Here is a 70,821-nt window from a genome sequence, read left to right as displayed (position 1 = left end):
TTCATCCTAAAAATATATATATTTTTTAACTAGCTAGTTCGATCAAAAAGGTTTAGAATGGTCTTTTGAACCTAATAATCGGTCTTTCTTAAAGACCAATCTTGTGCAAGGATGTAAAGTACAAGGGCTAAAGGGTATAGAGATATAAAGGTTGAGGCCTATTATGTGTTATTTTCTAGTATCTTGTTCATTTTGTAGTTAATGGAGTTTGTAAGTGTCTACAAACGATGTTTTAAAACCAGTTTTCAAGTTAAATTGGAAAGTCTGTTCGAGGGTTGGACCAACCGGTTAGTGTACTTTAGTTTATCAAAAAAAATCGTTATATAAAAATGTAACTATACTTGTTTCAATTCAACAAAAATAATAAAAATATAGTTACGATCCACTAACAATATCAGATAGCTAGGTAACAAAATATAAGTTTAATGTTCACAAACTACAAAATTAACGTTATAGTATACATAAATTCATAAAAGCATTTTTCTTAAAGACAAAAAAAAAACATATTGATGCTCACATCATCACCGGAAACTGACACCTTAAATCTCATAAAAACTGCTAAAAAAAAAACAAGTATTTTTTCAAAACATAATTCAAACTGGTTTTTAAAACACCATGTACGAAGGTGTAAACTTGTAAGTTGTAATCTTTCTATCAGGAATACCACATCCACCTTTGTGTGTACCGAATATTTGGTCAATGAAGGTTTTATTATCTTTGAATACAACCGTGTAGATCTACAAATAAATTAAAGCCCGCCTCATACCATTATAGTAACTAGTTAGAAACTTAGAACTAGATAAAATAACCAAATATATATTAACAACGAGTTAATAATTATCAGTTAGCATTTAACATTCAACACAATATAGTGCCATACAATGTTATTGTTGTTAAAAGAGATATATAACCCTGTGCTCTGTTAACTTGAAAAAAAATGTAATCCTTGGTTACTATTTACTAATGTATATCTATAATTTATAATACCTTATAAAAGGGAAACCCATCTCTAAAAATCTCAGTTAAGGTTTTGAACTACCTAAAATACCTCTCTCTTTTATTCATTAATTTAAACATCTCCACTTAATATATTCTTAATGAAATAATTTACAACATAAATCTCTCAATCCTTAAAATAACTACGTTGCCCCGTCCTTTAACATCAACTACTTTCATATTCACCACCATTGTTGCCTCCACCACCCGTCAACGCGCCACCACCTGTCGCCACCGTCACCACCACCCGTGCCACTACCACCATCACCGCCGCATTACGTGGGCATATAACTTGTTTGTTTTAAAGCCTCGCATCAAGTAGAACAGCCACTAAATATTAAACAATGTTAATTTTATGGTGGATTGAGGAAATTTTTACAACAATGAAGCATAGTGTAACTTGAATTTTTTTACAAACTGGAAAGTTGTTTATTGAACGACTTTTAGTTGAGCTAGCAACAGTTTATCCAGATCATTATTATTTAATGACTTCCACCCTTTCATGATCATACAATTAGTCAACCAAACTAATATATGAAGAGAAATTGATATAGTTCAAAGGCTTGCACATTTGTTCAATTTTAAGAAGCAAGCTATTAAAAAACTCATTGAGAGCGTTAGATATAATTTTCCAATTGTGTTTGTTGGCTCTTTTGTTTATTATTATTATAAACTATAAAGTCTCATTCGTAAGCCAGCTTAGAAAATATGGTGTCTACCTTTACTATATGACATTGGGACTTTAAGTCATATATATTTAAATCCAAAGCATTTTGACCAAGTATTATTGGGAATGTAAAGTTCAACACTTCAAGTTGATATAAACTTTTTATTATATGATGATTGTACGGTGTGATGTTATTAGTAGTTCATAATAATAACATGGTCTACATGCACGTATTTTGCGCGCTTATTATGCATATAACTATTTTTATTTGCAGATAGAGATGCCATGTCATTTTGTATTTTTGCATGTAGTATGTCATTTGTTAATATCGATCAGAATACAATTTTATATATGTAAAATGAGATTAATAACCGCGCATGCGCTTTACTACTAATAGCTAGCACATACCATTTCCCCTTTATTTTATTAATTACTCGTATTATTTTTGTTATGTTAAGGTTTTGATTAGGATCGAGTTGTTAATAAAACTCTGTCATATGCTTAAGAAGTTATCTACTTAATTGTATTATATATGATTGTTAGATGAATAATGTATTTGAATAAAGGGAGATTTTCATATATGTCATATTTTAAAGACATAATTACATATATGTCTAATTAAAGCATGCTTTAAAAGCATTATATTTATGCATTAAAAACTTACATCTAAGTCATTTATATAATTATGTCTTTAAAATGAGATATATATGAAATTTTCTCTTTGAATAAAGAAAGTACAGTATTATATTTCAAGCATATACTATCAATATGAGAAAGTACGTAGAAGTTTAAATGCTAAGCAATCTAATGAGCATATTAAAGAAATCATCATGAGGCCAAGCTTGTTGATAGGGTGGAAGGTTGTCATGATAAGTCAACGATTCTTCGTTATATATACAAGTGGCTTTATAAACAAATATTTATTTTATCAGTATTACTAGAAAGCAAATATATCTTTTACTTGCATGATCGATGTTCTTGTTATGTGGCGGATTAAACGAGTACTCATTTAGACGGTTTACATTTTACGACATGGATTTTCAGGGATTTTTTAATAGTTATCTTAGTATAATTTTTTTGTTGGTCATGTAATGTATTAATTGTAGAATAAAATTAATTATATGAGTAATATAAATAGTATTTATAATTATGACTAAAAATTACAAAGTTTAAAAGTATATATGGTTGACTTATATGATGTATAATTGATTTTGATCAAATTATAAACTCTCTACAACATCAAAATGTCTTTCGAACCCAAAATTATGTGATTTGTTTATGGACTGCGCAAATAGTCTAATTATTGGGCCTCAAGCCCAAGTCCAATATGAGTTGTTGATATCCTTTTCACTTAGAAGTTCATTTTAATAAAAAAAAATGGTTATAAAAAAACGAGGGTTGGTGTCCGCGCATTGTAGCGGTTAAACGGTGATGATAATACAAAACAGTAGGGAAGGAATCTGTGTGTAAATAGGAAGGAGAAAAAGAAGTGATTGTGTGTTAGATCTTGGTGGGGTGTTTGTCTGATTGTGTCTAGAGATATAGAATTAGAGATAATATGTGAAATATGGACAATATAGGGATATTGAAAAGATTGTTGAATTTCCTAAAATAGGGAGTTCAATATATTTTATAAAGGATTATAGATAGATCATAGATAAAATTTCCACTTAAAAAGTTGTGGCCTTGGTGTTGTTGCAAAGCATTTATCATTGTCTTTTTTTTTTAGAGTTCAAAAGGTTCAAATATGAGTTGTCGATATCATTTCCAATAAATCAAAACCAAAAAGTTCAAACACGTTAGTTTTTTATAATTTTATTTTTTAATCTCATCTCTTAATTATATCTCAAAGTATTTTTTTTTCCCCGACAAATATGGGCTCAGCGGCATGCCTCTTCATATACCCAACTCCAATTCCAGAAGAAACTCATGCTGGGAAAACCACTGTCTCCATACCTGAAAGCATTTTACTCACACCAGGATTTGAACCTAAGACCTCTCAGTCTCCACCATATATCAATCTATCTATTGATGATTGGTTAGGTTTCCTTAATAGAAATACTTATGACTCTATTTCGAAAAGTAATTTGTTTCTATCTAAACTTAAACCCAAAATCTTAAAATTTTAATTTTTTTTAAATATTAATAATTCATTTATTAATAGTTTGGTAAATGGGTGAAATCAAATATTGATATCTATCATCTTAGATTTGGACTTGTTTTTTTTTTACTTAGGATGTGCTTGGTATCGCGATTACAAAACAAAATATGCGTTTTTAAAATAAATTACGCGTTTTCAAAACTGCGTTTGGAAAAAACATGTAGATACATGCTTCTCCAAAACTGCGTTTTCATAGCCAAAAATCACTTTTTCATACAAACACTTTTTCAGATTATTTATGTTTTACAAACATAATAATCAGATAATCAGTTTATAACGCAATCCCAAACACCCTCTAAATATATTTAATAATTAAAATTTTAATATATTCAGTTAAATTTCATGTTTATTTATTGAACTAATAAACGAAAATCAATTACGTCCTTTTACTTAATACATACATTATTTACGATTCAGTTACTTAATACATTTAACACTTAACAACTAATTAACCTTTAATCTTTAGCCATTCTATATGTGATTCTATAATTCTTTGAGGGCCAATAATGACAAAAGTTCTATTGTTAACTCATTTTTCCTTAAACCCTAGCCCCCTTTTCTCCTCAAATTAGGGTTTTTCAGTGTAACTTCTCTTCAAATCCAATCAAACTCATGGCTCTAATTGAACCCCAAAACCCTAACAATCCTCACAAACTAAACTATTTCACAACCAATGAATACAAATCAGCAATCAAGCAATCAATTCAGTCCCTTTTAGACTCACTCCAGAAACCTAATCCTAATTTATCCCTTTTCACATCTAAATTTCTTGAATTTATCCAATCTAAACCCGACCCACTTCTTGAAACGATCTGGGTATACTCGGGTTTATCTTTCCGACCCGAAATATCCCAAAAAGATGAAAACTTGGATCAGTTATCAGCACTGAAAGATCTTTTTCAGTCAATATCAGCTTATTCAGCTTCCTGTAGTTGTATTGCGTTAACTGCACCTGTTATATTTAAGTTGTGTAATGTAGTTATTGGTTTAAAGGATAAAGATTTTGATTCAAAGAAGGACAAGAAAGTTAGGAGAGATATTAAGTCATTTGTTGATGTGATTTTGGGGTATTTTGCTGTGTGTTGTGAGGGAGCAAAAAAGGACGATGAGGATTCCGGGTTGATTACGTCGTTAAACGATTTGGTATTGGTTTGGGTTCGTGGCGAAGAGACGGAAAACGGGCTGAAACAGTTTTTTCCATTATTGAGTGATGAGATTGTAAATTGGGTTAGTGCGGAAAGTGGCGGAGGTGGTGGTGTTGGGTTGCTGGCTGGTGCTGTCATTGTGGAAACATGTTTGTTGAAGTTGTGTTTGAAGTTTAATGAAGGTATTTCGAAACATGAGCTGCAGAATGAGTTGAGGACTTGGGCTGTTTGTTCCCTAACCGGGTTTCGTAATTTTTACTTATTCGGTATGTACGTACGCCATAGACTTTCTCATACATTTGACTATTATTCTGTTTTCTTGCTAGTTATAGAACATTCAACGTCATAGTATAAGGTTGCTTCACATATGCATTTAGCCTTTCAGACTATTATATATAGCTTACTTCATTTGTGCTTTAAAGGTTTTTGATCATATAAATGTTATTTGTGTATGTCAATTGGTCGTCTCATTTAGTGCTTTGTGGTTTCAGATATACTTGTAAAGATGCTGTTGGAACCGACTTTGCCAGTGATATTCCTGTTGGTTAGTCGGTTGTCATAATGTTAAGCTTTATATGCGAATACTTAATGATGGTTTATAGAATTATAGGTCTATGCCTCTACAGTTCTCAGTTTTGATTTATAGTTTGTAATTTTGTGTACAGAATCCCGATGACGAGTCATTTTTGAGAAAAATATTATACGATGTCGTAATATTACCTGATTATTCATTCCTCCACCTGGAAAAAATGGGTCATCTCTCAGTTAACCACATAAAAAATAACGTTCTGGCAAGACTTCTGGTGACTCATGAAGCTGTTGAGTTATTTAGGTACCTGAATTTTATTTCCGTCTCTTTGAAATACAATCCAATTGTAATATCAGATGTCTTATTAGTGTATCGTGTGTATCTGGTTTTAGGAAAAACAAAGATTATACAAAGGCCATTTCATACTCAAATGCATTCTCAGGTTCTCATTTACCTACACTTATCACTAAATTGGTTACAAGTGAGCTTGGGACCCAAGGAAGTGCTAGACAACTTCAAGGATCATCACCTGTGGCATTCCTAAGTAAGTGATGTTACCATTTGATGCGCAAAAAAGTATATCTTCTTATACTATTTTCTGTTGATTGTTACAAAGTAACCATTATTGATGCGCAAAAAAGTTACTAAAATCAGAAAAGCTCGCTTTTGTTTTGATATCCGAGAATTGAAACCGTTGCATTCTTTTGGAAACAAGGAGTGCAGTTTCTTGCAAGAATCAACAGTTTTTGACAAGGAGAGCATTGCATTGAATTCCAAAAAAATAATAATAAAATTGACATCAGTTCAAGTTTACTCATATTTTCCCTTCATTATTATGGCTTCAATGAAAAGCTCATTTAATTACACTTATTTCACGGTTATGCTGATTTAAAATATAATCGTATGAAGTTTTTGATATGGAAAAAATTGAGTACAATTATCTCGTTGCAATGAGATTACACATCGTTTATCAAAGAGAAAGTACTTCCTATGAGCTTCACTACAACAGTGGTTTTATCTTGCAAAGAAAGTCTAAAGAGTATGGTTCCAAATGTCTTTTTTATTTTTGTTTTTCGTCGGAAAACTTCAATACTAGTTTCTTCTTTAACCTGAAGTGCTGCTATCGTAGTTATATTTAAGCACTGCATTTACAAGGTTGGCCTTTTTTTTTTGCTGACTATGTTTCTTTAATTGGCCTGCTTTCAGAGTGGATGCTTGAACTCGAGAATCAAGGTTTAACATTCTCTGATGGTTTCATGTCAAAACACCGTGACAGATTAGTCAATTACAGTTCAAGGATGGACCTTGACCAACCTTCATCCAAGGTAGATGGAGGTAACACGGCCAATGACCTGCTATTTTTCATTGATAATAAAGGTGATGATGATGATGAAGATGACAAAATTGATGATTCCATGAACGACGCTTTTGTAACTGCTGCTCGCGCTATGCAATCTGATGAAGGTGGGAAAAAGAGAAAAGAAACACGTGTTGACAAAAAGAAAGATCGAGTCAAGTTTCAAAGGTACAATCTTGTGGATCATTCAAGCTCAAAATCTGGCAAAAAGACACGCTTGATCAATGAAGATGATTTAGGCGGTGCCAGCGAAGTGGAAGATCCGGACTCTGATGAAGATGTAGCGTGAAAGAAAATGACCAAGCTCAGTGGAATCTTCAGAATTCCATTTTCTTGTCTCATTCTGATCAAATGTATTACAAAGCATAGATAGAATATTTGAGCTACAAGCATTTCATTATGTACAATTCTTTGTTTTCCAGCTGATGGGGGAGAGGGGAGTTGTAGGGGAGTATAATTGTAATTTACTGGCCTAGCTAAACTGGGTATGTTTTGGGATAAAGGTTTGTTTAGGGATCGATTATTCCAATCAGATTTTGAAGTTTGGGTTAATTTGATTTTGGTATTGTTAAGAAATCTTTATTTAGATTCACTTTGGGATTTTAAAGTAGGTCTGTAATAAAATATTAAACATAAGTATGATGCAATAGACCAAAGGGGCAAAGGTTGGTTAATGAGTTAGTATGCATTGCTAACACAGTAACACCCTTGACTTAACTCACATTGATACGATACAATTTGCAATAATCGATAACAAAGGTTAATGGGTTTCAAGCATACGTTGCTAACTAACACCTAGTGACTTGATTTTAGACTACGGGAAAGTAGATGTCAATTGGACATTCACATGGACACATTCCTTGCCATCTGATCCGTGTCAACTGTCAAACATTGGACGTAGCTCTAGCATCTTCCAGATTTCCCAACATGAAACATGATACTTCAGTTGCATACGTACCTGCACAATGATCAAGAGCTTGTTATGTAACAAATATTAGCCATATGGCATGAAATGAATTTAGTGGCTGTTTAAAATGGTGCTTAATAGCACCAATCTTGTACAAAATAAAAACGTCTTCCATTTCAAAACAGCTAAACTTTGCTGGAGTTTATTGATAATCTTAGACCACGATGAGCAATTTTTGACGTTAACTCAGAAAATGGAATACCTCTGATGTTTGTCATTTCCCAGATTGATGGGGCCAGAAAAATTTTCGATATATTTCATTTTACTTGGAACTTCTACTGCAATAATTATCCCCATTACCTTCTATGGTTTGAGATCCACTTGGCAAAACTCAAAAGCACATCAAGATGAAAGCATGCAACAATATATGGCATGCTCAACCAAAGTCAACTTTTTTCAAACACTTCAAGAGTTCTGAACTTATGATATTATTTAACATGGCCCACAATCCGTTGACAAACATGACGTTGTTGCCTTTACGCAAAAAATGTGTTTTGCTTCTCACTCCCTCGGCCATTTAAAATTCTGTGAACCACCATCTTTAGCATTTATAACTGTATGAACCAACTACCTTCACAATGACTTTGTATGGGCCATTATCGAAGTAAAGTGTCTTTTGTGCATTATTTCTACTAGAATATTATGATTCTGGAAACCACGACCAAGGTGGTCTAGTGGACAGGCATACAGATATCCTCAAAAGAGGAAGTTCAAATATTCTCAAGTAAACATCTTGGAGTGGTGAGGAAAAAGGTTTGGAAACAATACCTTGATTAGAATGTGTACATCCGAGTCATAGACTCACCCTCTTCAGGTAACTTGACTGGAGAAAACCATGACAGGGAAAGTATTTTGATTTGGGAATTATAGCTGGTGTGCAGCTAATTTGATTCAAAGGCAACAAACAAACTTGACTCCACCACTGACAAAAAAGTAGAAAAAAAAAAAAAACATCTTCCAACCATATCTTCTATAATAATTGCATATATAAAGCCACTAAAAAAGAATCAATTTAAAATTTAAACAATCAAATCGGCATTTTTCTGCCTAATCCTTCAAGAATCTTTAAAGTAAATTGCCAATCATCTCTTGTAAAGAAACATTTATTATAGGTGGGTAGAGAATATGTTCCCCATATCAATAACCTTCCACATCTTGTGTCAACTTCTCCAACTGTGTGAAAATTCACTTTCAACTGTGTGAAAGTTTGTAATGGCAGTGAGCAACAACATAATAGCTACAATAAACTTCATAGCACTTATATGTTCAATCCCTATCATCTTCACCGGCATCTGGCTCGCTTCCAAACCTGACAACCATTGCATCCGCTCACTTCCTTGGCCCATTGTCTTCGTTGGTGTCCTTTTCCTCCTCCTTGCCCTCACTGGCTTTATCGGTGCTTACTGGAATAAACAGGGATTGCTGGCCTTCTATCTTTTCTGCAACGCAGCCTTAATTGTCACTGGAATTATTCTTCTCATACTTGCCTTCATTGTCACTCACCCTTCAGGTGCATACTCTGTTCCAGGTCGGGAATACGACGAGTACCGTTACATGGGGTACTCTGAGTGGCTCAGGGAGCATATCACTGATCCCGAAAACTGGGGGAGTATAAGGGCGTGTTTGGCGTCATCTTCGGTTTGTAAGAAAATGGTTTGGGCTTCTTACACTGCACCCGAGTTCTTTGCTTCTCGTATCTCCTCTCTTCAGGTAATACTCGAGTTATTTGCTGCCCATTTGTCTTCTTTTTATTTTAGCTAAAGCTTTTTGATGTTGCCCACTTGAGATGTCACGGATAATTCATAATGAAAATCGAATCGTTCATAATTAAACAGGTCAAAATGATCCTAATACTGATTTTTTCTACAGTCTGGATGCTGCAAGCCTCCAACAGTGTGCGGGTATCAATATGTGAACCCAATCACATGGATCAACCCAACAAATCCAATGGGGGACGTGGACTGCATGTTATGGAACAATGATCCTAACCAACTGTGCTACAACTGTGACTCGTGTAAAGCAGGTGTGTTAGGGAACCTACGGAAAGAATGGAAAGAGGCAAACGTGATATTGATTATAGCTGTGATTGTTCTCATTTGCCTCTATCTCATAGCGTTTAATGCTTTCAAGAATTCACAAGCAGGGTCCAAAAAGTAGACTGCACTACTGCTGCTATGTTAGGATCAATAACTTACACAGTTCAACTATGATATTTAGACCATGTTTTTCAAGGTGATGCTGTTTTCCACAATACTCGAGTGTCATAGCTGTAAGGACTGGCACATCATGCAATGAAAGTTATACATAGTAAAAGGTCATCTTTCTTGAAGCTGGTGAAGTGCATATATTCCTTTTGTTCTTTCTTGAGGAATTTATTTTTGTGCAATTTACTTGACCATACAATACAATACAAGAATATGCTTTATTACTTTTGATTTTTGGATTATTCTCTTTCTATCCATGAAAAATCATAAATGTACTTACCAGCAAGTGTTAAACACAAAACATATGCACATAGACTATCAACATGATGATTTTTTATATAAGCATCATATTCTAACAAATACATTAATACGATTACAAAATACATAATGGTTCTCTAACCTCGTATGTGCCATAATGATCCTATCATTGCATAAACCTGTCAATTAGAAGTGTCGTTTTCATGCTGTTGCTAGTTTTTTTGAGTGGACAATGTACATTGGGTCAGATCTGCCAGGATTTGGAGATATATCCACAGCCTGAAAGAATGATTATAGTGAATTTCATATTCTAAAGTGAAAATGCAGTTATTTGACCTTTCAAAGTCAAAAAAGTGTGTTTTCCTGCATAGTGCATACATGACATCTATCATACATGGCGCTCACCTGGGGTGGTTCAAATCCTCCAGCATAATGAAAATATGCTCCGACTATCATTATATGGTCAGCATCGCCAGTTTGTGTCCATATTGATATTGCCTTTGTAAAGAAACAGCGATTCGAGAAGCTGCATGTGACAGAATCATAGCCGAAGTCACTCAACATATAGCCTTCATACATAACACTTTGCATTTGGATGTGCATTTTGGAAGTGATCATATGATATTAAATACGAGTTCTAAAATCGGCTACATATAAACGAGATGTAGAGAATAGTGACAAGATGTACTTCTTATATTTGAAGTAGTATAAAATGTTTGTTGTTTTATATATTCTTTATAAAATAAAATTTTAAGAGATAAAACAACCAAACACTTTCGCTAAAAAAGAGGAAATGCTTTGTGAAACGGAAATAAAAGCCTCAAATTAATAAAAGCCTTGAAAGATAAATGCATACTTCTATGACCCTTGTTGTAGCTTTTAATAAAAGTTGATAATACAAATTACTAGATTTAAAACGCAAACCCAAACGCGCCGGAAATCTACTGTCATGACTCAAATCCTAGACTTTCATGTCATAAATTAATGGTAGAACAGAATAATCACCTCATTATAGCCTTGCCACCAGGCTTAAGGATACGATGCATCTCCTTGAATACTTCAATCGGTTTTGTCAAATAGTCAACACTAACCTACAATGCAATACCATATTATCAAATCCCGACTCCAAAGTGATGTAAATTAAGTAGTCTCAATACGCACCACATTCGTGATAACATCAAAGGAATTATCCTCAAATGGAAGCTTGGGATTTGTGTTTAGGTCTTGCACGACATACTCAGTGAGGACCTACAATCACAGATCATATTTTCACCATATTAATGCAGCAATGATAAGAAAAAAGAACTCAAAAATGCGTCACATATTATTTTTTAATCTTACTTTATTTGCCTTAAGCTCTTCTTCGTTAAGACCCATACCCGCTATACGTTCTTGCTTATAGCCTGCAGGAAAGTGACTTACCCAGCTGCTACACATATCGAGAAGAGCTACACCTGGAGTGTTACTAGGAGGGAAAACTTCTTTGTAATAGTTGGTCAGAGCAGCTATGGCAGGATCATCAATGTGGGTTACAAAACGTGGAGATTCATAAAACACTAAATCAGATGATCTGCAAAAACACGACAAGCCCAGTTCATTAAATTTCTTGTAAAATTCAAAAAAGGATTAAAAAAAAAGTGTTGATAAAACCTTGCCCCTGTTCAAAAAGTGTCCGTTTTTACCCATTACTCAAAATGCCTATTTGCCACGTCTATACAATACGGATCACTACTATACACAAGATTCAGCCGGCTAGTGCTGAAATCCTGTAAAGTGACTGCTGAAAGTTTTACTACATGATTAAGTTCTTTAGAGTTCCAAGAAATTTGAGTCTCTTTTTGGTTTCTATGAGCTCGGCAACATTCACAAAATGCAAATAAAATTATAGTTTTTAAGACTGTACTCATCAAAGCGCTGGAAGTTTTCATCCTTGAAAGGAAATTGTTCAGGCCATTCCACATTCTCCAATATCTGTAATTACAAACACAGAAAGAAGTTATATACAATTATCATGCATATAACTTACTTTTTCTGTTCCAATGTGCTAGTAATTTAGCTAACTTACAAATAATCGCATGCTAATTTTCCTTGAATAGCTCTATCTATCTTTTCAGTAGGAAGAGGTTCATGAATTACAATATCACATAACTAAAAGAGGCAAAAAACAAACTGAACTTCATTATGGGTACAGACAGTTTTACTGTAATACTTCATTTCTAAATCAGTGTTTGGAAGTGCGATATTTAAAGATAGAGACATATTTATTTATTTTTACTTCAAAAAACTTGGCTACTTAAATAGTTGAAGCTAACAGAAATCAAACACGAGACCTACTTTGGAGAATCTCAGGCATTCATCCCTCAGCCACTGGCTCACCCCTATGGATGGCTAGTTAGGTCATTACAAATATAAATGTACTAATATATAAATGTGGATGTTATATTCATGGTTTAGATCAACTTTGCTGCCAACCTCCAATCGTGTAGGTTAGTTGGTTCAAAAAGAAAGGATGTTGTGACTATAGTCATGTTTCCCAATATGGGCGGGCACCCTCCTTAACAAGTAGTTGATGTATCAGCCTGAACACTGTCTTACACATATTGTCCTTAGGACGGAGTGTGTGGGTCTCTTGGCATCTACTGGTTATCAACGTCTAGCAGAATTTCATGGTGTAGATGGAAATAACTTTTCTTATAATAAGTCCATCACACAATAGGGTTAACCGGTTAAGTGTTTGATACTGTAAACAATTTTACTCCAAAATCTATTGTATGTATCTAGCTTATAACGCTTCAATTATGTAAACAATTATTACATATTGTTATCGTATGTAGCCGATCACACTTCTGTTAGTGTGACATCTATATAAGTTGCCAATTCACATTCATACAAGTTTCCACATCATCACTTAAATACACACAATAGCGAAAGTTAGTTATGCACAATTGCTCAAAGGACGCGTAAAATAGACTTTCTGGCAAAAATTAATACATTTCCAAACACTTTATACAGCAACATATATCTCCTATCCCTATATACCAATACCATACTACCAAAAGAAGGCAACGACAGTCGACAAAAACAAGATTTTTATAGCAATGACAACAAACCTTAAAACAAAATTTCATGGCATAAATCTTCAAATAACTTAAAACCCAATAAGAATATAACATAAAGTTTCAAACTTTAAAAAAAGTAAAAGGTAAAAAACAAACCTTGTCAACAGAAGACTTTGTTCTGGCTGAAGCAATAATAGAATTCGTGTTGGAATTACCAGCCATGCTCATGAATTGGCCCAAAAATGAAACCCCAATTCCCAACACCAGCCTACGTGGCACTATTCTGTAGCTATTGATCAGATTCTTTTTATTGAAACAAGAAATTGAAACATTGGTATGAACACCTGCTAAAATTGGTAGGCTGCGGTGTAAAATACTACTAGTTGGAAAACGATTAGCCATTTTATTAATGTATAAATAATCCTTTTATAAGTTAAAAAGTGTTAAATGTGACTAAACTTTAAAATAGTTGTGATAATATTAGAATTAAAATTGTGATATTCCCTATTTTTTATATATATTTATTTCGATTTGGATTGATTTTGAAAGGAAAATGTGGGAAGATTGAGTTGGTAATATAATGGATTCTGCATATTTTACGTGGCCAATTCATCTTCACTGGAATTTTGTATGAAATTGGATGATGAATTATTAAATTTGCTTATCTATACTCCCTTATAAAACATATTGAACATTTATTTTATGAAATTAAGCATATTTTTCAGCATTCCCATAATACCCTTACACCCCTACTTAAACATAAAACCCTTATATATAAACTTTCCCTCATTCTTTTTAATTACTACACACTCTCATCAACCTTCTATTACCCTCCACGTCGCGCTCTTTCTCCACCGCCTCCCTCGATCCCCATCACCGCCTCCCTTTTATATTGTCATCGCCTTCTAACCGCCGCAACACGCGGGTACTATGCTCGTTAGTATTAGGAAGTACAATATCTTATATGTTGAGAACTTGAGATAACCAATTAAAAAATTTAAGAAATATAAAACAAATAAAACAATAGTTTCTCTTCACTAAAAATCACCGTGCAATCCGTGCATCATGAAAATAATTGTGCATCAATTGTTTCGTGAATTTTCGTGCATCAATTCAACCATGATATAAGAGTCAAGATCTTAACCTATTTGTTTAACTTTAATACTTGTTATACAATACTCAACCCCTATATGTATGCTTTATATATATTTTTACCAATGTATTTAAATTATATTATTCAATAACAAGTAATATTTTTTTTTCATCAATGTATGATAATATTGAATATATTGAATATTTTGTAGCATGCTATTATATAATAGTTTTATATGTTATCAATTTATTTAGTTTGACGAATATTTATAAATTATCATAAAACCCTAAAACATATTGTAACGGAATACAAGACATGTTTTGAATTTTATCTGTCAATCGGACGAAACTGAATACTAATTTAAGATGTATTATGTCGGTGACCTTAAAAGGTTAAAATTGTACCCATCCTTTTTTTACTTCCTACTTAGATTAATTTTTTTTTGAGATCTTAATGAAATTTAAGACAAATGGAACCATAAATAGGTTGAAATGCATATCTTGACTACATAAACTCAAGTAGATGATAAGCATTACAATGTGTCTTGCAAGTTGTAGCTGCATTGGTACTTCGATTAATAACACTCAAATCATATTTCATATTTCTAATATAAAATTAACTTTCGATCACAAAAGTCGAGATGGCCGAGTTGGTCTAAGGCGTCAGGTTTAGGACCTGTTCCGAAAGGGCGTGGGTTCGAATGCCACTCTTGACATTACTTTTTTTCTATTATCTACTCGTATATCTTTTACTATATTTTAGACTCATGTCTAATACAAGTATACAACGGTTTAACGACATTATCAATATTAGATGTTAACTTATTGTGCTTTAAAAATTAGTTTACTATTTTTAGTAATAAAAAAATTGATATATATATATATATATATACATAATAAAACAATAGTTATCCTGACTTTTTAAAGTCATCCACCTCAAATTAAAATTATCTCTAAACATGCCACATAGGATTTATCCTACGTGGCACCTCCATATTTTTTTTCACACTAATAGATTTTCATTAAATAATATAATATAATTATACATATATTTTAAATATGGCATATAGAAAAAGCATATATGTATATATATATAATTTATATTTATATAAATCAAACATATATAAAAAATCACAACTAACCTTGCATGACATTTTTTAACTTTTTTATTTTAATTATAAACACTTCATAATTCATGACTCATAATCCATGATATTTTATTGCCTTTTCTAATATTATTAGGTTATACACGACCAAACAATTTTGTTGTTTCTCCTTCGTTTTCTTGGCCGAAACCTTAACCAAAATTGATTATTCTAGCCACAAAAAATGTCTATTTTATAATGATAATAGTAGTTATTTTGAGTTTTACGAATGAATTTCTTGATTGTTGGAGATAAAATACTTTATTTCCTAATTGTGTTTAGGATTATTTTTTCCCGTCACTACATAAGGTTTTTTCTCCATCTTTTCAGCATAGCTGAAAGCAAAAACTATAATGATTTTCTCTTATTTATCTTATTAGTTTTTTACTTATTCGTATTGTATTTATGTGTATTTTATATGACTAAATTTTTGTCATGCTTAGTTTTTTTACTCTGTATATATTATTTCGTTTGATGAATATATAGATATCATGTGTGACAACCGTCATTTGAGCATATCTTCCCGAAGTACTTTTACGGTCATTTTAGTTCATTTCGTTTATGTACGTCATTATACTTTAAGACTTTATCGATGGAATAAGTGGACTTATAGTTTATTCGGACTTTACGAGCATTTAGACTTTAGAAAAATTGTGTGTGCACTCGAAAACAGGAGAAATACTAGTTGTCTTATGGAAATGCCAAAATAAATCAAATACTAAAAAATTAAATCAATTAAAGATTTAACAAACAAATATGGTCATGTTTATATCCGTTGGAAAACTATTAAAAAGTTACATTCATCTATGTCAACAAAATAAATTTACGAGTCACGAGTCTTTTTAAATTGTTGAGTCAAATGAGATTTGGGAAGGTCAAAGCTAGTCAAATTCGGTCAAAGGAGGGGAACTAACAAACAAAACCCTACTTTCCCTAACCCTAACCCTCATTCTCACATTCACTTCCTCTCTCTTTCTCCCTTTCTCTCTAGCCGTCCTCTCTCTCTCTCTCACACACACACAAACCGATCGGCCACCACGAACCACCATGAACCACCATGAAATCTTCATCTTTTCTTCTTGTTCTTTCTATATTTGGGTAAGTTATGGTAGATTTAATGTTTAAAGGCTTTTCTTCAGCATCTTCTCTCTCTTTCTCGGCCGCCACCCACAACCACCATTCGGCCGCCACTCAACCACCATATATCATCTTTTTTTTTTCATATTTCTTTGCGTTTGTGGTAAGAGTTGCTTAGATCCATGTATTAAACCGACGGTTCTTCACCAAAAATCATGTTTTCTTACTTATTTAATTATTTTCGGTCATGTATATATATATATATGTATTGGATCCGAAATCTTTTTATAAATATATGTATAAATCGGTTGCTTTTCTTCTTCCTTCTATTAAATTCGAAATTTTTGTATATTATATATATATATTTTCGGTTACATATATGCATATATATATATATCCGAGTTCTTGACAAAATATATATATTTTTCGGGTATATTTGTGTATGTGTGTGAAGATCTGAAAATAAAGGTCCGAAATCCATCAAATCCGAGATGTTTGAGCCGAAACCCTCTTGAATCCGAGATCCATACAACCGAAATCCTTGGATTCGAAGCCTTGAAGATCCGAAAATCATCTTTTTGTATAAGATTGGTGTTTGTATTATGAGGTTGGTTATTGTGAGCCGAAAACTTATAAATCCGAAAATATATATGCTTTTTGAATGTTTTTGGTTAGATCTAGTCTAGATCCGGGTTGTAAAAGTGATTTGGATTACGTATTGTGTTTGAATCTAGACTTGTTCTTGAGTTTTGGTTCGGTCAATGCCGGTCAAACTTGGTCAAACCGGCCGGAAAATATTTTTGTGGTATAAAAGTCGATTTATGTATGAAATTATGTTTAGATCTAATGTTGGGAGTCATTTTCTTGTCGTCAAAGTTGGTCAAAGGGCATATTTGTATTCTTGTCTATTTTGGGACTTTTAGATGGTCAAAATTTGATAAGGATTTTGAAAAGTCAAAATTAGGGTTTGTTAAAGTCAAACCTAGAGTTTTCTTGGTCAAAGTGAAAGTATAATTGGAACCAAAATGACGTGACATCGAAGTTATTATAGACATTGATCCTAGGTATATATATATATACGGATTAATTAAAATGGATAATTTCATATATACATATATATACAAGGATTAATTTAATAAAAATAAATGTGTATATATATGTATATATATGCATATATATATATATATATATATATATTACAAAGATTAATGGACTCGAAAAGACTAAATAAATCATACTATATCCTGGACTTAACATGTTATATTATGACGTTCCATACGAATATTTGACAAGATATAAACATTAAATGTGACATTATTAAAAGAAGTATTTCAATTGGACAAATCACGAGAACAAGACGATTAATATATATTATGACATTTGACGAAACATAATGGCATTTCCTAAGACACTAGTATAGGGTATGGACTTGTTCAATTAAGTAAGTACTTACTGGGTGACTTGTGGACAATGTAGGACTTTTGGACAGATAGTGAGCTTATTTCAGGTGTATTTGACTGTTCGTGCTCTTGTTCGTTGATCTAGGCTACTTTTACTTGTGCTGCTTTCAGGTGAGTTTCGTAGCCCCTCTTTTTACATGTTTTGGGGTGAAAAGTATACTTGTTCTTTTTAAACAGATTTGTCGATTTATGTTTATGTTCAATATTGAGCATGTGCGTATAGAGTTACTTATGCCATTGGACGTGCTTCTGTCTTGTTGTATGTATGTGATTATGTGTTTGTTGTTGTGCTTAATGACGTGCTTTTTGTATGTATTGGAGACTTGAGACTTTGGACTAAGGCAGGTACCGTAAGGCCGGACTTTGAGACATTGAGACTTTTGGACTTATTATGGCGTAACTCTGCTCGTTATATATTGAACTATTACTGGTTTAGACTTAAAATAATCGACAAAAGACTTATTTCTTGACTAGACTTTTTGACTAAAACCTACGAACTCACCAACCTTTGTGTTGACACGTTTTAGTATACTTTTCAGGTACTCAGACAAATCAGGGATAGAGACTTTTATGCTAGGACTGGACTTCAGAGATTATGCTCCATTGCTTATTATCAGACTTTAAGGCTACATGCCTTGGACTATCTTGTAGATGGACTTATTGTATTGAGCTGTTCTAGCATCGTTTAGACTTTGAACTCATGTTTTGGGAATATATTTATTATATTCTATTTCATTTTAGCAGTATCTATGTAATTCCATGTCGTGCTGTACTTTTCATGACACCTCATGTTTCCGCCAACGGTGGGGTGTTACATCATGCTACATTATCGATTTACGTTTGATTTGTTGATGATATCAAAATATCTTAGGTTAAATGTTGGTGTGTAATCACTATAGTAGGTTTAGTGATTGTGATATCGACATGTCAGAAAAGACAAAAGATGACCAGAGTAATCCAGGAATTAACCATTAACTATAACATAATCAATATCAACATAATAAACCTATAGAATAGCTATTTATTAATGCATAAAATAACCTTTTTAACTAGCCGCGCATCGCGCAGGGTAAAATATCTAATATATATATAAATCTTTATCTTTATATATACTATAAGGCAACTAAACTAATAACTTATTAAACAATCATAACTCTCGATTTTAACAAATTAAAAATTGTTGATGTCATAATTATGATTATAAAAATTATAATGTCAAGTTACAAATCTATAAAAAAAAATAAAAATTAATTGATATATATCTAAATGAAGCTTGCATAATGCATTAGAATTTGATGTGTATTTGACATCAATAGATAATACAGTAAATTTTAATAAACGAAGAACAATAATTTTATCTCCTTCCTCGATTCCTTGACCATTAATTTAGCTTTTTACATCCATATCAATATTTTTATTTTTATATATGGGTTTGTTAATGACATTCTTAAACAGCCTTTATAATTATCAGAATAAATTATTTAGGTACATTAAAATTAAAATATGTATAATGTTATACGAAAATTCAAGAGGGTGGTTTTTAATATATAAAATACTAATTTTTATGCGTATATTAACTTACTAATGACAACCTTTACGGCTATCATTATCGTTATAATGTTATACGAAAATTCAAGAGGGTGGTTTTTAATATATAAAATACTAATTTTTATGCGTATATTAACCTGCTAATGATAACCTTTACGGCTATCATTATCATTTTTTCTTAAAATCTAGCAATAAACTAAAACAAGATTAAAGACCCTATTAATAGACATAAAGCAAATATGGTTTCAACTTTCAATTTCAACAATGTACACATGATAATACATAATGTACCAGAGGAAGGGTTATTTGAGAACTCAGAAATAAAAAAAAACGCGAGAACAATTCTAGACCACTCATTTTCTTATATTTTTTCTTTCTTCCATTAAATAAGAAAACTCACCCAAATAATTTAAAATGTTTTATCTCACAAACCGTAAATCGTTAGACGAAACAAAAAGCATGGGTAGTCTTAAAATTTCGTCCTCTTTCATTAGAGATCCAATTCGATATAATTTTGACGACTTTTTCATTTTCATTTTTTTCCCATCGCGTTCATCCTACACATGTGTAGGATTCCTACACATGTGTAAGATCATTGTTTTCACATGTAAATTAAAAAATGAACATATGTACACAACAATGAAGGTCAAGGGCGGAGCCCGTCAATCCATGGCAGAGCCATGGTAGCCAAGGACGGAGCCCGTCAGTCCATGGCGGAGGAATAACGGCTAAGGGCGGAGCCCGTTAAGTAGATCACCCCTCACTGGTCACCCCCTATGACCTATCACCCTCTATGACCTATCACCCCCACTAGCTTTGGTTTATGAATATCCTTAAGAGCAAAGCCCGTTCCGAATCATAATTTTTGTTCAACCTACACATGTGTAAGTCCAACCTACACATGTGTAAGTTATGTGTAACTACCAAAAAGAAAACGAAAATTAAAAAGTCATCAAAAGTATATCGAATTGGATCTCTAATGAAAGAGGACGAAATTTTAAGAGTACCCATGCTTTTTGTTTTGTCTAACGATTTACGGTTTGTGAGTTAGAACATTTTGAATGATTTGGGTGAATTTTATTATTTAATTGAAGAGAGAGAAAAAAGAAAAGAATGTGTGGTCCTAAATGGTTCTTGAGTTCTTTTTTTTAGGAGTTCTCAAAATAACTCACCCCTAATGTATCATACATCAATGACTACAAATTTCTCTCTCCTTCATAAATCATTTTATTCCTCTAATTCTTTCAAAATCTTTTATCTCAAAAACCGTACATCGATAAATTATAAAAATTATATGGGTGTTCTTAAAATTTCATGCTATTTTATTAGAGATGTCATTCGATATACTTTCTACGAATTTTTAAATCTGAGGTCGGAGTCCGTACGGCTAAGATATCTGGCGATGACACTCTATGACATATCATCTCCTATGACCTATCATAGGCTATGACCTATCACCATCTCACCGCCGCAACGCGCGAGTACTTGGTCTCGTCTCTATATAATCTTTAATTAAATATAAATTATTACATACGTATAAAATTAAGTAATATTTTTTCAATCGGTGTATGGTGATCTTTAAATATTTTTTAACATGCTATAATATAATTGTTTTATATGCTATCAATTTATTTAGTTTGACGAATATCTATAAATTATCATACAATCCCAAAACATATTGAAATCACAAGACATGTTTTGAATCTACCTATCCATCGAACGAGACTAAAGACTAACTTAAGATGCACAACGCTGGAACGGCCTTAAAAGGTTGAAACCCTATACCATTTCCCTTTTTACTTGGTGCTTGATTAATTTGATTGTGAGACTTTGATGAAATTTAAGATAAATGGAACCATAAATATTAAATAGGTTGAAACATCAAAGCATATCTTAGTTTATGACTACATAAACTCAAGTAGATGATAAGTATACAATGTGTCTTGCAAGCTGTAGCTACATTGGTACTTCAAATAATAACATTTAAAGTTGAAACATCAAAGTATATCCGAGAAGGAGGAACTATCCACAATACGAAGTACATAAGGAAACGACAACAGCCTTAGCTTTCAAAGTTGTATCACGTACTCGAAACATAAGCACCAAGTCACATAGTGACTACCCACCATGTAAGGTAGAAATGAAAACAACAACATCCTTATTTTCCAAGGATGTATCAAGTTGACCACTCAGTTCCCAGTCACAGTCATTCACAAGAACAAGAACCCCAGGCCGCCTGAACACAAAGATAGAAATCAATTCATGATAAGAGACAGAGCTATATTGCAACGTTGTTCAGTTGACAAGATGGAAATTTCGACCTTTTTAGTTTTTCCTTGTGATGAGGTGATTTGGATATGTAATACAGTAAGTTTAAAGAGCCAAATGGGTAAATCAAAACATTAGCCGATCATAAAAGGTCAAACTCACCTGGCCATACTTCACCGCCACAATAATATAGCTTATGCAATTATAATTTTTAACACTCTTAACTACTATAAAATATTTCAGGTCAACATGATGTCCTGACTCGATTTCGCCTGTCCCAAATTTACCAGTTTGACTGTATTACATTTTATACCATTATCCAAACCACCCCTTTTGCCACCTCTAATTTTGAAAACAAAAAAATAGTCTTTCTTCATGAATAAGCATCAAGAAACGTGTGGGAACTTACACAGTGTCACCCTTCATAAACATTTCAGGCCTCTCCTTGATTAAATTGGATCGAACCCAAGCAAGCAATTGCTTCATGGTTAACTAAGAAACAAAGTTAAACAAAGATCATACATACAAATATACAAATTTGATCACAAATGTGATGATCTAAAAGGAGAGCTGCTTAGATTTGAACCTTCTTTTCTTCAGCTGGAAGGTCAACATCTACACTATGGATCTTCACCGAGTCGCAAAGAAGTTCTAGTCCTCCACTAAAATTAATAAATAAAATAATAGTCAAAAATTTTATAATAGTACACAAAGACGCTATTAGCCTATCAAAAAGATATATCATGAAAAGACTAATCAGTAAAAGAAGTTCGATATCATGAAAATGAATTGGAAATCGATAATAAGCATCAACTCTATGCTACCAACTAGACATGGCACCCAAAATTATCCAATAAAGTTTGAAATATAGATAGAAATCAAATATACATCGTCACAAGTTGTAGCACTAATAATTCCCCTAAAAAATCATTCTCAATGATGAAAGCAAGATACGTGAGCAGTTCATAGACATATTTTTGTTTTTTTGCAATGAAAGTGGTGTTCATCAAGTTTACATACTCCGTATTATTAGTATGTCACGATTATATTATCATAAAGTGATGAATAACAGTAGAACAGAACATATATAGTGATTAAAAAACAATCTATAGTTACATGATTATTATTAAATCCTGTAAATAAACAAACAAACAAGTATACAGAGGAACTTACCCGAATTCAAGAGTTAATTGCATCTTTGGAGATTTATTTGAAGAATGAAAAGAGCGTGTAAGTGAGGCTGTTCTAAATCTCCAATTTCTTTGAGTTTGTGAAATTAAAGCTGAAGAGCGTGAAAGTGAGGCTGCGTATTCTTTTCGCACTGCTGCCTTAAACCCTATATACCAAAGTAACCAAACACTACCCTTTTTCCTTTTTAAAAAATTTTTTTTTTTTCCTACTTGACTATTGCTTATAAATAACGAGAGATAGTATCCGCGTGTTGCGACAGTGAGATGGTGGAGTGATAGGTTATAGGAGGTGATAAGTCATAGAGTATGATAGCCAAATGCTTTAGCCATACGGGCTCCGCCATCGGATTTAAAAATCCGTCGAAAGTATATCAAATGACATCTTTAACGAAACAACATGAAATTTTAAGAATGCCCATACGATTTTCATAACTTATCGATATATGGTTTTTGAGATAAAAGATTTTGAATGAATTAGAGAATTAAAATGATTTATGGATGAGAAAAAAAAAATAGAGTGCTTGAGATTCAAGGTTATTATAGGTATATTAAGTAGAGATGTTTAAATTAGTGAATAAGAAATATGAAGCAAAATGTTTTATAAGATAGTATTAGATATTAGATATTTATAATGAGAAAATGTTATATAATGTTAACATTAGGATAATCCACTTAAATAGTCTCTCTGAATTTTAAGGTTTGTGAGGGGTACATCATCTAATTACATGATATTAACATCATATAAGTTATACATACTTATTTATACATAAACAAAGATTTCAATAATACTTATTTTGTCATTTAAATATGGGTAGTAATAAATCTACAATAACTATTACTCATCTACAACAAAAGTACGTATTTTACTGCATAGTTTATAACTGTGTAAAACATGTATTATTGTAGATGAATAATAATTGTTGTAAATTTATCCCTCCAATTTAATTATGGCAAAATGATAGTCTGTTTCAACAACAGATGGCCTTGCTTTTACCCTCACATCCTCTTAAAACTATAAGGGCGCGTTTAGTTCGCATAATGTTTTTTGAAGGAATTGAGTTGGATGGAATAGAATGGAATCTGAACGAATGAAATTTAATTGTGTAGTGTGTTTTCTTGTCAAGAAACAAAATGGAATTTAATTCATTTCGTCTGTTTGGTTTGTAAATCTGTCAACGGAATTGGAATGGAATTGTGATAAAAGACTAAAATACCCTTATCAAAAAATTACTTCTTCAGTATTTATGTAAATACATAATATTAAATGCCAAATATAAAACACATAAAATATATTCATGAAAATGAGCATGCATGAAAGACACATTTAGGTTGTTAATTAAGAAACTAAACTAGTACACTGTCATTAGGGCACCTCCAATGGAGGTTTATCAAAGACTTATTTTTTATAAAAAAAAAGCTACTTAAAAGTTTTTAACCATTGTAAAGTAAAGTTTTTTTTAGTGGTTGAGCTCTAAGAGCATCGACAATGACATTAAGTCATTAAGCTTTTTATTTTGTCAAATCATCATTCCATTAACTTGAATTTATAAAAAAGTTGTCACTCTAATGGAAAAGTTCTTTTAAAGCTTTTTTTAATTAAATTCCTATACATATAAGAAAAAGCTATTGACTAACCTCAACCTTTTAATCAAATAAGTCTTCTTACCCAATGATGTCAACCTTTTACAAAAACTTTTTTTTTTATAAAATAAGTATTTCATTTTTCACCATTGGAGATGCCCTTACACCAATAGCTTTTTTACATTAATTTTCAATTTAAGTCCTTTTAAGTTTTCTTTTTATCCCCTTCTAAGTTTGCTTTTAAATGGTTATTTACATATATTTTACAATTCATCTACTAATATTTTTCAACATAGATATATATTTGTTTAATTAATGCAAAAAGTTGTTGTAAAATTTTTTAACTCAAAATGATGTGGCAACCAAAAAAAGCTATTAAAGCTTATTATGATTGGAGATGCTCTTAATAGAAGTATCATACAAAAGTGGATGCCATGAGATTCTATTAGTTATTTTTTGTAATCCTATATCATCATTGGGGAAATGATAGGTACTACAACGATGTGAAGAAAAAATAATCAATTTTGCCCCTTGAAATTTATTAAATGTACATATTAAGTCATTGGTCTGTGAGTGTAGGAGTAAATAACACACGTAATACTAGCATCACGTATGCTTTTTCCATCATCATTTTATGGTTAGAAGAATTTTTAAGCTAATTATTTAAAATGAAAATTATTAATCATTTATCTTAAAAATAATTTGTTATCATTACACAAATAGATAAATAATGTTAACTCGTTAGCTTCCTTTGTCCATTCGAAAAATTAAACTTTTTTATCACCTGTTACCTATTCATATCACCACGAAATTAAGAAGCTAAAAAACAAATCAAGAAATGCCTAATTATATTAGTGCTTACATATTTAGAATTAATCATATTCATTTTTTTGCCAAACGATTGACGCCCTACAAAATTGCAATAAGAATGACATTCGGCTATTAGGCGCTTTTGGTTTGATCTGAGATGGGTAATGGGTAACAAAGTGTTAATATATTCATATCGAGTCAGATAAATGCAAGCAATAGCGCAGCGCAGACTATCATTGTACAACTAAAAAAAAACCCAACTAAATAACAGCATTAACATTTATCATCCAACACTATTTTTCACATAAAATTGAAATTCCAAAACATTCCTACAAACAACACACACCGTCTCTCATGTGATGTTCTCTTTGGATACGACACCAACAAAAACTATGCAAAATTTTGCCTATCAGGGGGCTACCTAATCATTGTGTTTAAGCAGCAGCATTAGCAGGAAGATTGCTTTCGATATTTGAAGGCATTAAGATGTTGAAACCATCAGCCGCTGTGGAAATGAGCATTCCTGGAATCTGTGTATGCCAATGAAGTTCTTTCAGGTCTTTTTGGCCCTGTACATTGCACCGACAAAAAAGTCAAAAACAAAACGATCAAACAGAATCTAATGGAATACCATCCAGATTCATAAGGGTAATTTACCTGATGAACAAAAAGAAGCTGTGGAGGCAAATCTGTGGGTGCATGTACTTCCTCTTGTGTTTTGGCTTTAAATTCCGCCTCTTCTTCCTCGTCCCGTTCCAAAGAAAGGTCCCATATTCTGAAATTTGATCAAGCTTAATGTTATACGCGAATGATCTTGAAAATACTTCAGACAATTCTATAATAGTTATCAAATAAAATTCATACGTGAGTTGATTATCCGCTGATGATACTGCCAGGGTAGAGGCTTCATGCGGGCTCCATTCGATAGATGTTATAGGCTGTTTGTGGTACTCGAAGTGCGCCACCACAGAATCACCTTCCTGCAGAAATTGAAAGATAAACAATTAAAAATATGGTCCAAGTATAAAGACAAGATACCGATCTTGTTATCTCAATAGCACCCCACATGATTGAAAAATAATGTATTTAGAGGGTGTTCGGATGCAAGTTTATTAATTAATCAATCAGGATTTATAAACCAAAACATCCATTTCATTAATCAGCTTTATCAGCAAATCAGCAGATCCTTTTACAAATCTGATTATTTTGATACCAAACTATTAAAATAATAATCATATTCCATTTTTCTCATAATATTGTGAACTATATTATACCTTTAGCAATCTAAGGTCACGGATTGAAAATGTCCCGTCATCGCTACCAGATGCTAGCATACAACTTGCCAGCCTAATTGAGATCAACAAAGCAAAAACTATATTATTGCATGAAACCTAAGAGACTGATTAGACATGAAAATGCGGTACAAAGTACAAACCTGTTCCATGAAATAACGTTCACATCTGTGTCATGTGCCTTGATAGAAGCTGCTGGCGATTTCCCTAAACGGGTATCCCATATTGCTATAGTTTTATCCACAGAGCTAGAGGCAAACACAAATGGTTCTGTAGGGCTCCACTGCATTAAAAAAACTCAAAATTGTCACAAATTTGTATAACTGTTGACATAATGTCGGAAAGACTTGGAACCTTTACTAATCTGAAGTTCAAATCAGTCATTTTGACCTCTAAATTCAATAGAGACTTCCTTCTAGGCAACAGAGCAAGTATGTCTATGTACTTGGTAGAGTTAGACTTTTGACCAATTAACTTATGAGGGCTATGTTTTATCTCTAGTGAGTTATATGGTAAAAAATTAAAAAATACATCAAATGAAATGGTCAAAAGTCTCTCAAAATGCAAAATTAACACATAAAAACCTGCAAATTTAACACATAGAAACCTACTAGACTTTTAAGCTTTTTCAAAATAACAAATTACTATTACTACAGTTATATAAATATAATATTATAATTCTCGAAATCATATGTTCAAATTTAAGACACCAATTGTTTTAAAAATAAAAAACTTTTGAATAAGAAGTGACCTGCATAACTGCACACACAAAATGTTGCCTGCATTGAACATTTGAACCATTACCCAACAACCCGAACCTCCCACTACACCTGCCAAGTCAGCAAAGCTGGCTCGGGTGGGTTTCCCGGTTACCAACATAAGATGGGCAACTAAACTTACATATCAGAAAAAAACTTGCTACAATGGGTACCTGCAAATCTTCAACACTTCCAGTATGGCCAACAAATGGTTTATTATCAACATTCCATGTTGAGTCAGAGGCTGGCTCCCATAAGTGAATGCAATTCTTGCAGTCCCCTTTTGAATAAGAAATGGCAAATATTATATAACTAATGGAGTAAATCTTGTCAATAACCATGCTTTAGTAAGATAATGCTATACATATATGTAAAAGGCATTTGTCATTTCATAGTTCATACCAGATACAAGTCTGCCAGGAACGAGAGAACTCCAGTCAATTGCATAGCCTTCATCCTTGTGACCAGTAAACTTAACTAAAGGAGTTTGGTTAGAAACTGTGGTAGCATCCTTGCTAACATTACTTTCAGATGCTGCCAAAGCATTTAGATGAGAGCTAAAATCCCATATCTGCATGACATCAGTGGTGTAAACTTTTATATATAAAGTATAATTAGATACCAAAAAAAGGAAGCTAGGGAAGACAGACACTACGCCTTTTGGAAAAGAACAAGATAAAAGAAGAACATTACAGATGATATACCTGCACATGACCAGTATCTCCCCAAGATGCACATATATGGGGCTTTTGTGTCATAGCACGAATTCTATTTACGCAACCTTCGTGAAACACCTTGCGCACCTTTAGATTAAAATGTAAGAAAGTAAAGTGAAATGAAACTGAAAACATGAATGGTAGGCATGTGATACCTGGAAGACTGGAGCCTTTGGTCCCTCATTCTCCACCTCATCATCTTCATCACTATCACTACTCTCACTGTCCATATCGGTGTCAGTGTTATTTGATTTTGTTGGTACTAGTTCCCGTCGTTTCCCAGATATGTTTGATATTTTAAATATTCCAATTGAATTGGGAGCATTATTTGCCTGGGATAGTAAAAATAGCATATCACAGAGAGTAATGAAAAAGACAGGTATCAATGACAAAAGAATACATCTATAACATTGAAAAAAATAAGTTAACTGAATTTTATTCAAACATACTTTATAACGCCGTATTTAATAATTAAACTTGAGCTCTTGAAGTTGAAAAGCAACAAGCTTGATGCTAACAGAAAAACTTTTGTGCGAAAATAATCTCACCTGAGTTCCAGTGACTGCGTAAATAGTGTGTGGAAACTCGGTCCGAACCAGACCCAGTGAGTCACGGACAATGTCAAAGCTACAAACAATAAACAGGGGTCATTTTCAGAAAACCATTCTTAAGAGAGAGTGTTACAGCATTGTCAACTAGCACAATTAGAACAGAAAATAGCCCAAATGAGAGTATGAACCTATCTTGCAATACCTACAGCCAACAAAATCAAAATGACCGATCTCATAAATGAGGTGCCTGGGTGCCTTTGTGTAAAACTAATAACAAGGTTGTAAATATCACTTTCGGTATCGTATTGGCCGACCCCCGATAAGCGCTATATCGGGGATATATCGAGGATATATCGGATACCCTAAATTGTAAAGGAATTTATCTAAAAAATATATATATATACTAACAATATATACAATTTGTGTTTTATAAATATATATATTGTTAGTACATATATAAATGTTAGTATATGTTGTTAATATACAATAAATTTATCTAAAATTTATATCCTATTACTTGTTTTAACCCATTTTTTTTATTAAAAAAAGTCAACTTTTTTTGTTGACCAATAAGTGCCGAAATTGACCAAAATTTGACCAAAGCGATAAGTTGACCCGATAACCCACTTTTCGTATCAATTGAAGGCCGACATGGCGACATCCGATATATACTGACAAATAAACATGAGAGCATGTTCCAATGTTGCAATAACTACAGTCAACACAATGAAAATGACCAATGCATATGTGCCTTCATGTAAACTAAAAAACATGAAATTGTCTATGTAGTTATACACAAAGCAAATATTTTACCATCCTTTAAAAAAGAAACGTATTGGTGGTCGGTCACCTTGAAACCGTAAAGGCATTCAAAGATTGCCGAAATTACAAGTCTAGGGTAACAAAATAGAAATACTTCAAAATCAAGCTCATTACCATAAACATTAAACTCTGATGAATGATGAGGGATAAAGAATTACAAACTGCTAACTAAAACTTGTGCTTATAGTCCACATCCCAAAACCAAAAATGGTTAAAATTAAAGGCTTTAACCATGACTTTAACATAATATTCAAAGCCCAACACAGATCCAAAGTCATTTTTTATTCTTAACTAATATTTTTTTATAACGGAAGCAAAACAACCAACCGCAGATTTAACAATCATCAACGTGGAAAAAACACACACAACCTGCAGCCAATCAAGCCCATAAAATCCATCCTTAACTTAAATACTCCAAACAACGATACTACTTTCTTTCAATTCACAACCTCCATTATTACTTAATAAGTTCACCCCACAACCACCAAATACAGCCAATGTATATGTTCGATAACTTATTAAAAACATTCTACAGTAGAGGTGAGAGCTGGTTCAATACCGACATGAACCAAGCCAAATCTGGAAAGACTAAAAAACCATAAATGCAATCTATGGAAGACTGAAACCAGATTGCATCAATGAGAGCCAGTTTAAGTTTAACACCAATTGATTGGATCCTCATCCCATGCAAAGGTTGGAGGGACTTTTCTACCAGCTAGGTAGAAAATAGAAGCAGCCTCTCTACTTAGGTAGAGGTAAGGTCTACCTACATCCTAACCTCCCCATATACTGTCCAGGTATTGGGGCTCAAAACCCGCGGAAGGCGGAAATGAGCAGTTTCTTTCCTTCTTTTTGGTTCAGTGCCCAATTTTGAAGATTCCAACCACAAATTTCAATGTATCATCCCAATCCCAACATAATAGGCTTACCAAACAACCAAAGATTCAAATTAATAATAAAGTTATCAACTTTATACAAAAGGGCAACAAAATCTATAACAATCTTTGAAGTATTTCGTTTATAAATAAACATAAATGATGTAAAAGCTGTATGAGAAAAAACCTTAAACACGGCCAACCAATGTGAAAGGCGTGGAGTGAATTATAAGCAGAAGGATCACACTGCAATTCTTCGCCTTCTTCTAAAGAATCAACACCCGGTTGCCATACTTTAGCTGGCATTGATGGAATAGCATTTGATGCTGATGATGATGACCCATCTCCTTTCTTTGAACCCTGTTTATTATATAATAATAATATATATATAACAAAAAAGAATGAGGTTTCTGGGTATCCTGTGGCCGTTTCCGAACCCTTCCCTGGCCACCCCCAATATAATAACTCTAGGCTAACTTGAAGGTGGTATGTAACATCTATAACACAAACTTATATATGTATTTATTTACAATAAACAGAATTAATAAATGAAAAAAAAATTGTTAAATAATATTGGGATTGATAGTAATAAAATACCTTATTCTTTCTTTTAGCTTTCTTTGGGTTTTTCAAGCTCCTAACCATTTTTTTTGTTTATTTTGGGCGAGCACAAGTGATATGAAATAGAAGCAGCAGAGCAGAGGATTGTTAAAGAGGGTTTAGGGTTTTATTCATCTAGTTAACTAGTTAAAGTTGTGTATCGGTTATTCGGATTGAGAATTGAGTCAGTCAGATATGGGTCAAATAGCCCAACCAACGAGAGGCCCATCAGCTTTTCATTAAAATTAAGTTGACGTTTGGATCACATAATTTGAATAAGGAAAATGATAAATTTTCTTAATTAATTTTTCTAAAATTTTTTTTAATATATCCACTTGTTAACACATGTAATCTACTAATTCTATTTCTTAATCTCACACCCTGACTTTCCACATGTCACGATCCTATTTATTAAAATGATTTTTAGACTAAACAATTAGGAGGATTGATCATTACCCTTTGAATATATTGTTAGAATTTAGAATTGACTTTCATTCTTTAATGTGTTTGGTTATTCAAATAAAAAGAAATTTCATTTTGTTGAAATATAAACATTTCATCATTTTATGTAATCCCTATTTCCGATTCAAATTCTTTTGATAGATTTCATTTCTTCCAAAAACAATATAATTCCCTAAGGATGAGCTAAATAAATGAAATTGCCCTAAACCAACCGAACCCAACTCAATATAATCTAAAAATTGAGCCTTAGTTGATACTGAAGACTCTGGAGTGGTTGCTGTGAAAAATCAAACTGATGAAAATGAAGTAGTAGATTGATGTGGGCCTCAACTTATAAATAGTGCTATAAAATCCCCTTTACCATTTGGTTCTTATTGAAATCTCTCATTAAAAGTAATCGTTATACTGAGTTTTTTTTGTTCTTTAGTTATTTTCTCAAAAAACTAAAAACCATCATGTGAAATATGGTATCAATGTGTAACACCCCAATAACTTTAAGATAAATAAATTAGGTTTTATGTATCGTAGTGGTGGTGGCCGAATTTCAAGAGAGAAAAGAGGGAAGGAAGAATTGTTATTTAAAGTTTAATTTCTTGAATCTTTGAGGTAACAATCTATTTTATTTAACCTAGTTTTGATGTTTGTTTCAAGAATTAGGGTTCATGCAACCATCTAATTTGGGGGTTTTGGGTCGGATCATGATTTTGCCAATATCCCCACATTTTAATGTTTATAACTTGAATTATGATTATTGGGTTGCATGAACTTATTGGTTTGAGTTGTTAGTGACCATTATGGCCAAAATGAGAATTTGATAATTTTGAGCATTAAGATGAAATGGCCACATGTTGGTGGTAAGATGAGATTTTTAGCAAAATGATAGATAATTGAGATTGATGATTTTGAAAGATTGAACTTTGTTAAGTGAAACTTGATTTTAAGCCAACTCAAGGAAATTGAGGTTGGGTGTATAGGAATGCTAGTGAATCAATAGTTTGGCTAAGTGAATTAGCCAAGATTATGAATAAAGTCTTATGTGCATATTGTATTGATTTGCTAGGTTGAAAGCTTTGCACTTGTTGTAGCATTGTTGATTGTTGTTAGTCGCGGAGGAGGTGGGTACTCTTGCATACCTTTATGTATACGTTGGGTCAATCGACCACATCATGTTGAAGCCTTTTGTCCATGTGTGGTGTTGACCACATCATGTTGAAGTTTATTTATCCATGTGTGGTGATTGATTCGGCGTAGGCCCATATGGGGCATAGTGTTTATGAGGCCTAAGAACCTCCGGGGCCTAAAAATCCCGATAGTTAATCATGTTGATGATTGTTTAGCGTATGTGGATCCATGTATGTGTTTATTAGCGCAAAAGTGAGTATGCAAGTGATGGTATGACGGTACGATTGGCTACATGCGATAGTCCTTTGTGTTTTTGCCCCCCATTCGTATATATATTTGTATGCAAGTTTATTCACTAAGCATTCGCTTACTTTTTAGTTGTTTACTATTTTTATAGGTAGTTCCGGAAGAATGAACTAGTTGTTGATTTAAAGCTTGAAGTATTAGAAGTAAAGATCTTGCAAGACTTTGAGGTATTTAGGTCATTCATGGATGAATGACAATCTTGTGGTTTAGAGACTTAGACATCCCTCTCCTTATGGCTCTTGGTACATGTTATTTTGGTTAAACAAATCTATTTTGGTATAAAACTCATGATAATGTCAAGCTTTTGGTTATTTGGATTATGTATGGTTATGTAAATGTTTAGTAGGTCAGTGACTCGGATAAATGACCCGTTGGGTCGTATATTGATTTTTGGTAACAACGATGGTTGTAAGTAGTGAATTTGATGTCATTTGGTTGTTTGAAAAGTGATATGATGTTTTAATATATGAAAGTTTTGAGTTAGTAATGTTTTCAAGTTGGAGTCAATGATGGAAATGCAATTTTGTGCAGATCTGCAAGTTAGGTGTGGCGTACCCAGTTTAAGGTGCGCCACACCCATGTCTGATCTGGGCAAAGGTGCGGCGCACCTGGGCAAGGGTGCGATACACCCTCATCTGGTGTCTCTCTGTTTAGTTGAGTGCGGCGCACCTTCTGTAAAAAAAAGAAAAAAAAATTATGTTTTCGGTTTATCGAGTCCAGTCCTTTCACAATGTGATACTTATGTGATAGTTACAAAAATGTGAAGAATAAGATAACTGTTTTACCTCAAATTCGTAACATTGTCTTCAAGACTTCGTACAAATATAAAATTACTTTTTTTTTTCTCAACGTAGTTGTGGATTATATTAAAATTAAGAATGATAAACAAATCGTTAGTAAATAAATACAAGATATAAGATCGGTGCTCTTATTTGCACATCTTTTTCTAAATACACACATCAATCTACAATAATTTACATACAACGTACAAATATTTATTGCATCGGGAAATAGTGTATTTAAAATAAGAAGATGAAAGTAGATAGACCCACATAGTAGCCGAACCCAGCAGACAAGTATTTCTTCTTTTCAGATTCTCGACATACAGGTATGATTTTCTAAACATTTCTCATTTTCCGTCTTGCACTCCTTTGTGGCCGGAGGTCCCTATGAAAGCAGTATCTCTACCTTTGTGTAGAGGTAAGACTGTCTACAACTTACCTCCCCCATACTCCGCGCAGGGATTGGGTCCTGTTTGTTGTTGTTGTTGATACACATAATGATGCACTTTGAGAATTGAAAAATGAAACAAAATTCTTATAGATTCTTGAAAAACCAAGAACATTTTTTTTGGAAGTAAAGAAATCTTTTTTTTTATTATTATTATTTTTATTTTATTTAAAAACTTCTTAAAATTTTCAATTTACTATGTATATTAGAAGTATTTATCTTTATGCACATATTTATAAACAAAATTAATATTCGTATTATCATTTTCAATTAATTTCTCATAACTTTTTTTTTAATACAACATACTATACTATATACTTATACCATACATTATATCAATGTCAGAATCAGAAACTTAAAGTGACTTGTAGTATTTTCCCCCCCTCTATTCTTGCATCGGAAAGTAACGATAGCAATGATAATGGCTAAATTGTTATAATTTTTAGCATTTTTTTCTCATCCGGCATGGCATGAATCACCGAACCTGCACTCAGGAATAGTAATGCTTTGAAAAAGGCGTGATTCATTTTTTTTATAGGATTTTTGGCTATTTGAAGTTTTTTTTACAGTTATAGTAGTTTTATCTACCATTTAATCGTACAAATATATCTTTTTAAGTTTTATTTATAGACTAATGTTTCAAAAGTTTAAAAGTGATTACATTGATTGATATCCCATATTTATTTAAACCAAACAAAAATAAATTAAAATGAAAAACACATTTTTTTCTAAAAAGTTTGATTTACTTGAATTTAACAAAACTCGATCTACCTATGGTATCTATGTAGTTCACTAGTTCCGCCCACTACTATCTATACATATATATATATATATATATTTTTTAAATCGGCCCAAAATAGACCGTATACGCCTATCACATCAACGACCCGCAAGTAGTGTCCATGCTCAAAAGTTTTAATTATTAAAAGATACTCATCTCTAAATATATATATATATATATAATAAAATCTTAATTTTAAAATAGAGAAGTTTGAACCATTGGATAAAGTTTAACTTTTAATTATAGTCATTAGATCAAAACGATGATGTCATATATCTTTTATAGATTTAATTTCTAATATAAATTTGTAGACATTATTTATTAATGTTATTTAATATATAATTATGGAAACTAATATTTTTAAAATTTTATATTATTTTTCATATTTAAAATCAGTTTTGACTTTTTATTTAATAAAATTTTCTTTTTAATCAGTACGATACACAGATTGACATAACTTTTCAATAATTACTCAATGATTTTTAAGTTAATGAAGAACTGAAAAAAAAAACAAATACAAAATCTATAATAAGCTATCACAATTATGTATAAAAAAATAGTTGTATGAAAATCGTAAAGATATTATGCATAACTTTAAGTTAAATTAACACACAACATGTGATGTATAGATTGGTAATTTAATTGGTTAGTAAATTTTGTATATAACTAAATTATTCAAATAGAACGTTAAAGCTCAAGTACAGACAATACAGACATATTTGGATGTATAAAAGACATCCAATCAAATAGAAACATTACTTAACGAGACCTCTAATAGATCCATTTTTCCAACCGGCCGGTCACCATTAACCAGAATCTCAACGACCATCAATCTAACTTCACGTTTTTTTTAGTGGTTCAATTTTTATCAAGTTCAACATGTAATTAATTATATATATCTATACTACTTATTAAAGAAAATTCCCCCATGTTGAAAGTTATATGGGGAAAATGTCTAAAATGCCCTTTCATGTAATATTTTAATCTACTACCCTTAAAATATATAATATTTTCACTTAGCACACAAATATTACACTACCCTTAACATTAATAATTACGTTACATTATCAATCTTTTATCTTTTAAAATATCTCCATTAACCATTTATATCAATTATTTACACCAATCGACGCCTCATCTGCCACTAACTGTCACACCTGCCACCACATCGTCGCCGCCACGATCATATTGTGCGGTTAACGTGCTACTATGGTTATAATATAGTTACAATCACTGCAGTAAATCAAATAATATAATAATAATATAATACGAGTAGTATTTTATATATTTTGTTTATGTGGGTAGTTGTAAATTGTTTTCAAAGCTCCTTATTGCCCATTTTCACCTCTCTTCTTGTTCCCTTGATCTTCGGTTAGGTAATTTCTTACACCCACCTTTTTCTTGACCTAAATTCTCTCGATCAATCAATTACTCATCCGATCAGTAATTTACAGGTATACTCATCAAAATTTGATCTATTAATCTAATAGTAATAATTTCAGATCTTATTGATTTTACATGTGATCTTACATAAAGATTATTGATTTTGATTTGAATGGTAGTTTTAGGATCATGGTCTTGCATACTTTTGATTGTTGATGGGTAAAAATTGAATCTTTATTACCTGCAGTGTGAATTTGTTAAGAAAATTGTGAAGCTTGAAGATCTTGTTAATGGCAACTCCAGGTGGACCTAGACCAGGCAATCCACCCCCTAATTATAATAATCCTAATCCTAATTATAACCCTAATTCGATTTCGGATAATATGCAAAATTTGAATATAAATCGGCCTAATCAGCCGCCAAGTATCGGTAGAGGTCCTGTTCCTCCGTTTGGTCAACAAACATTTCCAACCTCAGCTCCATTTTCATCTCCATTTTCCGGGCCTAGTCGTCCTGGACCTCCACCTCCAGGTGTGGTTCCTAGAGGTGCAGTGCCACCTCCTACTGGACCTCCACAAGGTGCATTGCCCCCTTTCATGGCTCCTAACCGAGGTCCTGGTGGTGTCAGTGGTCCACCTGGCGGGAACCCTCCTCCTCCATTTGCTGCAAGGCCTGTGACTTCTGGTCCTCGTCCTGGTCCTTTTGGAGGTCCGGCAATGCCACCAGCCAATGTAGGTGGTGGTGGTGGTCCGATGAATAATGGCCCTCCGTCGTTTGGACCAGGTGGTATGCAAGGCGGTCCTCAGTATGCTCCAGCTGGTGTTAGACCAAGACCAGCTACTGGACCTCCACCTTCTCCACCATCAATGTCGTCACCAGGTGGTTCTTATTCAGGCCAATCAACACCTTTTTCTGGAGGTTCGCCTGATAATCAACCAATAGGGCCACCTCCACTTGCTCCTCCCTTTTCAGCACCCCCGAGAGGACCACCAACATTTTCAGCTCCGGGTCAAGGCATGGCTCAACAACAAGCTTCTCCCTTTGGGGCTCAACCATGGCAAATGCAACCTCGACAAGTAAGTTTCTTTTTATTACAACAATGAAAATACTATCATGTCTATCATTGTATAAAATAAATGATACTAGCCAGTAATTGTTTATGCATGAAACGTCTAAAGAAAAGATGATTTATATCTGGTGTTATGTTAGACTGTTAAGCTATTATTTCTGCTTTTTTTGGGGGGCGTTTTATGGTGTTGTCAGCTCTTTGTTTTCCATACTGCATCCTGTTCAACCATAGGAATGTATTAAGAGAGTTTTTGACACCGTTGAACAATATGCTTATTTCCCATTCTAGCTCACTATATAGTGCATAACGTCTTCTATTTGAGGATTTCTGATAGGTGAAACGTTCGTTTTATATTTGATTAATTCTCGCAAAAATGCAGTTAAAAGTGCCTTGCTTTCCTAGTCAGGACACTTGTTGAATCTTTAAACATAACGGACAATTGGATGTCTAAGTGAACATTTGTATATACTTTTGATGCTTTTCTGGCAATTAATAATTCTTTGCTATATCCTAAAAAATAATTAGAAGTTGATCGAGTTATATAGAAAAGATGAAAAGATCGGAAATATTACTTGCAAGTTGTGGAACTCACTGGAACGAAACAAGTTGAGAAAAGACCACCAATTTATGTGTTTTAAAGGCTTAGTTAACAATTGCGTGTTAGTCATAGCAGAGTGGCCTTGAGTAATTGAAGTCTTAGGGTGACAGAATGCAAAGCTGGATTAGTGGAGCCACACATAGAATATAATAAACTAAATAAAACATGCAATATTTAATATTACGTATTGAAGAATGCTGATTACATAACTAGTAAACAATCCACATTATTCCAAGATTTGATGCAGCTGCGCGAGAAGTGCAGTTGAATTGAAAGGGGTTTCATGAACTGACATATGTCCATGTTTTGAAAAAGATTTACTTTTCCGTGAGATACCAGTTTTTTTTAATATCTTCTTTTGAGTTTTCTATACTTCCATTATGAGATTGAGTTCTGAGCTTATTTAATATTTACTAGAATGTACCGCCTGCACCAATCCCTGGTTCTGGTCAACCATCAAGAATGTATGGCATGCAACCTGCACTTTCTAATCAACAATCAATGGCTACAATATCACCGGCCATGGGTGCTGGTGGATCAGCAGTCACAGGACCATCAAAGATCGATCCTAACCAAATTCCGCGCCCTATTCCCAGTCCCTCTGTGCTTCTACATGAAACTCGCCAGGGGTCCCAGGCCAATCCTCCACCGGTACTCCAATTTTTCTTGACTTTTGCGTACTTGATATTCCAACGATGTGTATATATATTTTATGATGACGTTCTATTTTGATTTTGAAGCCTGCTACCAGTGAATTCATCGTTAGGGATACTGGAAACTGCAGCCCACGGTACATGAGATGTACTATCAATCAGGTTATACATATACTTTTTCTCTTATCTACTTGCTGTACAAGTGTTGGTGGTTAATTTAATGTGAGTTTATGCTGTTTTCTTTTTTCTCAGATTGCTTGCACTTCCGATCTTTTGACCACTTCTGGTATGCAGCTGGCCTTGTTGGTTCAGCCGTTGGCCCTCCCTCATCCATCCGAGGACCCCATTCAAGTAATGCATGGACATCTTTTTCTTATAATATGTGTTATCATATAATACTTATTTGTAAGCTCTAAATGTTAATTTTGGCAGATAGTGGATTTTGGTGAAAGTGGCCCTGTTCGCTGTTCTCGGTGCAAAGGGTACATCAATCCATTCATGAAGTTTGTTGACCAAGGAAAACGTTTCATCTGTAACTTTTGTGGTGAGAATTATCAGCTATTAAATATTTATACGAATTATATGAGAGTATGCAGGTTTTCACTACAACATTAGGAGTTATTTGGGAGAGAATGTTTTCACTCTGTTCAATGCTTCTCTTTTGCAGGTTTCACTGATGAAACTCCCCGTGATTATCAGTGCAATTTAGGTCCAGATGGCAGACGACGAGATGCTGATGAGAGGCCTGAGCTATGTAGAGGCACTGTTGAATTTATTGCTACAAGAGAATTCATGGTTTGTTGTATTCTGTTTACTATTGGTCCCTGCTTATCACAAAACACTCTTCATTGCTAAAATAAAGTATTCAAAAGATTATTTATTTGGATGGTGTAATACCATTTAATTGGTACCCTGTTTCTTGTATCTTCCCAGGTGCGTGATCCGATGCCGGCTGTGTTTTTCTTCCTCATTGATGTATCAATGAATGCCATACAAACTGGTGCTACCGCTGGAGCTTGCAGTGCCATCAGTCGTGTTATTACGGATCTTCCAGTAAGTTTCCATCAATCGTAAACCTTGATGTTTTAAATGTGAATTGTAAGTCTGTATATTATCCGAGTGTAATCTTTTCTGTAATTCATATTATTATCTTCTATATTAATAGAAGATGAAATGAATAGTAACATGCGACAAAGACGAGTTTTTATTCGGCCACGTCGCATCCTGTTCCATCGCTCGGATTTTGCCACATCTCAAGAAGATGAAATGAATAGTAACATGCGACATGGCGAGTTTTTATTCCGCTACGTCGTACCTTAAATAAATATATATTTGATATGACAAACTTTCGAACAAATCCAACGATCTTTAATTAAGCGCTTGTAAGTTTAACGCAAATGCACTATCATAACAAAACCATATCAACACAAAAATTGTAGCCCCGCAGTGTGGGGTCCGGAACCAACTAGTTTGATACAATATGATAATCTGATTGGTGCAGGAGGGCCCTCGTACGATGGTGGGAATAGCAACATTTGACTCAACCATCCATTTTTACAATCTGAAACGTGCATTGCAGCAGGTTCAGTGCTTTGAATAACCAAGATTAATAGCTACAGAAGAAATAAATAGAATGTTTTTGCCAAGTGTATTGATTTTCTTGATTTGTGTGTTGCAGCCATTGATGCTCATAGTTCCTGATGTACATGATGTTTACACTCCTCTGCAAACCGATGTTATTGTTCAGCTTTCCGAGGTCAGTTATATAAAGTCTTCACATATTTTTGATGCTTTATAGCACTTGATTTAAAGGTGATCTGTTAAGTGTAACAGTATTTATGTTTTCATGATGTTTGGAAGTAATACTAAAATATTAATATTGTTATGGTTGAGACTACAGTGTCGTCAGCATCTAGATCTACTGCTGGAAAGCATCCCAACTATGTTTCAGAATAATAAAACAGCTGATTCAGCATTTGGTGCTGGGATTAAGGTACCAGGTTTTCTGTTTTGTTTATACTATCATTTTTATAAGAAGCCCTAGATTTCTGTTGGCATATATCACATGACCTTCACTTCTGTATCATCAGGCTGCTTTTTTGGCAATGAAGAGCACCGGAGGAAAACTTTTGGTATTTCAGTCAGGTAAGTTCATGAATGACTGATTCTTATATCTATATTCAAAAAGGTAGTACCCAAATCGTACTGATCATAATAGACATTTGATTTACATAAGTTTCAATAAAGACATCATATTTGATGTTCATTCCACGTGTGAATTGCACACGCTTAGACATACTTGAACTTCTGTTTCGATGATAAAAATAGTATTTCTATTTTATAGAACTAGAAGATCATATTAAAAGACAATTGTAAGTTGATAATTCTTAATTTTCTGGAACTGTCTTATATTCCAGTCTTACCTTCTGTTGGTATTGCGGCTCTTTCTGCTCGAGAAGCCGAAGGAAGAACTAATATATCTGCAGGAGAAAAGGTATAAATATCTTAAGACAAATGCCTGCCTGGTTTCGTTTTTTATGTTATATATGTAGCCTGCTGCATCTTTTTATTAGATATACTCTATTGAATTTAAAATATAAAAGATATTTTCAAATTTCAGGAACCTCATAAATTACTCCAACCAGCAGACAAGAATATGAAGCAAATGGCTATTGATCTTGCAGAGTACCAGGTGAAGCTTCCTTAATTTGCATTACTTATTTGAAAGTAACTTTTAGTTCTCAAGTTTCGTGCACTGGAAGTCCTGTGACCAATTCTTTCATGTTTTTACATATATAATTATCAACATTTCAGGTCTCAGTTGATGTATTTATTACTACTCAAAGTTATGTAGATATTGCTTCCATCTCTATCATCCCAAGGACGACTGGAGGGCAGGTAGTCATCAGTGACTTGTTAAATGGCATCAGAATTCATGTTTAATACGAGTACTTTTTTTTTTTGCTTTGCGAAACTTCATACATTTAGCTTATGTGGTTCGCATGTTGATTTCTATTCGTCCATTCTACCAGGTGTATTATTATCACCCCTTTTCCGCTCTTTCCGATCCTGCAAAACTCTACAATGATCTTCGATGGAATGTTACAAGGCCACAAGGATTCGAAGCTGTGATGCGTGTTAGATGCAGCCAGGTGAGCTCTCATTTCCTTCAATAATTGGCACTGAGAGTTAATTTTTTTATATATAATTTTATTATTTTCCCTCTTTAACTCTGCAGGGTCTTCAAGTTCAAGAATACTCTGGAAATTTCTGTAAGCGCATTCCAACAGATGTGGACCTGCCTGCGGTTTGTGCCTCCCCTCTACGTGAATTTTACTTATGGTATGATCTTATATTTCTAATCAAGTCCTAATTTTTCAGATTGATTGTGACAAATCCATCATGGTGACTCTTAAACACGATGATAAGTTGCAAGATGGCTCGGAATGTTCTTTTCAGGTATATTTAATAACATACCAAAGATAATATGGGCTAAATTATTTTTCTATAATAATCTTGTATGTTTATGTTGGTCAGTGTGCACTTCTTTATACTACTATGTATGGGCAAAGAAGAATTCGTGTCTCTACCTTGTCCTTGCCCTGCACAACCATGCTAAGCAATCTCTTCCGCTCAGCTGACTTGGATACACAATTTTCATGTTTTCTAAAGCAATGTAATTCATTCTTATCCTTTACTTGATTGAGTACATGTTTTTCTTAATCTAATCTATACCAAGTTAGCAGGACTTTCTAACATATTGATTGTTAATTATGTTTGGTACAGCGGCTAATGAAATCCTTACAAACCCGTTATTACAAGTAAGGGAGCAGGTGACAAACCTTTGCATCAATATTCTTCATGCTTATCGCAAATTTTGTGCAACCGTGTCATCATCAGGACAACTTATTCTTCCAGAGGCACTTAAACTGTTGCCTTTGTACACTCTTGGTATGCTTCTTCTTTATAGAATAATGTATGATAGCAATCTGTTTGAGAATTTAGTCTCCTAAGTCCTAACTAAACTATTAACAAAGTACTTGGTGCAATTTTCTCTGTATCTATTCAAAGCAACATTACAACTTCAATAATAAATAGCAAATGAAACTACTAGTGGTTGCCTAAACTTATAGATCAAATAAAACTTGGGTTGAATACTCTATAATGGACCGCATGTCCCTAAAGTAGTGCTAGAATAAATCAACTACAACGTGCATAAAACTGAAACTAAAAATGTATAAGAATTATAAGGTGATAATGGCATAGTCTTCCTAATGGCTTGGTCTTGATTATATGTGTCTAAACTGGATGGGTCTTTTGGTAACCCGTTTGGTTTGGGTCAGCTTAGCATGGATGGTACCCGTGTCAATAAATCATAGTTGTCAAAAGCGAAGGCGATGTCAAAGCGCAAAGACCTCAAATAGGGCGAAGGCGAGAGGCGCAAAAAAAGCGCACGCCCGGGAAAAAAAAAAGCGCACTAAGTAAATAATTATAAAATATTTATATATAGTGAAAACTAATAGTAAAAGAAAAATCAAATGTCATTTATAAAACCAAATATCATTCAAAAAATACAAACTTTTCAACCAAAAACTTCAAATTATTAGACTATGGTCACTACTCTGTGTCTTCTTCCCCCATTTTATATTTTCTATCTCTTCTTTTATCTTCTTAAACAACTATGGTCACTCATTTTGGCCGGTAAACATTAGATCTAGCCACGATTTGGCCAGATATTGAATGATTTAGTCGAATGTTGACCCATTTAACCAATTTGATTGCCGTTGACTACTAGAGTTGACCGTTGTTGATCGCCTTTTTCATGGTCGACTTGGGCCTAGGGTTTCAGGCGCTGGAGGTGCGCCTCGCCCGCCTTTTGCGCCTAGGCGCAAGAGGCGCTCGCCTTTGACAACACTGCAATAAATTGATACGAAACCATCCCATAATAGTCCCAATTTAAGCCACAAGCTAGGTGCAAAACTCACTCAAAAAATTTAGCTCAAAGGAGGAGGGGACACCTATAACTTATAAAACACCACCAATCCCATACTTAGCCGATTTTGGATCTTAACAATACCCATTTGAAGAGCTAACTTCCTTGTTAATCACGGTTGGCACCCCTCTTTTTTTGGGTCCAGGCCACCATTCCATAGGCTACCACTTCGAACTCGTTGGTCTGGGTTGGCACCCTTTTATTCGGGTCCAAACCACCACTCCGAGTGTTGGAACATCGAAAGGTAGGGTTGGCTCTGATACCAATTGATGCAAACCCATCCCGTAATAGGCTTGCATTAAGCCATGAGCTAGGTGTAGCTCCAAAAACCTAGCAAGATGAGGGGACGCCTAGACTTATAAACCACTAAACAATCTCATGGTTGGCTGGTGTGGGATGTAACGAGGTAGGATGTCTCAGCCCAGACCTGATCAAGCCCACATGGGGTTTTATTCTACAACCAATTGGTGATAGGACTATAGGAGTAGTCCATTAGGCTTATATGCAAGCATCGATATCTTTCTTTTACAGATGTGTAAAATCTACTTATATAAGGATGGTCTGGTCAGAGTCTTCTTTCTAATGGTTTAGCTGGGCAAAATAAATATATTAGTCTAAAAGGAAATATGTGAATTGGGTGACTGAAAGTGGGCCAACCGACAATGTGTATTGTATTAGAAAATTTTAAGTTACCAACAGTAAAATAAGCTAGCCCCAACTCCCTACCATTGATATCTTTTGGCAACAATGGTAAGCACTGACGCACTGTTAAGCATGGTAACTTGTTGGCTGCAGGGGCCGGTACTCCATATTCTATCTAGGTTCTAGTTTTACGTACACCCCACCTCTGTTGCTTATATAAGGCATTCTAAGTTGTTTTTTTTATCAGTCTTTCATGTGGCTTGATGATTAATCTCATTATTTGGTTCATTTTAGCTTTGATAAAAAGTATTGGAATGCGGACCGATGCACGGATAGATGATCGGTCATTTTGGATCAATTATGTTTTCCCTCTCTCTGCACAATTGGCAATTCCGCTTGTTTACCCCAGGATGATAAGCATTCATGACCTTAATTTAAAGGTAAAGGTTACAATTTGCTTTTAATATTCTCTGCATGGGGCCTTACATAGTTTTTTGTTTATGGGATTTCAGGAATCAGAGGGATCTGTTATTCCTGCTGTTATTCCTCTTTCAAGTGAACAAGTAAACGAAAATGGAATCTATCTCCTCGAAAATGGTGAGGATTGCTTAATTTATATCGGAAGCGCTGCTGATCCTGATACAACACGCCAACTCTTTGGCTTTTCATCTGCGGAAGAGGTTCCTACTCAGGTACACTCGTTAGTATTTCATTAAAAGTTATTGTCACCATAGTCATTTCTGATATTAAGAGAAAATTTTGACAAATAAGACCCACTTCAAAAATCTATCCAATTTTTTCGAACCAATTTTGACCTGTTACTTAATACCATTTCTCCCATCTATTTTAACATATCTGGTCTGAATGTCAAAAAAAAGCCAAACTTGCCAGTATCACATGCTTTCTTTATCATTTTGCCATTGCTCAGTATCTTCTATGTTTGTATTCAGTTTGTATTGCAGCAATTCGACAATCCTATGTCGAAGAAACTCAACGAGGTCATAAACGAGATCAGAAGCCAAAGATGCAACTACCTTCGGTATGTATGATTGTTGCTGCATGTCGTAAATGTCAAAATCAGACTATATTTGTTATTGAGATTTTTTTTTTGAACGGCCAACAAAACTTTTTTATTAATACCAATCTTGTTATTGAGAATGCTTTCATGTTTATATACGTCTTCATTCTTGACACTATTTTACTTCTTGCAGCTTAAAACTATGCAAGAAAGGAGATCCATCAGGTAGTATAATTATCAAAACTGTTTTTCTTTCCTCTTTTTGTGTTATACCATTGCTTTCAAACCATAATCGTTCTTGCAAAAAATAAAGCCAAATTGACACTCATGGAGAAAAAAAGAGGCAAAAACTATGCTCTTTTTGCAGTTCTATTTGTTTACATCGTTTACAGTTGATCATTTCTACCAACTATAATTATTATTTTATTGTTTTTTCGCAAGAACGATGGAGTTCAGTAAAAGTGGCAAGTTCAATCTGTTCACTTAAGAATTAGTAGATTCTAAATTAAGTTAAAAGTAATATAGTTTGGTAACTAAGATACCCAACCAGTGTTTGTTTGGACAAAATTAAAGATATGTACAAAGTGTTTGCCAACCCAACGAGTACATAAGTTACACATTTTGACCCTATCCTATTCCCATCTCTACATTCTAGGCTCTTTTTAACGTCCTTTTTCCCCTTCAGGAATGCTGTTCTTTTCATACATGGTGGAAGACAAGTCTCCAAGTGGTCTCTCCTATGTTGAGTTCCTAGTACATGTCCATCGGCAGATTCAAAGCAAAATGACTTGATGTTGTTGAGGACTCGAGTTTCATTTACTAGCTTTGGTAGTGTAAAGTGTGCAGAAATTTGGATCTCGAGATTAAAAGTAAAGCTCGAAAAGTGTTGAAAATGCGGCTTTGGCGTGGTTATCCCACCCAGTATTTTTGGTGAAAACTAGTTGAGCAAAGTTCCGAATTTATAGTTTTTGGTTATATATTGTAGCTTAAATTTGAGCATTGTGAACTTGTAGCATTTAATAGATAGTTTGGTTTGACCAGTGACCAATACTATTTATCTTTTTTGTTTTATATATATTTATAGTGATATTCCCTCCTTCCGACTTCTGTGATGTATAAGTTGCAATATTATAATTGTCTTTGAACATGAAATTAACTTCTTAGCTGTCTCCTTGATGCACATTATTGTTGCTACATTAGAGTGCAAATCACAAGTTTAGAGACTCATCATTTTGATATTGTGTTAATACTTACTATCCTTAATAAACATGACATTTTGTTGTCATTTTACAGTTTATTGTTGCTACAACTTTGGAGGTCAATGCAAGTTAGAATCTTGGAATTTTCCAAAACCCTGTTGATTTCTATAACCAACTCTCCTCTTTCGCAATCCTATGATTCATTGGTCTGCTACTGCATTGGATTCATATGATGCCTCATGTTATACCTGATCTGCTATCTTCTTGCATAGCCCCTGCTGTAATTAAGTTCTAAAATTTTGCGAACTAATGCAACCTTAAAAGCCAAAGTCCTAAACCCCGCTGTCGGTTTTACTTGTAAAAATGAAATCATATGGTTGAAAACTATTATTACAAAACCATAAAATTTGTGGTTAACTGTTTCATCAATAAAAAAGAGAAACCTTTTATGCATTACACAAGATTGGTGTCATTGTCCTACGTGGTTAGTTAAATGGTAGATTGAGGTTGCAAACGGATAGATAGCAGTACATCATTAGTCGAAAGAGGCCAGAAGTATCCGAGGAAATTACAAGAAAGTGCTGATATCTCTCCTATTGAGAAACAAAAAGTGGTAAAGGATATGGCTGCATACTTATTTGGGATTGTAAGGCTATTTATGATCAGAAGCACTGGGTTGTACAAGTTTTGTGATTCAGTAGACCAACCATTTTTTATTTTCTTGTAATTTTAAACTTGTATCGACTGACAACACCAAAAATCTTTCAAGTTGAGTTAAGTTGTTTAAGATTAGAGTTTTGGTAATCTGGAATAATATTGTATCAGAATCCAAAACACAAACCAACCAACAAAATTCATTATAGTGTAGATAGCCCACGAGTGTCCAAATTTTCAAAGTACTTGTATAATTTAGCACAAGAGTTTGTTGGTGAATGATTAAATGATATATCACCTTTGGTAATCACCAACAAGAATGACAAAAGTTTCAAGGCTTTATTACATGTGCAGAAACAGATGTAGTGTTGGTAATTTGGTATAGAGAAGTTACAAGGACTTATATGCTTAAACGATTACCTGGGTAACCACAGAGGGATCATGCTCAAGCTGCCAAGGGAAATTCGATCGTTTGGCTTTGATGTATGCGGTCTAACAGGTATTTTAGTGGCCATTCTCTACACTTTTTCCTAGACCACTCAAGATGTTTCCTAGTAAAATTCAAAACCCAACTACAATCTTTGAAGATAAGTAGATAACCCCCAGTCCCACAGTAACCTACTTCAGAGGATTACATTATATGCTTCAACTACAGAAATTTTTGAAACTTACCGAATTATATTTAAATGAAAAAGCAGGTTTACCAACAAGTGTAACTTGATAAACAGCAAAATTAATCTTGATCAAACAGATGGAAACTAACAAAGTCTAGGAAACAACTACAGGAATACAGAGTAGGCCGTGTATATAAGCCAAAGGCTGGAATTTTCTCACATAGCTTGAATTCATTTACCCAAAAACAGAAGTAAGTAGTGTTGGTATAAACAAGGACTTGTACGCTTAAAACCATAAGAAAGTACGATATGCTTTAACTATCAGATAACCCTCTCAAATGAACAAATTTCAGAGGATTTATATATTTTATAAAGCTCAATAACTTAGTTAATGCATACATCAATGAATGTGATGATTGCAGAAAACATTGGTAGCTTAAATTATTCAAACATCATCAAATGAAAAGGCAGAAATTTAGAATCAATAGGATAAGCAACATATTAATCTTGACCAAACAGATGGAAATTAAGCATACATCAGAGTCAAAAATTTCCTTTCTCTGAGTAAATGGAATGAGAAAAAAACTTATCTGACATACAGAACTTAAATTAAAAAAGTATATATATCAAGGATAAATCAAAAGCCTTTAGGAGTGGTCTGTTTTAGTTCCAAATCATCATCATTATCATCAGAAGAAGAGACAGAACCAGATGTTAATGACAAACAATACTTGGCAATTTCTCTAAACTTAGGAACACTTCTTAAATCAACAATGGTACCATCTTTTAAAGTGATAATTACATCACCCCATTCACCAATAAACCTTGGCACAACTTTAACATCTTTAATCACTTTATAAGAAAAGTCACTTCTGTCTTGGCCTGTTAATCCAGAAATGACAGTTACACGTAAGTTAGTGAATCTATAACGTAAGAAAAAACCTCTGAGAACTGCAGCCAGAGTGAGTGGCAGCCATACTAAAGTGAAGCCCAACAGGAGATTTGCTACCAAGTCTCCATAATGTGCTCCACCATCGAAATATACGGTTTCTTGCTGCGATGTTTGCGTTTTGGTCGGGGAAGAAGACGAAGAAACGTAGAGTTTCGTAGGTCGAGTAGTGGTATTGGTTTTGATCAATAGCAGTGTTGGTTTTGTTGGTTGTTTAGTACTGAAAAAGGTGCAGCAGGATGATGATATTAGAGTGGGATGACCAAGACTTTGATGTATTAATGTAGCAGGTGGGGATACAAGGTAAGTTGCCATTGATGATGGTTTTATCTGTTTTAAGATTCAAAGGATATATGACAGGTTTCAATAGAGGATGGTGTGACATATTGAAGAAAGGGGCCACGTGGCAACTTCTACTCCAATTATATAGGATATAGCTTACAGCCTTGGGTTGTACAAGTCATAACTTACAAGTTACAAGTCATGACTTTTGTGCTCAAATCACTAAATCAGTAGAAAGATGTTGCTATATCAGTAGACTATCAATCTTTGCCAAGCACAAGAAAATAATGGTAAATCATCAAATGATCAGCCTTTTGCTAATATGTGATGACTCAAAACAATATTAAATACTATATAAAAGCACATAAAATGGTGATAAATGATGTGATCAATCTTTGCTTATAACCCAAAACATATATTTTAAAACACATAGAAATAACAGAATGATAACCCACAAATATGATTATAACAATTTATAAAAAGCATCAAAAAGATGTTAGTATACAATCTTAAACAACCAACATCACAAAATCACAAAACAAAGCCAAAACTCAAGTTACTATTCATCTTTAATCTATCTTACAATCATTTTTCCATTACTAACATCTTTTTGGTGCTTCAAGCCACCACAATACTGGTTAAGCCGCGTACATTCAAAGACAGTTTATCGTTTACCCGACTTACAATCAAGTTTCCATTACTACCTCTTTTTCAGGAACCTCATAGACAGGTAAAGCCAATGAATCAAAAAACTTCAAATGAAAAGATTTCACCCCACCCCATTTCTTAGGAACAACTTCAACCACATTACTAATAGCAGCCACTACATTATCAACAATCTCATCAACATTCATTCCATCAAACTTACCAACTTTAACAGCACTACAAGTCCCATTACTTAACCATAACAAAGAACACCTAAACCCTTTTTCAATCTCCTCTTTCCAATCCCCGTCTCTCCGTAATTCGACAGGCACCGGAATCTTTTTCTTTTTCTTATAAAATACCTTCCCCAAAACCTCCGGCAACACCCCAACAATTCTCCGGTCAGCTAAAAACACATCATGTGTATTAAAAAGTTCAACTTTTGAATCAAATGATCTGAAATCTGACTTAAGCTTGGAAAATTTCAAGACTTTTGATATGGGCATTCCTAAAGATTTAATCTTTTTATCAGTGAATTCAAATGTGAGTTTTTGGGAGTTGGGTTTTGGCCGGTCGTCGATTATGAGGCAACTCCGGCAAGATTCCGGCGAAGTGTGTAAAGAGTGGGGAATGTGTATTGCTTTAGGGGATTTTGTGAAATCTTTATGTGGGATTTTTTTTAAAGTTAGTAAAAGGTAGATGAAATCATCGGGATTTGAGGTTTTTTGATCGGTGATTTGGGTTTTCTTCCATTTTAGTAGACAATTAACTGCTTTTTTGATGGTCTTTTGGTTTGTTTTATTGTCGCCGGAGTTTACTGCAGCCATGATTGTTTATTGCCCGCGCCGCAAGGTTTTGGGTTTTGTTTTGTGTGTGTGTTAAAGTAGTGGGGTTTTAGGGTATTTATGAAACTTTTGGTGATTTGCACACAACTCCTTATACTTCTAACAAATTACCACGGATACCTTTGAATTGTCATTATATATATAACACTCCCAATTTGAATTGCTACAGTATCGGTTCAGTTGGTACTGTAGCCGGTTTAGTTACAAAGCCCGGTTTAGTTTGTATAGTAACCCGGTTTAGTTACATTAATGCGATCAAGACAATCTTTAAAACTTTTTTTATTGCTCATGAGGTTCATAACATATTATCATGAGAAAGTTTCATTAGATCACTCTGTGGCTTGTTATTTTATTAATTTTTATTCCTGTCATTTTTTTTATTATCACTTCACCTTGTGGTGACTTTTTGCTTCATTAGACACTCCTCCTTTTAACGTCTGTTAATGTGTCTCCATTAACTTTCTCACATGTAATGCACATGAGGGTATAATGGTAATTTTACACCACTAAATAAATCATATAAATCATATAACAAATTAGGGAAGATAGATAGATAGATATAGGGAAGATAAGTAACGGAGACACATTAACAGACGTTAAAAGGAGGGGTGTCTAATGATTCAAAAAGTCACCATAGGGTGAAGTAATAATTAAAAAAACGACAGGGGCGAAAATTGATAAAACAGCAAACCACAGGGTGATCTAATGAAATTTTTTCTATTATCGTAATTGTATGGTTAAGTATTTTTTTGTTGATATAGACACTTTGACAATAGTTTGCTGAACTACTTTTAATTGAAGAACTTTATGGAATCCTCATCTTTTGGACAAAGGATTTCTTGAAGTTTTCTCAACTTGACTAGTCAAGTTGAGAAAATCTTGACCTTTGGATAAAAATCAATGGTCAATCTAAACATACTAAATATAAAATAATTGTTAAGTTGAATCGAGAAAAGACACATATGTTCAACAAAAAAAGGAATAACTTATAGATTTTAACATAATTTAGTTATATGATGTTCTCTTTACAAACTTTAAAATTTCAGGGGCTATTAACATGTATTAAATTGATGTTAGTACATCACCATGATGTTAACATTATATAATATTTTCCTTATAAAAATATTAATAAATCATGCAAATACTCATCACGAGTAATTAATAAGACACGACTCGAAGTTTTTAACGTTGATTGTGACAAGTTCAAAATTGATACCATATCAAGCAATCGAAAAAAACAACTAAATATGTAAATTGCCCAAATATGAATAAAATGAACTAAAACAGATCTGAATTAGTACTTTGGACTAACCTTCATGAAATTGAGTCAGGGGATGAAATGTAAATCGCTAAAATGGAAGAGTCATCGAACTTAAACTGGAGATAAGGCTTGCTCCTTGAAGTAAATAAAATTTTAAAATGAAAAAAAAAAAAAAGAAAAAACTCTTAGCGAAAAAATTGTCATAGTGAATCCTTATACTAATGCGTTTTGCAACCTACAAACCTCGTTAACTAAATGCATACAAAACAGATATGAATTACATAATTGATGTTGTACAAAAAGGTTGATATATATGATCTATTATGAGCGGTACATTGTTAGAATACATGAATGACAAGAGACGACTTCCGAAATAGATATATTTCTCTACTTCAATTAGTATAAAGCAATGTCTAACACAAGATGAAAGATTTAAACCACATTCTTCAAAAATGAATTTTGCCCATAACTTGACTCACACCTGCATAAGGAAATCTGCAGAAGTTGGATATTGCAGTGTGCAAATCTACTTCATCCTTTGTGCATCATTACCACTTCCAGAATCAGGCTACGGGCGAGCTTTAAGTTGTTTTTTTGCTAACAAACGGTTGCAACGCAACTGGCAAATCACTTGTCTCTGTGATTCTCTTTTGCTTCTTTTTTATTACCCCATCCTCCTTGTTTTGCTCAGCAAAAGACCTTTTTGCTTGCTCTATTCCTTCTTGTTTCTTCCTTGCTACCTTACTAGGCTTACTCCTCCCTTTCGTTTTCTTCTTTAGAGCAACACCCTTGGCAGCAGCAACAGCTGCGGCCTTCTCCGCCTCTATTTCTTGTATAGTCGGCTTTTCCCTCTTTCTATTGTTCTTCAAAGTCCCAATCTTTGTGGGGTCAAGCATAATAGACTCTGGGGGGAGCTTATCAAGAAGAATCCGCACTTCCTTCTCTCTCCTTTGTTTTAATGTCTCGTATGGATTTGCAACCCATGAATCAAAGTTAGGTTCTCCGGATCCGGGAATAAGAATCGAAGACAACCCCATTGAATGTCCTATCCCCAAAACATCTTCATATGGTCTAAACTGAACTTTGTTAATTTGGTACCCTTTTGACATAGTATGGATCATATACCGACTGTAATCTTGTGAATCAGAAGTTGCCAAAACTTGTATGAATGATCCCGTGGTGGTGGCAAGTAAACCTTTTTGACTAAAATCTAACGACTTTGCATGACCAGGTAGTGTTTGGAGCACTTCGTATTTCCTTAAATCCCAGATTTTTAGTTTCTTGTCCATGCCAGCTGTAGCCATGAGATGACCATTTGGATGAAATGTAACTGCAGTGACTGGACCACGATGACAAAGCATCTTAACAAGTGGTGCAGAGCTAGTGGGCTTCCACATGCTTACTGTACCACCAGAATGTCCCGAAGCGAGGACACTGTTGTAATGGTTGACTTGTAGAACATCAGAACGGCCAAGACCACTACGGTAGTTTCCTATCATTTGGCCAGTAGTAACATCTTGATAATGTAGCTGCCCAAATTTGTTTATGGATGATAAAAGAAAATGGTTTTTAATAAATTGAAGCTTCAGTACAGCTCCATGTTCCTGGGGACATAAGAATGCTTTGTTTTACAAGTGTATCACAGTTTATCAAATTTATGTCAAACGGTTCATAGTAGAGTAAACATATATAATAATGTATAGATTCAAATATCCAATAGCAGGTAAAGAGTGAATTTACTATCTGAAAGTCCAAAGTACTAACCTTTAGACAATGAAGTTCTGTGCCATCCCGATTATAGATATATGGGTACCTGTAGAAGATTGCCATTTTAATATCAATCATAGGGCGCATCAGAGAGTCATCTCATTTACTTTGAAAGATATAAATATACAGATTATATTAAAAAACAATTAGTAATTAAAATCACTGGCAGGAAAAAAAAACTTACTTCTTCTGAGCAGCAGCAAAGAACAATTCATTGTGCAAAAACACCACATCACGAACAGTTTCCCTGACCTGCAATAAATACTCAAACTTTGTCTCACAGAACAGAAATCGATACTACAAACATCTTTGTCAGCAATAATAAAACCCTCAACTGAAAAGACTGGCTAAAATGACACCATAGATTCAGGTTTAAAATGATTTGTAATCGAACTTCTGGCAGACGTTAGACGGTCTGGTGCTTCGTACCTGCATGTCTCTAATAGGTTTCATCGTATGCAAATCTACAATTGCCAGGTGACCTTTGCGACCTGCTGCCACCATATACCGACCACTTGATGTGTAATCTAGAGTGTAAGGACCAAGATCTATTCACAAAGTTACAGAAATGAAACGCAATCAGAGGTCAGACTATATATAATAATCTTTAGCCTCTTAAGAACTTGATAATGCAGCAAAGTGGGTGTTAATATTCTTTTTTTAAAAAAACTGATCATCTAACATTCTAACTACTACTTGGAACTGACATCTAGTGTTTAACTTGGCTAAACAGATTATGCATCTGATTAGTTTTGGAAATCAGACAACCAGTTTAGTCAGCTGCAAGAGAAGCGATTATTTGAGGATAAAAAACGCTACTTATTTACCCTTATTTAACCTAGCTTCAGAGACTTTTATTTCCATCTCATATACCATCTCTGATTCTTACACACCAATATCCTATTACCAGACACTCAAAATATCTTAGAAAATTAAAACTTACCAGACACTGAAAACATCCTATTACCTGAGTACTCTAACTTCAGACAGTGTAAAACACTTGAACACTATTTTCTACAGCCCCGTTTTCACTAAACCTGATTATCTAAATCTAATAATGTCATTTTACAAATTCCAAGATAAAAAAAAATGTCTTAAAAGGATGCATATAGATATAAACATAAAATAATATTCTGTCCAATTCTAAAGAGAACTAGAAAAACTTTTGTTCGTAGTTGAGTTGAGCAGAATAATTAGTAGGGATTAGGGTACAGATATAGACCTGGTAAGACGAGATCAAATTGATTCTTTCTACTAGCGATGTCTACTTCCTTAGAAATTGAATGTTGGTCAACCCTCCAAGTCTTCTCAAGGCCCTCAGTTTCTAGCCGACCACCCTCAGTTTGCATAAGCCACTACACAAAAACAAAAATATTTAACACATATGTAAGTGTTCATATTTTATTATTTAAGCTCGTGGAACATACAGCCATACACATTATACAATTTGTACGATAAATACAGAACACACACCCATCCTTGTTATTATCAAAAGAAAACATACTCATATAAACCGGATGAATATTACCAAACCATTCAACTGAAAATTGTGAGTTGTGACATTAAGTCACAAAAAAAACTTTAAACACGCATCCAAACACCCCCTTAACAAACAAGGGACATATTATGTATCCTGTGAACCTCAACCGAGCTATAAAAGAAACATGACATATTCCAACTTTGAGCTTGGTTTTAGAAGGTGATACACTCTGAGGTGGTAGCTATGGCACTTGACACACCACGTATAAGACTCCTTTGTTCATCAAATACTTGTATGAATTCTACATACCATTTTCAATCAAACAAATGCTTTAATCATGGGTAAACTGTAAAGATCACTTCTACATAGAAAAAATCCATACAATGCTTCACTAATATAGCATAATGCTAAAAGTTTTCACAAAAAAGTAGTGCCTAACGAGTGATAGTTCATAGTATTGAAAAAAGAGCAGCCCCTTTACTCCCCATATTCACAAAACGGGCTTAAAAAGCCCAATTAACGACATGCCCGTTACTTAATAAAGCATCAACCCGGCTCTTTTCAACGGGGAAAACATAACGCGCTGCCCGAGTAGCAAAAAATGATGCATCCAACACCCAGGCATTGCCATTAAAAACCAAGCCTCTAAGAACTATAGAAGCATGTGATAGGATTCAGGGTAATGTCCAGCGTCATCAGCATAAACACTGGGGTGGAGATTCGTCCCATAGCCATTTGAGGCAAAGGTCAAGATGACTGTTTTCTTTTTCCCCATACTCATATAAATAATCAAATATAAGGTGCCCAGAATTATTCGGGGCGGGGATGACAACAACAGAGGTAAAATTGTTGTGTAGGTAGTGGGATGGGGAAAGTGTGATATGGTGTTCGGGTCATAGTAATAATAGCTGATACTCTAAGCAAATATTTGCATAGCATGCTATCCGAATGAGGTCCATTTTATCTTTCTTAACAACGAATACATATATAAAAGAAGCTAAAATGTTCACCTTTTCGGCCTTGGCAGCAGCATTAGCAGACTTCTTATACAACTCTTCTTTATTAGCAAGTTGAGCCTTCAATTTTTTATCTTTCAAACCCTGCAAAAAACCATTACAACTTTCAAAGTCCCAACATAACCAAAATTCTATAATGAACAAACAATGGTATAATCCGAACATCAATAATTAGGTATTTATAATAGTATAATACCTCTAGATCAGCACCTTCACCTCTTTGGTATTTTTTAACCTTAATTTCCATGTCATCAGAAATATCCTTACAAAAATAACATCAAAAAATCATATCAGATAAGTATATCTAATGATAAATCTTGAAATTAGACAACCCATCAATAAAGAATGAAACTTTATCCAAAATATTACAAAATAAAGCCATTGAGCTCAACATGCCTTCATACTAAAACAGCCTCATCAATAAAGATTGGAACTTTATCAAGATTTTATAAAACAAAGACATTGAGCTGTAGATACATACATATATATATATATAGACACACACACACACACACAATATGTAATTATTTGGATTGAAAAGATAAAAATAAAAAGAAGAAAAAAGCAAGGGTATTGATGGGATATACGTACATGTATCTCCATTGCTAAGTGATTGGTGGCGGTGGATTCGGAGACGGTGATGGAGGTGCCGGAGACAGAAGAGAAAGGGAGAGTGTTTGAGTGGCGGGGAGGTGAAAGTGTTTATGCGACAAAACCCCAGGAAAACCCTAACATTTGTTTAGTCCTACTTATTTCTTATTTATTTTTTTATACTTCTGTATTATAAATACCTTAAAAAAATTTATACGTACTAAATATCTATACTATTTTATAATAATTATCATTTTCTCCCTAGTGTTAGTTGCAAAATTACCACTTTACCCTTGATTAATTAATTTACATCATTAATCATTTATCTTTTAAAATATATTCACTATAACTTTACATCAATTACTTACACCCACCACCAACAATAGTTCGTCACCACCACGACCACCGTCACCACCACCAGTCATCTTCATGACCAAACCGCCGTCGCATCGCGCGGATACAATGCTAGTAAATCTAAAACTAAAGATATACATCTCTATAATGTTTTGTTAAGACTGTCATTAAACATCGTATAATTTGTACGATTGTATTCATATGCATTTGATAGTTTAGTAATATTTTGTTAATGACAAGTGAATATGCATAATTTTGATTTTATTTTTACCTTTTATGTAAAAAAATACTCTTAAATTTAATAATAATAAATTTATTTTTCATTCAGATGGTTTAAGTTAAAGGTAAAGGAAAAAATTTGAATCGTGATAGAAAGTTGATGACAGAATATTTCGGATTGGATCAGTTGAACTTAATAAGGTATGGAGTCTGGTTTCGAGACAGTTAACAGGAATTTTATTCAAATTCAGAGGAAACTAGAGCATGTCTATCTTGACTTGAGATATATATAATATTTGATTTGATAATTTATATATTTTTAGATTGTAGGTAAAATAGTTGACCTATATTATTTACTTTTGTGTCTAATATACGTGTAATTAGTAATTAATGTTTGTATAAGCTTTTTGTAGGCTTTGATTTGAATACTTATGCCTTATGGTGTTATTTAAAAGTTATAAACTAGATAAAAATCGCTTTAAATCGTGATCAAATGGTGATATTCGAGGAAAGACAAAATCATGGCATGACTCATGAGGGCATGACACTAGTGTTGGGCCGAAGTTGCAAGCCGAATCTCGTGGACTCCTTGTCTCCTTTGTATATAATTGGGTGAAATAAAAGCCCAAAACTTTGGGCTGTTTTTGATTCTTTTCTTTCTGGACGAGCTCTGCTAAACAAGAGCTTATTTTAGTTTACCACTTTACCCTTTTGTTTTGGTCAAATAGTCGAGCTGAGCACTCACACAATCACACATAACCAAGTCAAAGTTTCTCATTTTCATTGTTTGGTAAAATTTGATTGGTGGAGACAGGACTGGAGAGCCAAATACTCAGCCGCACCTATCCTCTACTGTATTTCCTTTTTTTTTTTCGTTGTTTTTTTTTGTGTGGACCTCTAGATTGAAATTTAACTACCACCACAAAAACCATTTTATTCTCTTTGGAGTCCAGCCGAGCACAGAGACTCTTTTTCTTTTATTTTGGTGCGGCGCTGTCAAGTGTACCAACACCCATTTTCTTCATTTTTGTCATTTGTTTTGCGGTTGGGAACAGGAGCGAAACGAAACAACCACACACCATCCTTATTTTACCATTGTTATTTATTTTTATTAGAGTTGTTCTTATTAGATTACATTAGATTATTGTTAACACATAGTTTGTCAAATTTGATTAACAAAATAATAATAATAATAATAATAATAATAATAATAATAATAATAATAATAATAATAATAATAATGCAATCTTATGATAATCTGCTTAGGAGGTTTTATACATTAATAGTTTAAAAATCTTTCTAATTATTAGATAAAAACATTTAAAACATCAGAAGCAAGATTAAGAAAAAAAGTTAGTGAAATTCACATGTAACAATCTAATAGTTTTAAGAGCATTTGTAGGTTATATTTTTAGAAAGATAAATCATTTTTCCATTAAGAAACTTTCCAATCGATTCTTTATAAGTAAAATAGTCCACTAGGGTCGTTGGTAAAATGGGTCAAATGAATAAGCCATTTCTAACGTCAATGTTGCTTTCTTTCAGATTTTTTTCTTAGTGTTCATGGAAACATATTTCAAATCATTCATTTTCCAATTAAGTGCATGTCAATCAAAATAACTTTAAGATGTCCCGGAATACCATTTTCAACCACATTTGATTTTAGGACTACAGAATGCAATTAGCCAATATGTATTGACTTGTACAATATTGTCGACTTCAAGCACAACTTATCAATATAAGCAACTTTGGTCGGAGGTCAGGTCACATCTATCCAATGTGGAGTGCAAGATAAAATTCAAGTTGAGCTATAGGGACATGAAAAGAAGAGGTCACCTTTTGAATTGGTGTGTGTTTTGTCGGTCCACGTACTATTTCTTTATTGATTGGAAGTTCAGATCTTAAACCCGACTTTGGTTTTCCTTCCTTTGTTTTGTTTCTCAAAATGAGTATATCTTTAAATAAAAACATGCCCCGTCCTTGTTTGCCCTTTACAAATCAAATATATATGAATGTGTTACATTTAGCTCATTTTATGGAAAGAATCAGTCTTCTAATTAAATCAGATCCACGTATAGTATCCCTATCGATATCTTCATTATCATTACCATTTATAAACTTTTTTCATATATAATTAAGTTTTAAATTTAATTTGATTTAAAAATTTATAAATTTTCCATAAAATATAAGGCAATTCGATCAGTGGAAAATAAGTGGTGCCATTAATTTATTTATTTTTATATCCCAAACCCGAGAGTCCAAGACATTTAAAATTACGTTTATAGACCTTGGCATTATATTGTTACCGTGCATGAACAGCTGGACCCTGCCAAATAGTTCAATGGTCTTAGATGCGAGAAAACTATAGGTATAAAATGAAAATATAATGATTCAAATTGTACGTTCAAATACTTTTCAGTCTATAGGCCGGGTTGTCTAATTGTATGATATATAGACAAATATATATGACTGCAACCACAGTAGAGGTTTTCATATGTTTATAAAAGGTTGTTGGTAAGTTCTTTGTATGTTAACGTTTTAGAAACAAAAACATGCCATTAATCTTTTCATTTCTTTTTATTTTTTATTTTTATATGAGATTAGCCATGTAGTAGCCTTGTACACAACATAATATAGATTTCTTCAGTTCTTCAGGATATACTTATGTATGTGTAAAAGCAAGTGGTCTTTAAATTATATATTATATCATATTATATTATGTAACATAGATATTGCCATATTGGACCTATATAAGTGTATCGGCAACTAAAACAAAATGCCATGTATATACCAACTAGAGTTGTTGTAAGTGATGATAAACTATATATAAAATCATGATATATTCGTATTCATATATATCAAGTTGACAAGTTGTATATATAGTCGACATGATAAAAACAAACAGAGAATGAAATATCAGATATAAAATAATGGGCAGTTAAACATTCATTGACTACTAGTGTAACGCAAGTGGTTATCGTACAAGCAGATGTGAATATACATTTGGATGTTATATGATTATATCAAGATGTTATTATATATATATATACTAAAAGTAGTTGAATTTGTATTATAAAGTTTTCATTAATACTTATTTGTTATTGTTTTTATAACACTTGTTATAAGCTAGGAAGAGGTTTTATGAGTGGTCATTATATTGAGAGGCCTTACCACCATATATATGGTGGCTTTAGCTAGGGGTCAAGCAGGGATGACTTATTATGAAAGGAAGGCAAAAACTTATTACTAATTTACTATTATCGATGTTATATACTCTTTCCGTCTCAATATCATAGTTTCATATTTTGAGTTTTGTTTTACCGTCTAATTTTCTAATTGCATTATATATGTAATACTTGATGTAATACCATATATATATATATATAAAAGTCGATTAAGTTTTAAATTTTGTATTGATACAATTTTCGTTAGATATTATAAAATAATATTAATGGTTAACTTTGTAAAAAAAAAAACCTTAATTGGACCATAAGCTTGCATATTTGAACTTTTCACATTTACATATATATATCATCTATGTATGATATGTATTGTTAAAATTTTAAAACAAACAGAATTGATTTTTTTAGTTATTTAAAATGATGTGACATTAGTGGACAAATTCATCGAATATACGTGCGCTCTCACAATCACGGTCTTAGGATAAACCACTCAAAATGATTTAAAAGATCTACTGTATTATATTTAAAAAATGTTATAATATGCTCTGTCAATAATGAATTGATAGATATTATGTTGGGAGGCGTGGTGTATATATAACCAAACATGGATACTTATCTCTTATAACCACAACACCACATTCATTTGCAATAACATTCTATTCTTTGTAATTCACAAGAACAAAATGGTAGGAGATCAAAATGAATCCATGATGATAGTTTCCATGTGGGCTTCCATCACTACTCGGTTTACACCCCCTTTTCTCTTTTGTGTTACAAATCTCATAATAGCCATCCTTTTTATGGCTTCAAAATCAAACACAAAATCCACCACCACCACATACCATGAAGAACAAGAACATCAGGAACACGACCACGAACGTGAACATGTTCGGGGTAGTGTTTTATTAATAAAACCAGTGGTCGCTCGAGTAACTTTGTTACTCGAACGAGCCAAATCCATTGACTTAAAATCTATTATTATCCCCATCATTCCCATAAAATTATCATCACTACCTAAGCTTCCCAAATATACTTCATCAAGTCGACTCGCTCAGTCTATATTCTCCGCTTGTAGCTATGATTCTCAACCGGACTCGCCACGATACCCATCAAAAAAGTTACCAAAACCTTTATCTCCTATATCAGGACGATTAAATTCCACCGATTTCTCAACCATTTACGACGATAATAATGTAATAGTTTCCACCGAGTTGCAATACATCTCCAACTCACCTTTAGTCCATGCCCGAGTCAACTCGACCAAAATACGTACCCCTAGAAAATCACAACCATCGACCCTAGTTGATTTGGATGATCATCATGTAATCAGGCATAACTCGGAAAAGACTAGAAAAAAGAAAGATATGGTGGAGATAATAAAGACGTCACGTAGCGAAATAAGGAAACTAGTGTGGGATGATGACAGAGTGGAAATTATGAAAAGGCCCGAGACAGCCAGAGCGAGGCAAAATGCGGCCGACGATGCAAAGGCTAATGATTTCATTACAAAGTTTAGGGGACAGTTGAAACTACAACGTCTTGATTCTCTTAACAGGTATAACGACATGTTATGCAGACCGATCGAGTAATTAATTAATTAAGATTAGTGTACGTTAATTAGTTGTAAAATACATGCATGCTGGAGACACTTGACAGTTTGCTTTTGTAGTCGATCTGTTGTATTATAGTACGTACTTTTGTAGTGATATGTAAATACCTGTTTTTAGAGGACTAATCATGTACGTAGTTAGTTAATATATAGTTAGTGTGATATGACTAGATTAATAAGTTTTTGCCGTTCAAAAATTAGTAGTATACCATTCTCATATATATATGCGTCCGGTGACAACTCCTTTAGAACAGATGTAGGGCAACGTCCGTACCGTATCCATACGTTTTCTTAACACGTAACCCATATGATTTTTTACAAAAAAAAAAATTTTATTATTTTTTTGGAATGAGTTTTTGTTAAAAGAAAATAAAAAACAAAAAAAGTTTCAAAAAATTAAAAATAAAAATTAAAAAAATAAAAACCACACAAAAAAGAAGTAAGAGGGAGAAAAACTAATGGTTCTCATGGTTCTCTCTATATTTGTGGTTATCAGATTATCCCTATCCTGGTAATATATATATATATATATATATATGGTTGTTATCTTTGACTTCTTACGTTGGTACGTTGTTGGCATTTTTGACGTTATATTGTTTGTTTCGGATTAGTTAATTTGGTTGTTTATGTTGGTATGTTGTTAATTGGCATTCTGACATTATATTGTTTGTTTTGGAATAGTTAATACTAGATCTTAGACTCGTGTCCAACACTTGACATGGGACTTACGATATTATTAATATCAGATCTTCATACAATTAACTATTTAAGTTATAAAAGTTTACAATTTTGAAGATATACGATTCCAAGTGTTATAATTTACAAGTTGTAATACAATAATTACATGAAAAATATTGATGGATTTGTATGTCATAGTCACTCCACAAGGCAAATGTTACAATATTTTCTATATTATAAAAGTTTTTGAAACCAATTATACTCATAATGTGATATTAAACATACTTGTGAAAAATTAGAGAAAAATCGAAAGTTGTTATTGGTTGATAAACGAATTAATTAAATGATGAAATATCATAAAAAAATATTCTCAAGTTGATAAGACTAAATATTATAAAAAATATAAATTAAGTATTTATGGCTAAAAAGTATAAATTATTGATGGAAACAAAAAAAGTGTAAATTAATGAGACTTTTGCTAGAAATATAATAATAATTATTAGGATTATGATGACATAAGCGAGAATCAATTTGACGAAATTGAACGATGTAATTGGTCAATAAGTCACTAGTTCAACTGTTTTAGGCTCGTATCTAATACACGGGGCTTACGATATTATAAATATTAGATGTTTTTTATTATAACTAAAACATAATATACTATTTTAAGTAATAAAAATTAATCGATATATCAACACTTTAAGTTTTATATTAAAATATTTTTTCAAATATATTCATCAAAGTTGTTCTTAAAATGTTAATATATTTACATCAAATTTTATATTTTTTTATTAATTAATTTTATGTTTATATGATATACTATTGGATATATATTAGTTCTTATTTTATTAGATAAATATTAACTATTATTTTATTAGATATATATTATTAAAATTATTGGGTAAAAAGTGTAAATTTATGATGAAAAATAAAAAAAAGTGTAAATTAAAGTCAAAATTGAAAACAATGGTCAACTTTAAAAAATCGAGAGTTGTAATTGGTCGATAAGTTATTAAAGCGAAAAGATAGGGTACGTTGTCGTTGTTAACTTTGACTTGGTTATGTTTGGTGGTTGTTAGCAATATGGTGGTGGTGGTTATATAAGAGTAACCGAATATATGAGAATGTTTAAAGAGTCACGATAGACTATACTAATTAATTAATGAATTTAATAATTAGTGTAATGAGGCTTTAAATAAGAAAACAAATGCATCGAGCGCAAATGCGCAATGTTAAACACATGCAGGCGAACTTTTTAATTATAATGATGTCAATTTAATTAAGAATTTAAAAGGCTTGTTTCACTACGTACTGTTGTAAAGTGTATATAGTATTTTATTTTACCATCGTTGTCAGTAATTTGTTAGCCATTCGTACATGTTTAACTTTTGTTGTCCTCAAATTAAAAACCTTAAGGAGGAATAATGAAATAAGTCAAAGCACGGGGTGCATTCGTGTAAATTAAGTTTACCGTAAGTCGGTAAGTAGCTCGTAAGAATCAATATGGTTGTAGTACTGGTGATGATGATGAAGGAATTATTAACAAACCCCGCCCCATGCCGATTGATTCCAAACGCAAAACGCCCGCCGTCCTGTGGGTGTCTTCCGGTTCCTGAAACGCAAGACGTATGAGGAGGATGGATGATCGAAGAAGATTCCTGTCGTCAGCAAGTGGCTTAAGTCTAATAACCATATATATATGCATCTGAACCTGCAGGAGGAGAATGTCATGACGATCGATCTCCAACAATAATAATTAAGCCACCTCATGTTTTGTGTTTCTTAATTAATAATCTTCTCTTATGTCAAACTTTGATCCATCTATGCATGATGTTGGGGACTACTACTTTTCTTGTTATGTTAGTTGCAGCTAACTTCATCTAGCTTATTGCTGCTCCTGCTGCTATCTATCTATTCTACTGTATGTCTATGTATACAATTATATTATATATATATGCATATATATTTAACAAGGACGTACTATACAGATGGTTATTTCAAGTCAGATTCGATAATGCTAATTAGGACATCCTTTAAAAAGGTACGTTGTTATGAATCTACTAATAATTGTGTGCATTTGGATGTGAAAACCTACGTACATTAATCATGCATCAATGAAATGCTAAGGTTTGCATGTGAATTTGTTTGGCCAATAAAAATTTTTATACAAAAGAAGAAGTTCATGTAGTTCAAAGATAAAATAATGTACATTAACACCAGAAAGATTAAGCTGAGCTAATTAATTAATGTACGTACGTGTTATGTGTATTTCATTCCAAAGATATATATGTTTCATGACGGACCCTTTCTCTTGACAATGTGGATTCTTGATCATGGTTTCCCAAAACTGCTACAACCTACAGGGGTAAAGGTTGTATACATGGATACCGCAGTATTTGTTGCATCAAATCCAAAGATATTGTCTCCTGTGAATACAATGATCGAGTTCAAGCACTTGCATTGTGCAAATTGTTACGGCCGGCTAGCAATTGGCAAATTGCATATTAGCCACCTGCAGAATCTTAAGCTCGCCTTCTTTGGATCAAATCACAACTGTTTTACACCGCCACCATTAGCTAAGCTGATAAAACTTGAAAGCACGTAGAGGACAACCATGACGACAACATGTCTTAATACTTACTTGATAAACCTTAAGCAACTGATTGGCAGCCTCTTTCCTATCAATGACTTGAACTCCGAGAAATGCCGGTAATAATCTTCTTTCCTGCCATTGATCAAAACCCATAAAAAAATTATTATAGCAAAATACCTACCACCAGGGACGGAACCAGAGTATTTTTTCTAAGGGGGCAAATATATAAGAGTCGTTTATTATATTTATTAGATCTATCTTGAGGGGATTCTTAAAAATAATTAATTTAAAAAAAGGGCCATGACCCGTAAGTAGAAAAAATGGACTCCTAAAACAATTTCGTTAACGTCGGGTTTAGTCAGATTATTAACGATCAATGTTGAGAAGACCGAGTTTAGCACAGTTGAGTGCCAGTTATGGAAATATATATCTTTTACATGAACATTGTTCTTTACAATTTTGGAGCAATGATATACAAATTAGCCTGTACATATATTTTTTACATGACTATTGTGATTACTATTACATTAATAATTTGAAAAAAAAATAACATTTTCACATACAGATATACAATATTGATGTATAATACATTACCCAAACAAAAAATATACTTTTTAGATTAACCCTCAAACTTTACCCTTCAAATAATCTTTAACTTAAGAAAATCTCCACCCCTTTTCAAACTCTCTTTTTTGACTTTATTAAAAATTAAAATAACTCAAGATTTGTACTCTACCAAAAGAGAATTTATCTTAAAACTAATGCTTCCAACATAAATAACGTACAAAAAAAGAGTTTATGACAACAACGGTGACATTTGTTGTATTTTCTATTCATTTATTTCAAATATACCTCTAAAAACTACATTGTACCAAAATTGGAATGGGGGCAGTTGCCCCCATTGCCCCCAGTGTGGAACTGTCCATGCCTACTACCAGAATGTATAATAAGGATAACATTCCACCCTTTTACATTACTTAGTCAATCTCTTTCACATTCCACCCTTTCAACTTCCTAATCATAATCAATAATAATGAATTACTACTCTTCCAATATCTCTTTCACATTCTCCCCCTTTCAACTTCCTAATCATCATCAATATAATCAATTACTACTCTTCTAATAATCACATAATAAATCACATACACTAATAAACCACATAGCAAATGAAGAATTTAATACCCATGCATGCTTTAACATTCGCGACTTTTGACCTATGTTGACTTGTAATGAAACGAAATTTAAGGTATGATTAAATGATAAATTCTGGAACGTTTTGACATATTTTAACGTAAAGTTGAGTTAGATTATGTTTACGGTCTCGTTTTAGCGTTTAAATGGGTAACGAATAGCTATTGGTCGAAGTTAGCGGAGCGGGAGCCACATTTGGACCTCTATAGGCCAGCCCCAACTCCCTCCCCCCCCCTTCCTTTCCCTTTTCATTTTCTTCACTCTCTCTCTCTCTCTCTCTACCCTATCTTTCTTCCCTTTTTCCCTCAAATGAAAGAACACACACACACACTCTCTCTCTCTCTATAGAAAATCGTCACATTTATTGAATTTTAAGCAAGAAATTGTTAGGGGTTTTCATCATCTTAATAACATATCAAAATTTTGAACTTCAAAAAGCAAGAAATCTTCACTTTCGGGTCAAAAACGGGTTTCAGCTTTTGGTGCAAGATTTGGTAAGTGAAACTCATCCTTTAATCATCATTTCATACTTATAAACTTATTTCTAGTTGTAACCATGTGTTTTCGGGTCACAAATCTAGCCAAAAGTCGAATTAGGGTTTGTTGGAGTTTGTAATGGGTCAAAGCGAATTTGAAGTTTGATTTGATGTTTAGATATGAAATCTTGGAATGGGTTGTGTTCATTTGAGTTTGTTTATGTCCAAATGTGTGGATTCAAGCTTGAAATCGGGTCCTAGATCCTCCTTGGTCGACTATGGGGTCAAAATGGGTGTTTTTGGGTCGTTTATGGTGATGAGCTGTTGTTGTTGGGTGCAGATTCTTCTCACTGCGGCGCAGTGGCATTTTTCTGGTCATATGTCAATTTCAAACGCTTATTACTTTTGATCCGTAAGTCCGTTTTAGGCGTATGACCTATCGTTGGAATCGTGAGAGAGTCTACTTTATCATGGTATAACTTTATAGCTTGAATCCACTACCATTTTCAAAAATGATGTGATAAAGTGTCCTTGTTCATATTCGGTTGAACCAATAAGACACTTTAGGGTTGTGACGTAACCGAGTTAAGTCCCAATTGTCCTCTAAGGTTGATTTGCTTTTCTAAAACCTACTTAGGGTTTGACACGTGATTTGTAATGTATATGTTTATAGGTGGTGCACGCTAAGCGATTGTTGGACGTTATAACTCGATTATAACTTGTACTTAGCTTGCATATCCAATCAAGGTGAGTTTCGTAAACCCTCCCTACTCAATTGAGATTCGGGCTGAAAAGTGTACATGCTTGTTATTGTCGTTTAATCGATTGATTGATTGTTTGATTAACGTATTGACTTGTTGCTCGTTTAATTATGCTTCCGTTTATGAATACTTGTTGTGGTTTGGGTAGTTGTACATACATGGAAGACGGTTATACTTTCAATGAATAGGAGATGTGGTGGGAAGGCTGCGGGTGACCCTATATATAAGCATCAATGATTCCTTGAAATTAGAATCGTTAGAAGTGTATGTGCATTGTGTTGTTGATTGATGGAAAACGTTTTGATAAGGATCGGTGTGACATCTGTCACCAAAACTGGTAATTTATTATAGTCTCTAACTTACATTCCAAATTTCTTGACTAGTCAATATGCCTATATAGTATAACAAGCTTAGAAATGTGGTGATCATTTCCAATATGAGATTTCTATTACTTGAATTTCAATAGTTTAGGATTGAGATATTTGATCTTCCTAAACGTAGATGACTATAACTATCCCCGTAATTTCTAGACTTGTAGTTGTTAGTCATATTTATTTCTAGACATTGATAAATTAGTATACGCTATTTAGTGGTGAACGAAATCAATAAATATAAAAGTAATATATAATTAGTATAAGTAGTAAGATGGTAATAGTAATAGTAAAATATCATATGTTTAGTAAAAAAAATTTAGTCATATATATATTACAACAATTTAATGGTGAGCAAGGAATTTTAATTCCATTAGAATTTTTATGATACATTAAGTCTAATCATAAACTAACTAAAACACTTATCTCCATATATATATATATATATAATAACTATACCCTAAATAATAAAAAAAAAAAAAAACCAAAACCCTTTTTGATTTTGCTTCTCTTTTGCCGATCAACAAACAAACATCACAACATAAAATATATTTTTTTATTATTAATCATCTCATTGTCAAAGCAAACTTTGGTAAGTTTAATTATAATTCTATTGAATCTTGATTTAAATTACAATTAATAATAAAATTCTTAAAGATTATATTCTATTCTTCTTTTCAAGGTATCTAAGAAGAAGATCATCAATCTTGGGGTAAAATCACTTGTCTTCTCTTTTCATATATATTAGTCTTTTTAATTATTAATATATATATATATATAAGCATATCTTTTTTATTTATAAGTAACCTATTTGATGAATATATATTATGGCAAATTTATAATAATGAATGAAAGGGTTTTTTTTAGAGTTAAATCAAAAGCTTGAAATATAAATCATATTAATGTTAAAAGTTTAAGTATTTAATGAAGCATAATAATTAATGTAATAAAAGAAATCCAATTATGAAGGCATGAAAATCATAATAACAGATTTAATTAGGTGTTGGAAAGATTTGAAAGTTTATATATAAATATTAGTTGTAGTAGTCTTTAAAACAGTAAGTTTGGGTTATTTCAGAATCTGGACAGATTCGTTTTGTTAACTTTGAAAGGTCGTATCTTGGTCATGGGAGATGGTTAAGTCACGTTTTTGGTGTCTAAAATTAAGTTCAGGAAGTCTACTTTCTGGTGGAAGCGGTTTCGTGTCAAAATATGAAGTTTAAGGTTGTCAAACGAATTTTATAACAAAACTGCGCAAAGCTGAGTTTTCCGAACAGATTTTGGTCGACTTCAAATAGTCATATCTTGGTCGATTTTATGAACTGGACAATTATTTTTCTCCAGAAACGTTTTTGAGATGTTAATATTGTACAGTAAAAAAATTGGATTTTTTTGAATCTTTGAAGGCCCTTAACTTTTATAAAACTTTTCTGTGCGCGAACAGTGATTTTTCTGACTAGTCTGTAATCATTGAATTTTTAAAAATAGTTAACGTGCCAAATAAATTATGTAAAAATTCATGTAAGTATATAACACTCTAAGGTAACAGTAGTTAAGATTTGGAATCTTGAATCATTCGTTTCATCCTAATAAAAAATAAATAAAGTTACCAAAAATTTCAGTTAATATGAACTTGTAGAATTTAATCTTAAATCAGTAAAACAAATATTATATATTAAGTTATGTGACTTGTAACTTAATAATATATGACAAATCAGTTGTGAATATTTTGAAAGTAGCCATATGTATATTTCATCAAATACGGGTTACAATGGACGGTTCTTGACCATGTCCATAATTGTAACTTGTTCATATTTATATGTTGTGTAGATTCTAGCGACCTTGTTGGATTTGCATAACTACTTGCTTGTTGAGGTGAGTTTCGTGGCCCCTTTTTATTTTATTTCTTTGGGGGAAAATGATGCTCAAAACACTTTTCATTTATTTACTAGCTGTGCCAAAACTTGTTTGTTTTCATGGACAAATACGTCATTATGAAATGTGTATGTTAGCTTGCTTGTATTGATTTCTTTGATGCAATAGATGTCTTTTGATATCTATTGAAGACTATTGGAAAACTATCGACTAACTTTATACTCCAGCTGGTAGTTGTTGGTATTTAAAGCATGATTGAGTTGTTGGCAGGAGTGATGGGGATTGTGTTGTTGGATAACTATGATGGCATTGATCAGTATTTAGTATGCTACTACATGTTTATATTTACACTATTGTCCAAACTTGATATATCATGCACAGCAAACTCATTTGTATTCCTTTAAACCTACGAACTCACCAACATTATGTTGACATTTTCGAGCATTCATTTTCAGGTAATAACAATGCCTAAGAAGATTGAGCTTATGGACTTTAGGAAGACCAATAAAGAGATCCTTCATGGACTCCTAGATTGCATGTGAAACATTGAACGCTATTTGCAATTATTACTTCTTTGCTATTTGAGGCGTGTTGCCTAGACTTTCCGTTTGTGGAATTTACATTTATTTGAATTTCATTTAGTATGACTCTATTATAAAGTCCATGTGCCATTGCTATATCTTTTCGTCATATTCTACGATTCCGCCTAAGGTGGGGTGTGACAATCGGGACATAGGATCTCACATGATAACATTTTCCCCCTTAACGTATTATAGATTTGTGATATTGATAACGATTAAGTCCATGTTGATGGCATAGCGATA

At 33.1% G+C, this 70,821-nt stretch overlaps 10 protein-coding genes, 1 long non-coding RNA gene and 1 other non-coding gene across 13 annotated transcripts; 5 read left to right on the top strand and 7 right to left on the bottom strand.

Moving 5' to 3' along the window:
• Positions 1-4,384: 4,384 nt before the first annotated feature.
• Positions 4,385-7,431, top strand: LOC122590560. The gene is made up of 5 exons (XM_043762757.1): positions 4,385-5,235; positions 5,461-5,513; positions 5,635-5,801; positions 5,891-6,042; positions 6,705-7,431. Exons 1-5 carry the CDS (start codon positions 4,437-4,439, stop codon positions 7,142-7,144), a joined length of 1,611 nt encoding a protein of 536 aa, XP_043618692.1. The 5' UTR covers positions 4,385-4,436; the 3' UTR covers positions 7,145-7,431.
• Positions 7,432-7,563: 132 nt separating this feature from the next.
• Positions 7,564-8,560, bottom strand: LOC122590563. 2 transcript variants are annotated; one of them, XR_006322534.1, is made up of 2 exons: positions 8,123-8,560; positions 7,564-7,813 (listed from the first exon to the last, which is right to left on the bottom strand). It is a non-coding gene; the product is annotated as an uncharacterized LOC122590563 (long non-coding RNA). The 2 variants fall into 2 exon arrangements; XR_006322533.1 differs by lacking the exon at positions 8,123-8,560 and adding an exon at positions 8,025-8,115.
• A 402-nt stretch (positions 8,561-8,962) lies between these two features.
• LOC122590562 (tetraspanin-2-like) lies at positions 8,963-10,151 on the top strand. Its single transcript, XM_043762759.1, has 2 exons — positions 8,963-9,532; positions 9,692-10,151. The coding sequence occupies exons 1-2, from the start codon at positions 9,035-9,037 to the stop codon at positions 9,977-9,979; spliced, it is 786 nt and encodes a 261-aa protein (XP_043618694.1). The 5' UTR covers positions 8,963-9,034; the 3' UTR covers positions 9,980-10,151.
• Positions 10,152-10,339: 188 nt separating this feature from the next.
• LOC122590561 lies at positions 10,340-13,868 on the bottom strand. The gene is made up of 7 exons (XM_043762758.1): positions 13,500-13,868; positions 12,188-12,255; positions 11,626-11,854; positions 11,446-11,532; positions 11,290-11,375; positions 10,690-10,810; positions 10,340-10,563 (listed from the first exon to the last, which is right to left on the bottom strand). The coding sequence occupies exons 1-7, from the start codon at positions 13,743-13,745 to the stop codon at positions 10,486-10,488; spliced, it is 915 nt and encodes a 304-aa protein (XP_043618693.1). The 5' UTR covers positions 13,746-13,868; the 3' UTR covers positions 10,340-10,485.
• Positions 13,869-15,070: 1,202 nt separating this feature from the next.
• Positions 15,071-15,151, top strand: TRNAL-UAG. Its single transcript has one exon. It is a non-coding gene; the product is annotated as a tRNA-Leu (tRNA).
• Positions 15,152-21,542: 6,391 nt separating this feature from the next.
• On the bottom strand, positions 21,543-23,295 carry LOC122593834 (ubiquitin-related modifier 1 homolog 1-like). The gene is made up of 4 exons (XM_043766284.1): positions 23,107-23,295; positions 22,520-22,595; positions 22,343-22,425; positions 21,543-21,901 (listed from the first exon to the last, which is right to left on the bottom strand). Exons 1-4 carry the CDS (start codon positions 23,127-23,129, stop codon positions 21,784-21,786), a joined length of 300 nt encoding a protein of 99 aa, XP_043622219.1. The 5' UTR covers positions 23,130-23,295; the 3' UTR covers positions 21,543-21,783.
• A 2,458-nt stretch (positions 23,296-25,753) lies between these two features.
• Positions 25,754-31,262, bottom strand: LOC122592670 (protein HEAT STRESS TOLERANT DWD 1). Its single transcript, XM_043764954.1, has 12 exons — positions 31,126-31,262; positions 30,716-30,888; positions 28,829-28,907; positions 28,436-28,612; positions 28,269-28,367; positions 27,967-28,135; positions 27,738-27,844; positions 26,950-27,089; positions 26,789-26,861; positions 26,379-26,494; positions 26,172-26,289; positions 25,754-26,083 (listed from the first exon to the last, which is right to left on the bottom strand). Exons 1-12 carry the CDS (start codon positions 31,171-31,173, stop codon positions 25,949-25,951), a joined length of 1,434 nt encoding a protein of 477 aa, XP_043620889.1. The 5' UTR covers positions 31,174-31,262; the 3' UTR covers positions 25,754-25,948.
• A 5,085-nt stretch (positions 31,263-36,347) lies between these two features.
• LOC122591143 (protein transport protein Sec24-like At4g32640) lies at positions 36,348-46,537 on the top strand. The gene is made up of 25 exons (XM_043763357.1): positions 36,348-36,483; positions 36,660-37,488; positions 38,497-38,730; positions 38,820-38,894; positions 38,985-39,083; positions 39,165-39,276; positions 39,400-39,527; positions 39,666-39,785; positions 40,234-40,314; positions 40,411-40,488; positions 40,633-40,725; positions 40,823-40,877; positions 41,150-41,226; positions 41,353-41,424; positions 41,547-41,630; positions 41,765-41,884; positions 41,971-42,039; positions 42,114-42,191; positions 42,270-42,408; positions 42,519-42,683; positions 44,662-44,807; positions 44,880-45,059; positions 45,318-45,406; positions 45,579-45,610; positions 46,071-46,537. The coding sequence occupies exons 2-25, from the start codon at positions 36,703-36,705 to the stop codon at positions 46,175-46,177; spliced, it is 3,219 nt and encodes a 1,072-aa protein (XP_043619292.1). The 5' UTR covers positions 36,348-36,483; positions 36,660-36,702; the 3' UTR covers positions 46,178-46,537.
• A 1,789-nt stretch (positions 46,538-48,326) lies between these two features.
• LOC122593281 lies at positions 48,327-49,168 on the bottom strand. The gene has a single exon (XM_043765671.1). The coding sequence runs from the start codon at positions 49,114-49,116 to the stop codon at positions 48,490-48,492; it is 627 nt and encodes a 208-aa protein (XP_043621606.1). The 5' UTR covers positions 49,117-49,168; the 3' UTR covers positions 48,327-48,489.
• Positions 49,169-49,769: 601 nt separating this feature from the next.
• LOC122592052 (ribosomal L1 domain-containing protein 1-like) lies at positions 49,770-50,555 on the bottom strand. Its single transcript, XM_043764264.1, has one exon. It carries the CDS (start codon positions 50,553-50,555, stop codon positions 49,770-49,772), a length of 786 nt encoding a protein of 261 aa, XP_043620199.1.
• Positions 50,556-52,125: 1,570 nt separating this feature from the next.
• On the bottom strand, positions 52,126-56,831 carry LOC122592326 (probable U3 small nucleolar RNA-associated protein 7). The gene is made up of 8 exons (XM_043764527.1): positions 56,689-56,831; positions 56,294-56,359; positions 56,092-56,181; positions 54,824-54,956; positions 54,031-54,149; positions 53,786-53,853; positions 53,599-53,647; positions 52,126-53,438 (listed from the first exon to the last, which is right to left on the bottom strand). The coding sequence occupies exons 1-8, from the start codon at positions 56,698-56,700 to the stop codon at positions 52,416-52,418; spliced, it is 1,560 nt and encodes a 519-aa protein (XP_043620462.1). The 5' UTR covers positions 56,701-56,831; the 3' UTR covers positions 52,126-52,415.
• Positions 56,832-61,065: 4,234 nt separating this feature from the next.
• LOC122593651 lies at positions 61,066-62,271 on the top strand. The gene has a single exon (XM_043766081.1). The coding sequence runs from the start codon at positions 61,127-61,129 to the stop codon at positions 62,030-62,032; it is 906 nt and encodes a 301-aa protein (XP_043622016.1). The 5' UTR covers positions 61,066-61,126; the 3' UTR covers positions 62,033-62,271.
• The last annotated feature ends 8,550 nt before the right edge of the window (positions 62,272-70,821 follow it).

The sequence above is a fragment of the Erigeron canadensis genome, chromosome 3 (genome assembly GCF_010389155.1).
Source record: "Erigeron canadensis isolate Cc75 chromosome 3, C_canadensis_v1, whole genome shotgun sequence".
Lineage (NCBI taxonomy): Eukaryota > Viridiplantae > Streptophyta > Magnoliopsida > Asterales > Asteraceae > Erigeron > Erigeron canadensis.
This window is presented reverse-complemented; position numbering and strand designations above follow the sequence as displayed.

Bases quoted from the DNA above. Each gene is read 5' to 3' on its own strand.
- LOC122590560 (XM_043762757.1), top strand. From the start codon at position 4,437: ATGGCTCTAATTGAACCCCAAAACCCTAACAATCCTCACAAACTAAAC. The intron at 5,514-5,634 runs GTTAGTCGGTTG...TTTTGTGTACAG, and splicing joins TGCCAGTGATATTCCTGTTG to AATCCCGATGACGAGTCATT. The intron at 5,802-5,890 runs GTACCTGAATTT...ATCTGGTTTTAG, and splicing joins GAAGCTGTTGAGTTATTTAG to GAAAAACAAAGATTATACAA.
- LOC122590562 (XM_043762759.1), top strand. From the start codon at position 9,035: ATGGCAGTGAGCAACAACATAATAGCTACAATAAACTTCATAGCACTT. The intron at 9,533-9,691 runs GTAATACTCGAG...TTTTTTCTACAG, and splicing joins CTCGTATCTCCTCTCTTCAG to TCTGGATGCTGCAAGCCTCC.
- LOC122590561 (XM_043762758.1), bottom strand. From the start codon at position 13,745: ATGGCTAATCGTTTTCCAACTAGTAGTATTTTACACCGCAGCCTACCA. The intron at 11,376-11,445 runs GTGCGTATTGAG...ATTGCATTGTAG, and splicing joins TTGATGTTATCACGAATGTG to GTTAGTGTTGACTATTTGAC. The intron at 10,811-11,289 runs GTGATTATTCTG...TGTCACATGCAG, and splicing joins GGTGGCAAGGCTATAATGAG to CTTCTCGAATCGCTGTTTCT.
- LOC122593834 (XM_043766284.1), bottom strand. From the start codon at position 23,129: ATGCAATTAACTCTTGAATTCGG. The intron at 22,596-23,106 runs GTAAGTTCCTCT...TATTAATTTTAG, and splicing joins CAATTAACTCTTGAATTCGG to TGGAGGACTAGAACTTCTTT. The intron at 21,902-22,342 runs GTAAGTTCCCAC...CTTTGTGTTCAG, and splicing joins TTTATGAAGGGTGACACTGT to GCGGCCTGGGGTTCTTGTTC.
- LOC122592670 (XM_043764954.1), bottom strand. From the start codon at position 31,173: ATGGTTAGGAGCTTGAAAAACCCAAAGAAAGCTAAAAGAAAGAATAAG. The intron at 28,136-28,268 runs GTATATCATCTG...GATGTCATGCAG, and splicing joins GAGATACTGGTCATGTGCAG to ATATGGGATTTTAGCTCTCA. The intron at 26,495-26,788 runs GTATAATATAGT...CAATTTCTGCAG, and splicing joins GTGACCTTAGATTGCTAAAG to GAAGGTGATTCTGTGGTGGC.
- LOC122591143 (XM_043763357.1), top strand. From the start codon at position 36,703: ATGGCAACTCCAGGTGGACCTAGACCAGGCAATCCACCCCCTAATTAT. The intron at 37,489-38,496 runs GTAAGTTTCTTT...AATATTTACTAG, and splicing joins GGCAAATGCAACCTCGACAA to AATGTACCGCCTGCACCAAT. The intron at 41,227-41,352 runs GTATAAATATCT...TTCAAATTTCAG, and splicing joins ATATATCTGCAGGAGAAAAG to GAACCTCATAAATTACTCCA.
- LOC122593281 (XM_043765671.1), bottom strand. From the start codon at position 49,116: ATGGCAACTTACCTTGTATCCCCACCTGCTACATTAATACATCAAAGT.
- LOC122592052 (XM_043764264.1), bottom strand. From the start codon at position 50,555: ATGGCTGCAGTAAACTCCGGCGACAATAAAACAAACCAAAAGACCATC.
- LOC122592326 (XM_043764527.1), bottom strand. The intron at 53,854-54,030 runs GTACGAAGCACC...TATTTATTGCAG, and splicing joins AACCTATTAGAGACATGCAG to GTCAGGGAAACTGTTCGTGA. The intron at 53,439-53,598 runs GTTAGTACTTTG...TTATGTCCCCAG, and splicing joins CAGAACTTCATTGTCTAAAG to GAACATGGAGCTGTACTGAA.
- LOC122593651 (XM_043766081.1), top strand. From the start codon at position 61,127: ATGGTAGGAGATCAAAATGAATCCATGATGATAGTTTCCATGTGGGCT.